Below are 72,089 nucleotides of genomic sequence, written 5' to 3' on the forward strand. Positions count from 1 at the left end.
ATTAAAAATCCTAAGAGTTTTAATGGTAATTTATCTAATAGTTCAGCAAATTTCAACCTTTCTCACTTGATTCCTCCATATCATTTGTAATTAAACCACTTACTGAAAACCACAATTTTTGCTTTTTATGAACAGTGCAAGGGTAAGAGGTTGAATTCACATTTTCTGGAATTTCAGAAACTGCACAGCTTTTGGTTTTGTCACATCAAATACATATTTATTTCTTAGCTACTTAAAAAATAAATGTATCTTCACAAGTTACCAGCTCTTCTATATATCTCCTTGCATCTCTTTGATCACACTCCTCCAACCATTCAGTAATCCATTAGTAATTATAACTTCATAGCTTCTTTAGCCTAAAAGAGACCAATTTATCACAGACTGTCATGAATCTTGGTTTTAAATTATCAAGAGTCCAATTATATATAGGAATGGTGATACCTCTTTCCAATTAAAGTGACTGTTTTCACATAAACCCTTGTAACACTTCCCTTTTTAATTAGATACATCCTTATCAAATACAAAGAGATTCACCCTCATTTTCTATTCAGAAAATGAAATGTAGCAAACATTAATCACACACCAACACAGTGCCAGTTGTAATAATGTTTTCAGCATACTTGGACAACTTCAAATCCATCAGTATATGATGTCTATTATTCCTGTTTCATTCCAAACATTAACTTGAAAGCCAAGAAAAGGCTTAAAACTTTTATGTCCAAACATCCCTGGTTACATCTAAAAATATTAAGCCAGTTACAAGTTGAGAGAAAGGAAAAAAGAATCACAGTTGAGAGAGAGGAGAAAAGAAGGATCACATTCATGATTCACAGTGATTCACCTGAATCTTTTACCTCCACTAGAATTAGAAAGTAAATAAGGATGTGGCAATGCAGACTCCTTATTTAATTCTTTTGTGCCAAGCTTAAAGATGGTACCACAACTGCTACAGAATGCCCTTACTGATGACAAAAGACAGGAGTCCTGAGGAACAGAGTACCCTCCTGATCTACAGTTGTCCTCACCAGAGCTAAAGGACTCCTCAGTGTGCAGAGCCAAACCAGAGGGGGTGCCCAACCTCCTTGGCAGCCTCCTCTTTTCAGACCAGGACTGTCTCTTACCAGTGGCCAGAGACATTTATACTACAAACTGAGGAGAATGCTAGCAACTACTTTTGTGAAATCAAACAGAAGCTAGGAGATGTAACAAGGTCAACTCACTAGAGGAAATGGAAGCACTGTTCATTGAAGAAGTCATCTGCATACACAAACCTAGAGGATACCAGTATTTTTCTTCTGTTTTTCAAAACCTTTAAAAGCCTCAGGAGTATTCATACCATACCAAGAAAAGCCCTGCTTCCAAACACTGCAATTAGTGACCCAGACTGGAAGTGCTGACATATGGGAAACAGAGCAAGACTCCTTGCAACCCCTCCCTGAAATTCCTCCTACTAATCTGATGGAAGGAGTGGGATTTCTCTACCATGGCTCAGTACTCTGATTGCATCTTTCAGGGATGCAGCTTGAAAGGGAAGCATTGTTCCACAGATGAGCCTGAAACAAATCTCCACTAACTAATTCATTCAACATGTGCTACAGTCTTCCAACCATTCTTGCATCCACCTCACATGACAGCCAGTCACTGCCTGCTAATGTAGACTTCACTCTGCATTTTCCTCGTAAACAATTTTTTTTAAAACCCAGAAAGGCAAAAAATACCTTTAATTGACAAAATGTTAGGCACAATTCAGAAGCAAAGAGGTTCCCTGCTGGGTTCATGCGTCAACTGCACACAGCAGTGAATGCTTTTTTGTGGTCTCACAGGAAAGAGCACCTGCTAAGGGGAATGCAAGGCTATTTTAAAACAGAAAGATTTGCTACATTTTGGAAAGAGGGGCAAGCCACAGCTACAGTAGACAAAACACAAAGGATGCAGAACTTTAAAAAGTTAAAAAGCTTAATATGGACTCTGATTAAGGTCTGATGATAGACAGAGAAAAATGGTTTTCAAAGCCTTCCCATGTTAACACTCTTGTTTCCATGCTAGTTGTAGGAAAGACTATCGAAATAAAACATAAGGAAGGTTTGCTTTTTATGGAAAAGGATGATACTGCCATCTAAAATTCTAAGAGACATTATGCACAACTTCTCATTGTTCCAAAAATGACAACACCAAAAGGCTTCAGATAGACTCACACTTCACAGCATGCTGTGTTTATTTTCTTCATCCAATTTATTTGAGTTACACTAAGTTGACAAAACCTCAGAGCAGTTATAAACTGACTTTTCAGATAGGAATGTAACTCTATGCTCGTACAAAAACACAGATTTTCTTTCAGTTTCCATCAATAAAGGAACAGTACATTGTTATCATTATTACATTGTTACCACTCTACTGGTGTTATATAAAAATTAGGAAAAAAAAAATCCCCATTCTGTACCAAATTGTTTACAGTATGAAACCAGCTGCAGTAATGCTGAACACTGATACTAGCAGATAGCTTCTACTTAAGTTAAAATTGGAGGCTAGTATCATTATATGGTCACTGGCAATAAATTCACAAGCTGAGAAAGAAAAGTAACTCAAGAATACTGTAACAGAAGATGCGCTGAAGACCTTTGCGTAACAACAGCTCCTTCTCTAGGTCAGAGCACTGAAGTCTGGAATGAGCCAGAAGGATCAAGTTAGAAAATTGGACCAGAAGTGTGATATTTACAGGAAACAGCAGGCTTGTATTTACTGCAGCTGGGCAAAGCCCCACATACAAAAGGGACTGAAGCAATGAAAAGGCAAAGAAAATACTGGAGCAGAGAGAAGATACCTAAGAGGCACCTGACAGGAGAGTCTGCTGCACTATGGGCTAGGAAGTCAGTGTAAAGAAAGTCACAGATCCATTAAGTGAAATACATCAATCCAGTTCACCACAAGGTTGACACAAGTTTTTGGCAAAAGCAAATATGCACACTCCAAAATAAGAGTCCAAAATTAATAACCTATAGAAGTTTAATAAACAAAATGCATAGAGAAATAAACATCTTCTATGTTGATTTAATTACATGCTCATGCATCTTAGCTTTAAACCAATAAATGATAATTATGAAAAAAGGCCCAGTCCTACAGAGACTTTAACCACAATGGGTATTGCTTCATGGAACAGTTAAGATAGAGCTTCAAGCCTGAAGGGAAGGTCTTAAAAGTTAAAAACACAGACATTAAGTCCTAAATACTACTGGTGTTATACTGTTAGAATATACCTGATAAATCAAGTAGATATCCTCAAAGAACACCTACCAGTACTTCTAGCTTCAGAGAGTAATTGTAAAGCATTACAGAAAGCTTATCACAAATGTTGCCTCCTGAAGTTTACTGAAAAGAAGGCATTTCTAAAGCAACTTGTGACTAGAAGAAACAGACTGAGATCCATAGCATCACTCAATGCTATGCATGCTTTAAGTACTCATTAAGAATTGTTTTGCAAATTAGGAACCAATCTTGATCGGTCTGGCGATCCTCACCTTCAGTGAAGCCAAGGCTACCAAGTTATTGCAAGATTAAACTCAGTCCCATGAGTTTAGCTACAGGAACTACAAGAAGATACAATTTGTGTGCTAATACTGTGCAGTATCACAGTCACTTTCAAACCATTTAGCTTTTATTTCATGGATGTGCAGCATGACTCTAGCCCAGGGGCATTTATGACTGATGCATCTGCATGAAGCTTCTCATGAATGTTGCAAGCTTCTGAACATCTTCAACAGTCACTGCATTATATAAAGAGGCACGGATTCCTCCCACAGATCTGAAGAAAGGAGGGCAGAAAAAATTTTTGTAAGTTCTGAAAAAAAGCACTAACAACATTCACAGACATTCAAACCAAGCCCTGCTTCAAAGGGATAAAATTCACATTTTGTGTCAATGAGAAGCAACATTTAACTTTTCAAGGCAAGCTTGCAGTCTGGAGAAACTCAGTGCTTAGTCATTTAGAGCTCCAACGCTGTAGCCCTGTGACAGAAAGCTATGATTTTTATTCCTACAAACACCACGGAACCTGGGGAGGAACTATTGCAACCAGCGAGAGAAGCCATTTAATGAAAGGCTTTATACAATGATACAATAAGAACCAAAGAGTCACCTTCTTTGGTATTTGCACAGAGCCAGACTGATCAATTGGAGAAGAAAGCAGAACTAAGGGGAAAGCTCATTAAGTACCACCCCACCTAAGCAGTAGTTTGAACCACCAGCAGTCTCCAACTACCATCTCTAGGCTGCTATTCCCAAGTGATGCCAAACCAACGTGAGGAACAGTTTGCAGTGAAAAAGGCTGGCAAGCCGATGCACAAATGCCTGCTGCTATTTCACTGCAGCAATGGTTTATTCTACACAGGAAAGTGATTCATCTGACTCTAATGCTTACCGATGTCCTTTCAGAGATATCATGTTAAGTTCCACAGCTTTCTCAAGAAATTTCTTTTCCAGTGCTTCATCACCTTTGATACTGCCAATGCGAAAAGGGACATTCATTCTGCTTCGGTTCTTTTTCTCCACGGGACACCTAGAAAAGTTGCAGAATGTAATAAGTTATGCATTGTGCACTATTTCAGCTGCATACAGTTTCAGAAAGTGTAAATTAGCATCAGACTTAATTCCTTCACAAGTGAAAATACTATTTTCTGTGAAACAAAGCAACCTTCATTTTTTAAGTAAGTGTAATAAAAAAAACCAGTAAGTGGAAGGCTTGTTAACCCTTCCTGAAATACTCAAAATTGCCCCAGAGTACAGGAGGTCTGTAAACAGACTTAGTTACAACAAACATAGTAAAAGCCACCATGACACCCACAACAGTATCAGTTACACTCTCCCAGGTAACTGAGGTTATTTACAGCAAACTCTCATTAAGTCTCAAGTTTCTACTCTACCTCCAAGAACTGTAACACCTGGTTCTACTCTGCTAGTTACAAGTGTCACCAGAAATGAGCTTGATTCATCTAAACAAAGCTAAAGGAAGAAGAGGAATATAGCATAAGGAAAATAGCATACGGAAATTTACACAGAAATTATCCTTCTGTTATTTGTACTCCTACATTAGCAGAACATCAAGAAGACAAAAGGTGTCTAAAACAAATTTTGCATTCCATCCATGGCCACTACATGTATGAGGTCCATTACAGTTTCAGCCTCTTAGAATTCTCTTTAGTCTAAAGCAGAAAATTCAAGACACATTTAAAGCAAATTTCCCTTCAATTACACTGAAGACAAGAATGAGGGGGGGAAAAAAATTAAATTTTTTTTCTTTAGTGGTTCTAGTTACAAAGATGATACAAAACCTCCAGTTTTATTCTTTCTTAAGTCTGTAATATAGATTCTTGTAAGGATCCATTGCGGATAAGTTCTCATAAAGCATGTAAATTTCATACCTGCTACTATTCTATTTGACCAAGAATTGTTATAATTCCTTTTTAGTTCCCCTCTTGCTCCTTTGTACTGATTTCTCCATTGTGAAGAGAAAAAAAACTCGATGATAATATGTGCCTATGCAAATTTTTCTGCTTCAGATACACCTAGGAAAACACTGTTCACAAAGTCTTATCCTTGTAAGCATATTCCTGCTGAGTAGCTGAAGCTATACTTAGTTTTTAAGAGATGCAGTTACTATTAAGCAACGAGATGTAACTCGGTGCACAGGCTTTGGAAAGCAAACTAAACAGCACACAGCACTTTGCTGAAAAAACTCCCCATTCACTACATGGCTTCCCACAAAGCTTGCCCCTGCGAAGCATACTACAGGTTAGGTGGCACATTTAAGCTGGGAAGGGAGATTCAGATTAGTCTTCCTTCTAGTCATAGGCCCAGTTTTAAAAATCCACAGTCTTAACTGCGTTGCTTAGTAAGATGCACACAGCTCAGGTACTGACACTGCTTTGCTTTCCTAACTGAGTACTTACCATTCCATCTCTATTGCATTTCCCACTCACACACAGCCTTACAGGCCAGCTTGCCAGCAACAGACTTCTATTATGACAAATGTTTTATCAAGGCTTATTTGTGTACAGATGTTTATGAAAAACCCTCAGAATTTCACTAGGGTAGGATCACAATCTAGATCACCATGCTAACAGCAAAGTTATTCTCATTAATTGAATGGATAAGCAGATTAAATATTATGATTAAACTACATACTGCCAATTAAGATTGAAGCCAGTTTTAATATCAGATGCAAATTTAACTTATCCTATCTTAACTTTGACTTGAAACTTAACTAGCTTCCCAAACTACTGATTTTGTACTGAAAGCAAAGGAAAATCTATTGCAGTTTCAGTCACTTACTAGTTTGAGCTTGATGAGTATTACAACTATTCCAAAAATCACCCATATTTTGAGCCCCATGCATTCAAAAATACATTGTAAAATTATGTAAAAATCAGAGGGTTAAATGTGCTCTGGGAAACCATAAAAAATAGTTGAAGAAAATAATTAATTCTTAAAAAAAATGTACTGCTTGTTTTCTGCACCTAGGTCAGATCTTCCTTACTGTTTCATAAAGTGTTGAAGAACATGCCATGATTAGCTAATAAAAATGCTCTGCTTTACAGAGAAAAATGAAGAATCAACTTCTGAAAGACAGCAGGAAGAGTATGATGCAAAAGTGATCTCTATGACTCTTCGCAAGCCACTTTCTCTGTCCTGGCCTGCATTTCCCTAGTAGACTCAGTAAACATCCAAACCAGGCTCTGAGTATCTGGTTTCTGTACACTCTTGCCCTGGGCCCCTTAATTTTATTAGAATTTATGTTACTATTTAATAGCATGTATGTTATGAATATGCTTCAGAACTGATAAATATAGGATAAGAAATAACTTCCAACTGGAATGAGACTAATCCTTAAAGAGTTAACAAGTGAATAGTTTGCACAAATCCAGTAGAATTTTAGGATTCCTCAAAAGCTCTACACGCTGAAAAGGTAACTTTAAAAATATACTGCAATCAGACTCTTAAAAGTTATGTTTGGCTCTGCAATAGATACTGAAACCAAGTGGAAAAGCATAGTAACTTACACATAGAATCCATTAGATTCGTCTATGATATCATAAATCATTCGTGATTTGATTAAACTAAGATTATCCATAGCTGCAGCTCCACCATTATTCTTTATCCATTCCAGTACCAATCCCATGATATAAATACTGCAAGAGGAAAGGACATTTTTCAGTCAGATTACTTAAAAAGAGAAAAACAAACAGCAAAAGGCAACAATCCTGTTTACTGATTGGCAAAATGTTTCAGGAACAAAATGTTATGTTTGCTTTTAGAGATCTTAACAACCCACAATCTGGACTATTTAAATTCTTACAGTTCTAAACATGCAGTGTTTTTTTGACAGAAACGAAGCATCCTGAAACCCAAATGCTATGCAAATCTTTTGGACCAAACTTAATCCTTTGTACCACATGAGGACACGCCCTGTAGGTTTCCTGCAGTGCTCCCAAGGACACCCTCAGACAGGCTGCACAGGCTGCCAATTCACTGACCACACATCTGCCCATCAAGTCCTAGAAAGAACCACTTAGTGCAAAAGACAGCAGCATCCACACTGTGCAGCCGCTCTAGCAAAAATGCAGGGGTGAATCTCAAATGTATGTACCCTGATAATGCCAACGATCTAACCCACTTTTCTCAAAGGTTAAATTAAAACTATAATCCCATTTCTGTCCAAATAGACCTCTTTCCTCACATGAACAGTAAAGACTGGCAAAATAAATAGTGATGTATTGCACATGATTATTCATTAGCAGTCAAGTTCTAAGTAGAAAACTGGCAGCCTGCTAGCATTATGTGGTCTGGGACCAAGAATCTCAATGCTAGTTACTAAGTGCAACATAAAAAAATCCCACAGGCCTTTTGCCTTTGTGCTTCTGCTACAAAACTCAGCTTGTTCAAGTTCAGGCATTTCCCGCAACTACAACACTTTGCATAATAATCTGTTCACAAGTTTTCATGGCACATTTCCAACGAGTTTGCTTTTACTAATCCCTTCATTACAAATTCCAAGGGAGCACTCCAAGAACATTACCCTACTAGTTTCCCCTAACACAGGTCTAGCAGAAGGAGATTTTAAACTTGGCTACTTTTAATTTCTTAGGGGATGCCTGTGTCAGATGTTGGAACACTGCACAAAGATCGCAGAACAACCAGAGTTTAAAAACTGCCTTTTACATAAAGCACCTAATACCTTTGAGAGCATTGTCTCACTGCATTTATGACAGCAAACTATCAACCAGCCCAGTGCAATTTACATGAAGTGTAGACTAGACCTGTGACAAATACACAAAGCCACATTCATCTCTTGCCCTGCCTTCACCGAGTGAAACTTCCTTGGACAACTAAGGCTTAGGGAAGTTGGCCTTGGAACTATCTGCAAATCCCAGCCGGTCAAAATATTTCATCCTTCTTTCATGTTACTCAAAATAATGCTTCTGGAGCAATTTTAAATGCAAAATAAACCCCTGGAGCTTGGAATTTTTTTATTTTTTTTTTTTTTTAAAATTCATTGTTAACTTCAGTAAAGCAGACTAGGGTCAAAAAGCCAAGCTCTGTAGTGCCAAGTGGTTAAGCCATTAGCACCACTTTAATTTAATTTAACAACCTGCTGAAGTAGCTTTTGCAAATTCAGTTAGTATTTCCTGCCTGTTTGCCAGCAAACCATTAGAGAATGCAAGGAAAAAGAGCAGAGAAAGTACTAAGCTTTGCCAGCTCCCTACAAAAACTGGAACAGGCTTTTTGAGCCAAGTGAAACAGATGTACACCCTGCCAACGGTTTGATCTGTGTTACATTCCAGATTCTCGAGTGTACTTCAATGTGGGTCGATAGCACAAAGTGAAATCTGGCAAAAAAGTGATCAGAAAGGAAAAGACTGTTCATTCAACTTTTCAACATTTCAACTGTATTTTCTGGTCTTTCACTCTTCCACTACCCCATTAATATTGCTGAGAGATACTGAGTAAAGCAGCACTTTCTTTCAGCAGTTCTTTGCAGGGGCTAAAATAAAGCTGCAGAATTTAGTTTGGTTTGCTTTTGAAACCAAACCAGTGGAGCAACACTGTGGTCAATGCTGAGATTAAGAACTTTGGCTTTTCAAATGGAAATAGCTTTGTACTTGGAAAACAAGAATGGCTGGATTTAAAACCTGGCATATGCAAGGAAGTACATGGTGTCCAAAACAGTATGTGTGACTTGGTAGTTAGAATAAAAATAAAAAAAATTGAAATTCGTTAAATAGAAGTCTTATCAATCACTGAGAAAAGAGACACACGAATACTGCCCATGTTATAAAGATACATTCAGAAAGACAAACAAAAATCTGGAAACATTGCAAGGTTAATTCTTTCCTTCAACACCAGCCCTAGGGATAGCGGGTGTACTCAGCTCATAGGGCAGAGAGGCTGACAGCAAAATACCTCATTGCAACACTACATAGTCTACAGTATGCATTTTGCTTTGGAAAACTAGTTGAGCATTGTGAAGTCTAGAACAAACATGCTCACAAGATTTACTGTTCTTTTGGTAAATTAACTGCCTCTTTGATAAAGTGAGATAACTTGCACTAGTACACCCCATAGAGAGAATCAGCAGATTCAGAGATTAGTATCAGTGAAAATTTCACTGAATGTCATTCAGGTAGGCTTTATACACAGGAATCACTGTACTTTATACAGTTCATTTGATGTTGGACATTGTTAGGCAACTTAAGTTTGCAAGATCTGGCACGTATGAAGAAGCTGCCAGAGCTGAGATTAAGTGTTAATAATGTGAGATTGCATTATCAAGTTATCAGAGCCAAAAGGAAATCTTCTCTTCAAAAATATAATTGAGTATGCTCAAAGTAAATAAAAAAACTTCAGGGGAAATAAGATGCCTGAAGATTTTTTATTTGTTTTTTAAAAGAATCACTTTAGTGGACTTCGGTATAAAAGTGCTCCAGATTAGCAGCAAAGCTCCATTTCACCAGCTGTCAGATGTTAGGAGATAATTTTAAAAGAGCAAGCTATACACAAGAAGCAGAACAGACTACATGAAATCACCAGGTATATGCCAATTTTATGATCTGGACTGCTAGCAGTGATTATGAAGCTATGCCAGTTTTATTTTTTGATGCTAAATCAAGCAGGTAGGACTAAAAAGTATGTACTATAGAATAAAGCAAGGCAATTACTAAAATCCTTTTCTGAAAAAGTGCTCTTTTACAGGAATCTGGAGGTTCAGATGCTGAGAACAGCCTCAGGAAGAAAATAAATCCATACTGAGGGTTCCTGAAGCAAGACCATGCGCCAAATTACCTACATGCACTGAACTGTGTTCATTTAAGTCAGAATTGGAGCCTGGAACTTCTACAATGTAATTATGACATACCATACTTATTTCTAAAAATATTATGTCCGTTATATGACTGAGCCCTACTATGAGACATCTACAACAGTCATATGGCTGGACACTCCACATGTTTTCACACAATTCATGTGAAACAAATCCCACATTATCAGTGACTTGAAAGCAAATACTCAGCAGCTAAAACTTTTCCCATTAGGAGCAGCAGATGGCAGTGCAGCAGCTTTCTGAAGAAAAGAAGTTCGGCATCAGGATAAATTACCTGTAGCACGGTGGAGTGTTATACACAGAGCCATTCTCTGCTTGTGTTTTGTAATCCAGCACTACGGGGCATTCTTTCAATGCAAATCCCAGCAAGTCCTCACGTACTATTACAACAGTAACTCCAGCACAGCCAATATTCTTCTGAGCACCAGCAAAAATCACGCCAAACTTCAAGATAAAGAAAAGAAAGACTTGATACATGCATAGAGAACACAGTGAAAAGAAGCAAACTGTAGGTCAAAGAAGAGTTAAAAGGAGTTCTGATTTCAAAATGCAATTAAAGCTCCAGTTATTATCCCAGGTATGTCAATTATTATAACCATCTATCTTCATTCAACTAAGGAAGATAATCATAACCAATTTCCAGCGATTTGTAAGTGTTTCATTAGCAGCCACAAATAATTCTCAAGACACCTTGATCCCATTTCACCCCGAGCAAGCTTCCCAAAAAAAAAAAAAAAAAAGCCAAACAAAAAAAACCATACACAGTCATTTCAAAGAATTTGGTAATTTGGAACATAATCCCCCTGTTCAAGAGGGGCAGATCAGAAAAGGCCAAGAGGCATGCACTAAAACTTGCCCCTTCTTTTTGCTACACACAGATAAAGGTCAAACACACTGCTTCACTAGTCATTCCCACTCCTAACACACTTTACAAACATATTATTTGCTTACGTTCTGCCTCTGTATTATCTAGGAAACAGACACAGTGATTGTAAGGCACAAGAAGCTTCGGCAGCGTAAAAGGGTTTATTGATTTTCCACGTAAGAGGCAGAATAAAAAAAGTTCTGATTCACAGTACCCTACTGTAACTGTATACAATACCTACAGACATGATTCACATACCTACAGTATGATTCACATTACATCTTTTTCAGCTACAGCATCAGCAAAGACTAAAAAGTAGAAATACAAGCTTGGTCTGCTATTAGCACAATTTCAGCACAGTTCAGTATGTTTTTACTGAAAGAAGGATACAGACTCTGAAGTCTCAAATTTTAAATTTCAACATTTCAACGTTTGTTTCCACTATCAGGTAACCAGTTAAGAGCATACAATTTCCTTAACTTCACTGCTCAGCACCTCTGTCCATACAGACGTTTCCAAGTGCTTAATTATATACATTCAAGTGTGAAAATACTTTGTGCAGCCACTGCACACAATACCATACCTTGGAAACATCCACAGGCCTAGACAGGAAGTTTGATGACATATCACAAACCAGGACTGCTCCTTTAACATCAGGTACAAAGTCAAACTCCACACCATGAACAGTCTCATTAGCACAGTAATACACGTAAGATGCATTTGGATTAAGATTCCAAGTGCTTGGGTCAGGAATGTCTGGGGTAGGGAAAAAAAAAAAAAAATCAAAGGTCACAGCAGACAAGTAACAAGTAAAGATGAAGTATTAATTACCTAGTAATCAGGAAGGTCTAATTTATCTGCAAAGGAAATAGACTACTGTGTTTCTAAAATTCTGAGGTGAGCCATCATTAAGCTGACAAACACCTTTCTGGTTTTCAACCCTTATTCCTCAAGGGATTTTTATCAGTTTTGCAAGCCCAGACTACAAGCTACTACTCTGGGAGTAAAAAAAAAAAATACTTCAGAGGAATTCAGGCACCAGGCCAATGAATCCTCCTGATGCTTCTGGAACCACTGAAGCATCTCAATTTTCACTGGCAAGGGTCTCTAAAGCTGTGTTTCAATCTCATTCCCAGAATTTCAGTCTTGTCCAAGCTGACCACACAGTTACCCACCTATCTCCCATTTAAGACTTTCAACTGATTTACAAAACTAAGATTTCTTCTGTCAACCAGAAACGCACAGGCGTGCCCTGACAGCACAGAACAAGTTTTGCACAAAACAAACAGTTGCTTTTCCTTTCTTTTCCAAAACCTGGGGGGAAAAAAATTATTGCTACTGCTTCCACCATTTGCTGCCAGCTGTGCCATAATTGTTGTAACAACTATCACAACAGATTGGGAAGATAACTGGGGAACCCTTGGAAAAAAGGTAACAGAATACAAGACTCCCATCTACCTGGCCCATTAGGTTACGATCCCATATTTGCTTATATTTGAAAACTCATTATTTATTGCACCTGAAAATTAAATACCTTGCAATATCCCTGCAAATAGCTTAAGAACTCAGCTAAATAACAGAAACAAAAGAACAAACAAACAAAAAAAAAATTAGTAAGACAGCCAAGACCATTTCTCTAAAGATATATATTCACTTTCTTGCCACTTGTTTTCTGGGACCTGCTCAGCCTTGTTTGACAATTGTTTCCTGCTGGAGACTTAAGCCATCTAACAGATCTGCTGGTCATGAACATGGAGAGATCTGGCAGGCAATCTTTCAAATGCTGGGCAGCCAACTCTAATTAACATCCAATAACTCAGAAGCTGAGCTTAAGCCATTTGTAGAGTGATTCAAAAAACTAAGCATTGATGGAAGCAATCATCAACTTACTTGTGTAGGCTCCTAGTTTTGGATGAACAATATTCACTTTGGCATACTTCTCTGCTTCTTTAGCTGCTTTTGCTGACCAAGCTCCAGTAACTACGTAATCTGCCTGTCTTCCCTCCTTTAAACCAATAAGATTAAGTGGGACTGCACTGAACTGACCAGATCCACCTCCTTGGAGGAACAGAACTTTGTAGTTTTCTGGTATATTTCTGCATGCAAGAGATAAACATTTATATTATTCCCAGAAGACACAAGATTTATGCTACTTGATACTCTGCATTTAACACAACACTGTTAGTTTAGAAGACTCTTTGACAAGTGGCTAAACCCAATTCTATTAACTCACCTCAACACTGGTTCTGAGTGACAACTTAAGTATTAAGAGAAATACAGTATATTTTTCTGATTAAAAAAATTCTGAAAGCAAGCTTTCTCCCCTCCTTGGATAGCATTAAACAGATTAACTTCTGAGTATCTCTATCATAGTACACACAAACCTGAAAGATATTGCAATACAAATACTGCTCACGCGCAATTTTCGTCTATTACTACCTTAATGGTTTTTCTGACAGTCTAAGAATTTCACATAAGAGTGCTTACAGTAGAATTCAGCTTTGGTACCCTTCAATCTGCAAGTGCAACTGCAAAATAAATTGCACTTGCAGAGCAAGAGCCGTAAGGAGTTGCTCAGAGTCACAAAAATTTGTTCAAATTATTCACTACAACTCCTCTGTCATTAATTCTGTCTGTGACCAAGTCAAGCATTTCCATGAAATGACCGCCATTAGTAACTATGAGAACATTCGTTCTAATACCCAATATATTTAATTTAAACTTAAGATGTGTAGCACTATAAATAAAGGTTCCTGGGCAGTGATTCTAGAACACATCCATAGATCTTAAGGTAGTAAAATCAGACTGATAAGTAAGGTACAGATCACATCTATACCACTAGAGAACTGACTTCTTGTTTCTACTTACTTCTTAAAGAAAGTTGCTGCCCTTCATTAATACCATGAAAGTGACAAAAATTAAAGTTCAAAAGTTAACAAGTCAGTATGTAAACATATGAAATGCCCCTTAACCTAACAGAAGCCCTTTGTCACACTCAAATAAATCATCATCAGCCAAAAAGAAGACCAGTGTCCTCTTCAAGATTAGATACTTTGTCTGGTAGAGTAATAAACAACAAAAAAATCCCAACACACAAACAGATGCTTTCAAGGAAAGGTCTCTACTTGAGTTATTACTGATGCAACCAGCACAAGCATAAAACAAGAACAAGCAGTAAGTTGTCCACTTACAGCAATTCACGCAGGAGATTTTCAGCTGTATTTAAAATTTTTGTGAAATCTGAGGTCCGATGGCTCATTTCTTTAGTGGAAAAGAAAGAAGAAATAACATGAAGCAAAACAGTAATACATGGAATGCACCCAAAATGCCTGAAGGTACCCAACCCAACTTTTTTTTTTTTTTTTTTTTTTCTTGGCTCAGCCTTCCTAAATACCCATGTAAGACTTACACCTCCAGTCTTGTCCAGATCCAGGCAAATACAGTCCATCCACATTTGGAATCCACATGACCTTACTACCAGAAATAACTTAATCTGTGTGAAAAAATACTCCCTAGAAAGGTCGAAGTTTTCCTCACTCTAAGAATGTCCTCTTCTACTAATGCAAGTATAGAGTAAGGTTCAGGGGGTTATTAACCCCCTGTGTTATAAGCTGGAACACCAAGATGAAAAACTCTTAACAATTTGGTCAAGCATCTACATTCTGAAAAATACTGAATTTTTAAGGTCTTACCGAGAACACTGATACCAATTCCTTTGTAGTCCACCAGTTCTTTCTGTGCTTCTAACAATACCTGACAAAAGTAAAAAAATCCACAAATAAATGAAGAAAATTTTCCACTATCTGGAGTTACTGATGCATCATAGAATCATAGAATCATAGAATTGGCTGGGTTGGAAGGGACCTCAGAGATCATCGAGTCCAACCCTTTTACCACCGTTGCGGTTGCTAGACCATGGCACTGAGTGCCACATCCAGTCTCTTTTTAAATATCTCCAGGGACGGAGAATCCACTACTTCCCTGGGCAGCCCATTCCAATGCCTGATCACTCTCTCCGTAAAGAAATTCTTTCTAATACCTAACCTATCATGCATGTGTCAGCTTCTTCCACGCTGCAACAACTCAACAACTTGACACTGGTCAAGTGAGACTAACAGAAGCAGAGTCACCAATATAATTTTGTGGTATCTAGTAGCTGAAGGCTTTTCACAAGATAGTGTAGTGAAGTTAAACACATGCAAGTTATTTCACAGTTACAATTCCAGATTTCAGAATAATTTCTAGGAGTTTGTGCCAGTTTTGGCTAGGAGAGTGCTAATTTACTTCATAGTAGCTTGTAGGGGGCTGTTTTTGGACTTGCTCTGAAAACAGTGTTGATAATGCAGGGACACTTTTGTTACTGCTGAGCAGTGCTTACACAGCATCAGGGATGTTCCTGCTTCTCCCTGACAGTGAGCAAGCTGGGGGTGCACAAGAGGTTAGGAGGGGACACAGGTGGGACAGCTGAGCCCAGGTGACCAGGGGGATACCCCACACCATACAACATCACATTCTGAGTATGTAGCTGGGGGAACATCTGTCCTTGAAAATGTTTCCTTGGGAAGACAAATGCCACAACCATTACACACAATGGAACCCTGTTTTCCTGGAGATGGCTGGACACCTGCCTGCAGATGATCAGTGGTGAAGGAATTTCTCGTTTTGCTTAACTTAACCTGTCTGTATCTCAACCAACAAGTTTCCTCACTTTTCTAATTCTCTCCCCCATCCTGCTGGTGGGGCAATGAGCTAGCAGCTGCATGGGGTTTAGTGCCAGATGTGGTTAAACCACAACATAGTTGGGAGGATCTGAGTCCTTTACTGAATGCTTAACATTTGCATGCACAATCTTTCTAATCAAGCACCTTAAATACCATCCCCACACTTCCACTCTTTGTTCTTTTACTTGACTTGTGCGAACAGGACAAGGCATTGAGGAAAACAACATAAAATCTGCACAGGGAACTGCCTACCACAAACTGACCCAACTAGACCAGGTCTGGTCCCATGGAATGAAGTCCTGCACTTTCTGAACATCAGCCTATGTTGTTGAAAACCAAAAAAGAAATGAAGAAAAATTTTGAAACAATCCAAAAGCACAGGCCACTGCTTGAAGCCCTAGCCAAGGCAATCTGCTCCTTCCACTCTTCTTCTCTGTAGTTCTGACATACCAGCAAACCAGAATGAGATCCTAAGATAGGATCTGGATAGACAGCCCCTGATTTCAGTAAATTCTGGTGTAAAAGGCAGAATACTCTTAGTTCCTCCTAAAGAAAACAGGTGGAGAGTGAGCCCCAGTACAAAAGGCACGAAAACAAAGGATTTAAGCATGTGTCCCAGGATCTGCCAAGAAACTACCTGCTCTGGACAGCAGCAAGAGCAAGAAGTGTACCTTGCTGACAGGGTATCTGCACAGCCTATCAACTGTAACAGCTGGTCAGCAAGAGGTCAACCAGAAACAAATGTGCCCTTTAGATGTTAAAGACGGTAAGGTTTTAACAACCATGTTTCGTGTGCAGTTCTTAATGCCAGAGAAGGGGAAAAAAGTCAAAGGGAATGCACTATTAGAAAGTAATGGTTAAACTGCTTGATAAAATATTGTTCTGCTATTGGCACTCTTTATCTGACAATTTACACAAACCTTACAATACACAGTGGCCTGATAGTAGCCACAAAGAGCTCTGTCCACTTTCTTGGCTCAGCAAGTCCAAGCATTTCATACACTGCATCACCCTACAGTCCAAGAGAAACAACCAAGGTGAAACCCATGTAAGAGTACTGCATTTCCAAGAGAGGGAAAACCAGACTAGCAGTAGAGAGTCAAGCTGTGCTCTTCCTCATCCCCCAAACCAAACTCTCTGTTGGAGAGCTGGATACTGCAGCAGTTCCACTAAAAGCCCTTTTTGGAGCCAAGGATTCAAGAGGGAGTGAACAAATTTCTCACCACGTGCTCTACAAAAGACATTTCCATGAGAAGAGAGAAGGAGGGGAGGGAAAAACTGCTGTACAGAAAATCTGACTACCTACAGAAAATTGTTAAAGATATCACACATAATTAAGAAAACTGTGAATGAAACAAAGAAAAGAAGAAAAAAAAAATAAATCTGCAACACCTAACTCGAAAGTCGTATGTGTAGGATTAGGCAGAAACCACCCCCTCGCCATACGTAGCTAGATAATCTAGGACTGCTGATGCAACTTTCCAGAGGGTTGAGTCTGCCCGACTGTCATTATGATTTTTAAAATTAACACTTTTAAGGGAATTACCATGCTATTCGTCAGCTGAAAAAACAACATATTCGACATAGCTATCCTATCCCTTATGCATCTGTGGATTTACTCTCCATGTCAAAACTGATACAATCCTTGATACGGTCAGATCGGGAAAAAGCTCCAGAACAACCGTAGAGCACATTAGGGGTGCGCCTCCCACAGAACGCGCTTGCCACGGCGTTTACTCGGGCGGGTAGGGGAAGAACAAACGAGGTTTCGCTGCTGCCAGAGTAAATCTTCTCACTACTCTTTACGCGAGCTTCCCCGGCTCTCGCTCCGCAGTCGGCGTCCGCGGAAGCCGCGGGGGAGCGAAGCCGAGGGGCACAACCCAACGCGGCGGCCCCGCCGCTGCCCCACCGCCTCCGCACAGGCGGAAGCCCCCTCAGGGCCGGCACGGCTGCCCCACAGCACACCCGCAACGCCCCAGCCCGCAACAGGAAGGGTCCCCGAGCCCCTAACTCACGGAGCGCGGCAGCTTCGCCGGCCCGGCCCCGAAGTTGGCCACTTGCCGCCCGCACTCCATGACCGCGATTGCCGAGACAGCGCTCTCGCGGCTCCCAACACTCCTGCTCGATGGCGCAGCCGCCACAGACCCCCGGCTCCGACACTATAAAGTCCCCCGCCGCCGCCCCGCCGATTGGCTCCCATCACACACCCCAGGGGCCGGGGCTGCACCCGGTACGTCCTGCCCATTCCCGCCCATCCCCTCCCTCGCTCCCTGCGGCGCCCCGGCCGCCCATTGGCAGAGCGGCCATGAGGAGGCACCGTGAGCAGACGGGCGGAGGCCGGGGTGGGGTGGAGCGGAGCGAAGCTCCTGGCGTCCCCACCGCCCCCGCAGCCCCACCGCCCCTGCCCCGCGGCTGTCCCCACACCCCTGGGGCGGAGGGGGTGGAGGGGGGCGGAGGGAGGGCGGTGCGTTCCACCCGGGGCCGCCACAGGAGGTGGGCGGAGGGTGCGGGCTCTGAGGGAAGTGGGAGATGTGTCCCTTGAACCGGGAAAACTGCGGTGAACCTAGGCGGGGTTTCGTTGCACACAGGTTGCGGTAGATGGAGAGACAGACAGATGAACAGCATGGCCTATAGGAACTTTGCAGAGCTGGGCCGCATGTTCCAAAAGTAATCTCTATGAATTCTTCAGAAACGAAAAATAGATTTACAGCTAAAATTAATTTCGGGTGATATTTCATAGAACCATAGAATCTGCCAAGTTGGAAGGGACCCATCAGGACCATCAAGTCCAACTCTGTCCCTGTGTAGAGCACCCCCAGAATCACACCAGGTGCCTGAGAGCATCATCCAAACACTTCTTGAATTCAGGCAGGCTCAGTGCCAGAACTGCTTCCCTGGGGAGCCTGTTCTACTGCTCAACCACCCTCTGGGTGAAAAATTTTTTCCACATAATCTAACCTAAACTTAGCCCAGCACATCTTCATACCCTTCCCTCGGGTCCTATCACCAGACACCAGAGGGAAAAGAGGTCAGTACCGCCTCCTCCTTCCCCAGTGAGGAAGCAGTAAGGTGCAATGAGGTCCCTCAGTCTCCTTCAGGCTGAAGAGGCCAATACAGCTTTCCCTCTAAATCCTTCTCCAACCTCTGGACACTCTCTAGTAGCTCTGTGTTCTTTCTGTACTGTGGCACCCAGAACTGCACATGCTACACAAGATGGGGCTGTACCAGTGCAGAGTAAAGGGGAACAATCACTTCCCTTGACCCCCTGGCACTGCTGTGCTTGATGCACCCCAGGACTCAGTTGACCCTCCTGGATGCCTTAGCCAATTTCATCTTGAAAGAAGTGGTTTCTCAATACCCAAATGTCCTCATTTTCTGTGTGATGCTCTTTCCTATTAGGGGAGCAAGAGCCCTACCTTCTGCAGTGTAGGAAGTGTTTGTCTATTGTGCAGTTTCCCCAAACGGCCCATTGCAAGCAAATTGCTATTTGGATTTCAAAGAAAGGGAATAAAAGCAGGAGAGCTGTGAAACCTAATTAATGTCACAAAACTGATTGCAGATGGGAGTTGCCTTGAGGTCTGCCAAAGACCTTGAGGTCTGCCTAGGCTGCTATGCCTAAATACTAAACCATTCTTTCCACTCAAGATACCTTGTTGTAAGTTAATTGAAAATATAATTAATGCAATTAAACTGTTGTAACTGAAGGGAAAACTTCAGTTTATTCAAATTGTTGTAACTAGGAGCTACATGCTGCCTTACAACCAGTTTTCAAAAGTGATTTTAAAAGCAATAGCACTAAATCAATGTTGACAAAGCAAGCCATTGAGCATGATTGAAAGCAGATGAGCTTTATGGAGTCCTATAATTTTTAGCTATCTTGGATGAGATTCATGATTTTCACAAGCAGCTGCATAAAGCACAGCTCTTGAACACCTTAGTCTACTCAGTTACTCAAAATACTGGCCCTACTTCAGTCCTCTGCATGTTCACCAAGTTTATCATGAGCATTAATCATCTGTGATTACTAAATCTGCATATTTTTTTTTCAGAAATAAAAATGTTGGTGTCCACCAATTTGTGAATACTGAGATTTATATGAAAGGTCATTGCATTTTTCATTTATAAATTACCTCACTGAAGACAAACTGACTGCTTGAATTTATTCCTTCTCCTGCAGTCTGATCTGGTATTTATTTATTTACTAGATTTTTCATCTAAGTTATTTGTTTAAATAATGAAAACAGAGACAGTGGCTTACAGCAAAGATAGTCTCCATTTCAATGATAGCTATAGCTTAGGAAAACCCCACCAAACTCACTTTCAGACACTAGAACCCTCCTCGGTTTTGAAGATGTAAATAGCAAACTTGACAGACATTGCAGGGTGGGTACATTCTCTTCACATACACGCAGGGGTTTTTTTTACAGTAAGTCTCAGACCACAACACCCAGAACATAGACATTGCTTCTAATTGTTGAATTTAGTCTTAATTAAATAGAAGCCTCAAGTGCTCAGTAACAAAATAGATGTGACTACAATATAATTATGTTTGCCAGAGTCTCGAACAGAAACACACTTAAGGGGTACAGGCCATTATTAAACCCAGCCTACGTACATCTGCCTGGAGACACAACTTCAAATCTCTGGAGGGGTAAAGGTGTTCTAGGCAGGAAGAAGTACTGGAAACATTTAGAAGTAGTTTAGGTCAGTGGTTCAGGCCAGGAAGCATCTGAGCAGGATCAGCCTTGAATCCTAACTCTGTGGCCAAACCACAAGATAAATCAAAAACTGGGAATTGAAAGTCTAATTCAGACCTCTGGCACAAAGAGCTAGAACAGAAAAATAGAAACTAGTCAAGCTGTTGCTGCTATCAGCTCAGAGCACAGGGAATAAATATCAGGTACTGTGTTTTCAGTTCAGAAAAGTCCCATCGTAACCAGAATGATCAAAAATAGCAGCTCCCACGGGATCAGAGGAAAACTGTCATTGTCACTCTTGCTACCCAGAACTCTGGAAAATCCATTTCACATTGTGCATTAGTGGGTAAAAAAAAAGCAACAACAAAACAAAACAAAACTCAAAAACCCCAAGATAGGAATATATAAACCAATAGGTTTCCTGGACATAAAATAATAATAAAATAATTAATTATTGCAACATGTAAGGGATTATTATGCTTTTGCAATAGGACAGAATTGAAGAGGAATAGTAAAGGTGTCACCAGAGCTTTGAATTGAGATTTTTCCTATTCTCCTATTTTGTTAACAGCAATTATAACAGCAACATAGATTTTTATTACATCAAAAACCATTAATGTCAATACTCATAGTGACCCAATCTAAAATACAAGCTTTCAAAACCACTGACTTCCAGAAATGCTTCTGGCTTCCAGTATTTAACAAAGAACCTGATCAGTCAGCTGGCACACATTCATGCAGATGAACGTGGGTTTGCATAATTAATACAAAAGCAGAGAGGTGTTTTTACAATTATGCATAACTGGAAAAAACCCAAAACAAACCAAAGAACGTGCAATACTTAAATAAAGTTTAATAGTTTGTAGTGACCTTTCGTTGGCTCCATCGTGCCTTGATGATGTGTTGGGATAGAAAAACTTTCCTTGACTATTGCTGGAAAAAACCAGCTCGCTCAAGGAGAGCAAGCACACAGGAGTCCTCTGTCTGGTACAATTACAGGCAAACTGACGTCACTATTGTAAGACAAATAATGCTGACTGCACAGCAACCTGGTAGCTGTTCCAGGAGGCAGCAGAGCTGTCTGCTCCAGCAGACTGGTGAGAACAGCAGATTTTGGTGGGACTTCATAAAATACAGGGAGCTCAAAAAAAGGCCTGGGGTTGGTTATCTTGGTTTTCAGAGGCCTGGCTCCTGCACTGAAGGGTGAAAGTAATTCCTGGGCAGCCCAAATGAAGAGGGAAAAATGCTTGAGTTTTGTAAGTAAACAGTAATGTGTTCTCTAGCACACAGCTGGCCTATTGATTTCAGGATTTTATCTCAAACAAGAACATACAAAAATATAAAACATTAACTAACTGTGAGAGGTTGAAACAGCTTATACCAAAACTTAGTATAAAATGGTTTCATAACCATCTAAAATGTATGCATATCTAAACAAAAATTATTACTTAAACTTTTTATTAAAACACTTTATTCTTAAATATATATCTAGAAAATATTTTTATTCCTACAAACTATTTTTGAAGGGCATTTTGAAATCATTAAAGTCCTTGAAAATTCCAAAATACTCACAATAGCCTTAAAAAATACTTCTCTCACAAGTAACTTACATCCATTATCTCTACTAATTTCACATCAAACATTGAACTATATAAAGTATGCACTCCAGATTCTTATAGTAAGGCTGCTATACTACCGCTCCAGTGATAGGATGGAGGATCCTTCATGTTTCTGATTTTAAAAGTTTGGTAATCCCACTATAAAGATAGGCCCATCTAAGTTATGGACTGCCTGCTTGATTTTTCCTTAAATTATTTTTTACGTAATTAATACTTCAACCAAATGCTAGCAGTTACTTAAATCAAACGGTATATGACACCTATTTACAGGCATACAATACATAAAACTGTTTTAAGCACTTTATGGGATTCTTAGGGACAACAGATTACAACAGATTTGTAATTCCTAACCTCATAAATAGGAACACTTTTCAATTATAATTTTATCCCCCATTTCACAATCATTAGTGTTTGTTTTAAAAAGGGAACAATTAACATTTTAATGCTGAAGGTATTGACTGCATGTAATTCTTCAATCAAACCAAAACCACAAGCAAAGAATCATGACTGAATTATGACCTCCAGTGTTTGGAAGAATATCTAAAAAGTTGCATAGGTTAGCATATTACCTGCCATTATACTGAAGTGATAAAGTCTGTATCAATAACGTGCTTTCATTGTGCAATTACTTGTGCAATAATGAAATAGCTAAAGGAATCTCATGCTATTTGTTCGGTAGAAAATTTCCATCTGAGGATTCATAAATTTCTTTGTAACTGCCAAGCAACTGGAATCGTGAATTTCTATACATCTTCTATTTTCCAGAACTCTTCAGCACAGCCAGATGACTTGAGTAAAAAGAAAGCTACACTGTATTTTCCCCCTCAGCCAATTCAGCCTAATTCCTTTCTGTAAAAAACATCTATTGCTCCATTACCCTCTGTACTCTTCACTCTGAAAATGGAACATGTGCTTCCAAAAGGAAAAAAGTTTGTATCAAACAAGTTATTAAGATCATTCAAAATCTAAGCCAACACTAATGGCAGTATTAACTATTATCTCTTTTTTTAAAAGGCAGCTTGATTTTTCAATCATCAGCAGTTGATGATTTTTCAAGATCTGAACTTCTCATGAAGATAAGCACTGCATGTCAGATGTTACTACTCACTCTCCCAGTTTGCAGAAGTTTAAGAAATTTCTTTCACATCAGTACTGACACAGGCACACAGATGTAAAGTCATAGAAAAAGTTATTTTAAGGAAATAAAATTGACTGGTTCATTCAAAATAAAAATTCACTCCCATTGTTGAAACAAATGAACTTGAATTAAACCCTAATAAATATATAATTATTGTATTAGGCTTTTGCCTGGTTACTTTTTCTCATGGTACTTAGGCAAGGGTACAAATATTAAGAAAGATGGCCCTGCCTTATGTTTCAGGGCCATACTGAAGTGCTCCTTGTTATTGCTGATGCAGAACAGTATGATGTAGAACATGAGGCAAATGAAAATCTGCATTACTCCGTGCCAGAGTTCAAAAGCTGCAAATCAGTGGCTTGAGCAACAGGACTGCAACAAAAGCTGGGGGTCAAACCCCAGGAGTTCTAGAACAAAGATATTACTTTAGTTCTATATTCTCACTTCCTAGGTCCTGAGAACAACCTAACTGAATTGGACTAGACGTCCCCTAGAGTCCCCTTTCAGCATGTCTCATTGTAGGGTCTGCAGTCACAGCAATAAGGAAGAGGGGCTGTACTGAATATTTCTTCTAGAGATGTTTCTAGGCTTGTTTTTAGATCTGAGACTTTCACTACCTTTGGGAATGTCAAACACACACTGACAGGCATGAAATCACGTTTTGCCCTGAAGCCTTTTTTCCACTTCCACTGCAGTACATCAGAAATAAAGGAAAAGCATAATTTGTATTCAAATTAACTTTATTAGCTCAAAACAGTTTACACTCAAAAATGAGATCTCATGGTACAGAATAACGTCCACATGCCAGGAGTCCTTGCTATGTGGTACAACCTGAAGGGTACCATTCTATCAGTTCATCATACTTCAAAACAAAAATCTACTGACAGCTGATGCAAACATGAAACAAGAATACTAAATAGCATGCAATACTTTAGAAGTTTACAAAGTCTACATTACTTTACAAAAAGCTCAAACTACACTGAGGCAGACAAAATTTATTTTTAATTTTTCAAGTCTGAAGAACAGCTCAAACATTTTAGAAACTTTTCAAATGCTGGCAACACTTTGGATTCCTCCTAGTATTTCAGAGCCAGATCCTACAGTATCAGTTCCAGAGTGGTTTACTGTCTGCAGTCTACTCTGGTGTCCTTGTGCTCCATCACTTGTCACTGCTGTTTCATTTGCTATAGGGATGTACTTCTCTGAGGAACGTTTTTTGCTTTTCTCACCAGAAGCACCACTAGATGTTCTGCTACCATTACTTTTAACATGCATGCTAGAATCAGGAAATGAATGCATACTGGTAACCGATTGCTTTCCTGAATTATTTCCATTTGCATGGTCCTTTTGTTTGACTCTCCTCTCACAGAATGTTGAAGTACTGTTTTGAGGCTCATCCTCTTGACTTTTGTTAATTGTCTGACCTTCATTTTCCTCCTGTGAGCCTGGCTGGTACAGTTGCCCAGCAGTCTGAGTTTCTTGTATTTCTCTAAAAGCAGAGAAGGCATTATCCCCAGTCATATGGGACTGAAATGCTCCAGGAAGAGAAACTTTGATGTCCTCAGCTCTGTTCTGAAATAAGAGATTCCAATAAAATTACAGGTGCAAAAAAAATCCAGTACTGCCACTGCCATATAATCACAACTGCGTAGCAAAGCAAAGTCTTTACTTATCATAAAAGAGATCCAGAAATAATAGGAATCACAACCTTTGCAATCTTTCAAAGCAAGAAAGTTTTGGAAGAACACTAGGGTAGTAGTTACACTACAGAAATGTGTTATACTGAAGCAGCCAAAGCCTAATAAAGTCTATCACTCGGAAATACCTGCAATTGATGATGTTTGCTCACTGTTCACAAAACCATGATCCCAGTAGTCAATCCCACAATACCAAGTTGTTACAAGAGTCTGAACTAACCAATCAGAAGGTAAGCGTAAGTAGTGTTAATTTTTGTAATTAACCTTTACCATGAGTATTTAAACTTTAAGATTAAGCCTCTAAGCTCAAACTTCTAAAGGCAGATGAATTAGAAAACCAAACTGTATAAACAAGCTAGTGACACAGTGCAGAAGAGTCCACCAGCTGAAAACACTGGCAATCCAAGCTGTTACAAATGTCAAAGCACCTGCAATAAGAAGTACTTTATCGCTGAATAATTTTAGCAGATTCAAACTGCAATTCTGGAAACTGTAGGAAAAAAAACCTAGCATATTTCACCATTTTGGTCTAGAAGCTCATAATGTTCTTGAGAAATCTGGAACATTTTAATAGAGGAAATATTTGGTATAAGAAACATAGTGGAACACAGAATGATTCTTGTCATGAATCCAAATTTGACAAGGTTGTAGGCTGCAATTTTTAATTGCCTTAAAAACTTAAGCTTGGTTGGTTTAGGTTCAGGGTTTTTTTAAAGGAAACTTTATTATCTCCCTTGAAAAGTCCAGAAGGTTTTCTATTTACTGACTTCAGACTAGAAACTAAATCATATGTTTCTTTAAAACATAACAAAATACTACAGTTTCTGTTACCAATAGCAATAGCTTTAAAAGCTTTCATTAATAATTATTATAATCTGTATAAAGATATAGAAAAATACTGCAATAACAACTTCATGGATCATTTGGTAATCATTACTTTCAGTCAGAGGAGGAAAACAGCAAAAAAGTACGTAACAGAGCATCAAGTACGTTGCCACTACCATTCCCTCTTTAGACTTACTTTGCTATTCTGCCTATGTTCTTGTCTTTCTTCTTCAAAAGACTTTTCTTTTAGCACATTAACAGGCTGGCTGATAGTAGAATTCATTTGTGGATGCCCCATAAGACCAAAATCTGACTGGTCTATCCCAGCTAATGCAGCAAGTTGTCCAAGCCTGTAAAATAATATTTAATGCAAAATGGCATGAAAAATTCTTACCCTGTGGAAGATGTAAACAGTCAAAACAAGAAGAACAAATATAATCTGTTTGAAGCTTTGAAGATAGCTTTGCTTTTCTTTTCTGAGAAACCTAAAATAGCTTAATAAAAATGGAAACAAGTAGTTAAAGCTATTTTCCTATATTTGCACAAGTTACCCTGAAGGTTCAAAACTGTCAGTCTTCACTGAGTGTTAGGAGGCTAAGAATGGTGTCCTCCCAGTCAGAATTGATCTCAGAGCAGATTCCCTGTTAGGCAGAAGATTAAAACTCTATCATTCATGAAAAAGATTGGTGAACATCCCCCAGACTAGAATAATCTCTAACTGTCCATGTCAACTCTGACATGCTTCGGAAATACAATCGTGTAGTTTCACCTGCCAGCATACAAAGTGGCCAAACCTCCCACGTGGCTGCTTTAAGCATCAACTGGAAGTGAGAAGTTGCAACCATCAGCCAACAGCAAAACATTAAACAGCAGCTCAGTGAGAACACCAGTCTTGGTGATTGGGATTTTGTGACTTCTGTAGGAGCATTTTGGAAACTCTGTAAAAGAGCAGATTTTTCCTTCCTCCAAAGTTTTAAATTTATTCTTAGGAGGTAATGGCAACTCTACCCATTGACCAGCACAAAATCAGAACACAGCCTCTGGGTGAATTTTAAGTTACATTTTTACAACTTGGAGGCAGAAGAAAGCAAGAGACAGGGATAAAATAAAACATTTTGTAGTCTTTTCTGAACATTCCAATTAGACTACTACATATCCTCATATCATCCCTTCATTCTTCTGCATGATATTGCAATGCCTGCCTGCATAAGTTTTACAAAACACATAAGTTGAAATTCTTTAACAATGGGAAGGTTGCACCACCCTCTTGAGAAACTGCAGGTATAGTGGTAGCACATTAAAATAAACTTAAATAAATTCTCTCAAAAATATTTCAAACAATAATAAACAATCCAGAATTTAAGTACAGAGTCCAGGTTCATCCACCTAGATTTCTGTAGTTCAATTTATAAAAGAGGACCCAAGGCAACAATACACTTTCTAAAGCCAGTCAGACTGTATATTGAGCCTTCCATGTCATGGGAATGCTAAAGAGTCAGAGCTGATCTAACAGACTTGGACATATGCTTTAACAGAAGCTTTCTTCTCGTTTGGAATACGCTTCTCGAAAGCCTTTCCCAAGAACAGATACATGAATTTGGATGGACAGTGCTTGGTTCATATTTTTCCCCCTGAGAAAGGATGAAACAGTAAGTACATAGTTTAATTTTTCTTTTTTCTTTGTAATTACAGTCCCAGATATCTGCAGGGAGAAGACAGCACACTTCACTGAGAGGGTAATTTTGGAAAAAGGTCTCAGCAGAAAGAGTAAGACTTCAGTGAAGAGACAACCTACCCAGCATCTTTAAGGAGGTCTAAAAAAGCATGAAACTTTCGGAAAGAGTTTTCAATGCTGCCTAGAACACCTTCATCTTCCAAGATCTGATTAGTTACTGACTGTGTATGAATAACCTCAGATAGGGAGGTATTTTGATTCTTTAATCTTGCATTTTCCATTTCCAGCTGAAGGAAAAAAAAATAGGAGAAAAAAGGTAATTTCTAAAATTTTCAATATAAAAAACAAAACCAACACAAAGAATTCAGTCCCACTTATTCAAGTCCATAGAACAGTATTACAAAGAGAAATACCCAAATTAACTGACATAATTTATATAGATCCTCTTAATTTATATAGATCTTCCTGCAGCAGAAGCATTCAGATCACTGTACAGAGTCTCTGTGCAGGTTTATTTGGCCACAGCTTCAGTCCACAATGAAACTGCTGAAGGTGACAGAAAACAGCTGACTCAGCACTGGCTTCAGTATGTGCTGAATGTTGCAGAACAAATGTAACAAAAAAAAACCAGCTTTCATATCATGTTAGTTTACGCGTATTATATGACATGCTAACCCCCAATAGTTTATTTTACTAATAAAAGTCTTCAGTGTAAGCGAATGCCTTCTGTATATTCATCACTCTGAACCAAGGGGAATGCATGCTACTGTATCTCTCTCTTGCACTTTGCATCCCAAAATTGAAAAGTGTCAAATGATTTGCTTTTTCTTTACATTGCACATCAATCAAACCAAGGACAAATTGAAAGTTGACTGTAGAATATAGAGTATTTTTATGAGAGAAGGACAAAATAAATTATACATCTTAATATGCATGGTTGCTGTTAAACTTGCAACAGAATTAGAAATTTTAGATATTATTGCTATTTAGCTTATCCCTTCTCCTGAGACAAAGTGCTAGGTCCAAGCAGTCTAGTAGGACAGAACCATTTGTTGCAGTGAGCATTTAGCCTAAAAAGCATTTAAATATTCAAACAACATATATCCAACAGAGCACAGTGGTGCACTTCGTATTACAGGAGAATGGGGAGGGGTCACCCAAGAGGACTACAATGAACCTTGTAGGCTGCAGAGTCCTTTGTGGGTATTTGCTCCCTGTTCTGTGGGGCACCACTTGCTACTCCGATCCAAAGGGTACCACCACTTTCATTCCACTCCATATCACATCTAAGAACCAAATCTGTTGGTTTGCACTGTCTTAAACAAAACTCCATTACAAGAAACTCTGCTTATTGATGCAAAAGGATCTTAAATTAGCAACGACGGACTAAAAAGAAACAGACCTCCCAATTCAGCTGCTGTTAATTTAACTTACAAGTTTGGTTCTCTCACAAAGCCAAACTGCACTTAGCAATTGCCAGCTATGGCAAACATGCTATGCAGAAAGCCACCTGACACTTTTTATTGTCTGCAGAAACAAAACTTGAAAATCAAAGGGATGGAAGAAGCCAAATTAAACATTTGTAACAAACTGCTTTTCACGCAAGTGATGATAAAGAAGGTGGGAGACCTCAAAGAGCCAGCCATCTGCTGCAAATTACAAACAGATTTAGTCACTTTCTCAATAAAAGCAAACATCAAGATGCCCTGGATCATAATTAATGCATGAAATGAATGAAACACATGGAAGCAGTAGTTTGTTCTGGAGTTCAAGGCTCTGGAATAGGATTAGGAGAACAAACACACATTAGTAAATGCTGATTTCATCACTGCTCTTAGGCTAGTAAATGACCCACGTGACTTTGAACCAAAATTCTGGTAACTACTACATTAGAGGTCACTGATAATTACTACTAATTAAGCTAGTGTATAGTTTGATTGGTGCCTTTTGTAAAAGTAAAGATGATTCAGTAATTAAGTATTATTACCTCTATTATCCGTTCCTCAGCCTTTACTCTAGCTCTTTGTTCTTCCTTCAGTTTTCCCATGCATTCTTCCAGCTCCAACTGTCATAACACAGATAAATTACCATGACATTTATTAAAAAAAAGTTAGCACAAAATACAATACTATACAAAAACTGTACCCAACTGGCAGTACAAGCAGTAACATACATCCTACAGAAATTAATGAGATCTGCCTATATAACTATAGGATACAAAAAATTAACACATGAAAGTGGAAACAAAAAATACCAAAGTATAAAAACTTCAGTAACTTATTAGCCATGTTTTTCTACTTGATTGCATTGCTGTCCTTATTTTTCAGAGTTACAGTACAATCTCTACTACCATGTAATTCACATACTATTAATGTGTAGTTACTCAGCTAACTATATTAAGGGTAAAGTTTACCATCTATATCAGTTACAATTTCAAAATCTGGGAGTTTCCTCAACTACATTCTTATCAGAGGCTATTCTGACACTTCAGATACCCTCTAGTGGAAATAAAGAATAACTATCAATTGTTGTTTTTCATTTAAGAATATATTAAGCTTTTTGTTACCCATAGGATTTTTTAAAAAATAAAACCACAACTAATACTGTTCCACTAAGCAGTATGCTTCAAGCCCCCTTTTGTGCAGAAGTATGGAGAGTTCTCACAGACATGCATGCTGAAGGGAAAGTCTGGTCATTTACTCACATGAAGCAATATTGGGGGATCTTTTCTGGCACAGCTCAAGGAGTTCCCACCTTTTATTGTGGGAATACTACTCCCACTCTGCAGTCCCATCAATGTTCTAGCACAGCTGGTTGTCCTACTTTATTGAAAGGCTGTGTCAAGGCCTGCTACAGTGAAATTTTCAACTAGATGAGTTCAAGTTAGCTCCTCACTCAAGTAGCTCTGCAGTAAGACTTGTTTAATGACAGTATATAAGCCAAATCAACATACATAAAATGAGTCCTCAACTTCCCTTCTCACCTTATCAGTCATAGACTTCTGTTGCTTATTGTTCTGGAATGCACCCAATCACATAAGCCACTGTGATTCATTAAGATAGCTGAAAACTAACCTGGATATCACAGAGTGGTTGAGGCTGGAAGAGACCTCTGTAGGTCACCTTGTCCAACCCTCTGCTCAAGCAGGGCCACCTACAACAGGCTCCCCAGGACCTTATCTAGATGGCTTTTCAATATCATCAAAAAGGGAGACTTCACAACTGCTCTGAGCTATCTGTGGAAGTGTTCAGTGACCTTCATGGACAAAGTGTTTCCCGATACCTCAAATATTTCCACTTGAGAACAATGACTCTTGTCCTATCACTGGCCACTACTGAGAAGAGCCTGGCTTCGTCCTCTTTGCACCCTCCCTTGAGGTATTGATATACATGGATAAGTTTCTCCCTGAGCCTTCATTTCTGCAGGCTGAACAGTCCCAACTCACTCAGCCTTTCTTCAGAAGAGAGACGCTCCAGACCCTCAGGAACGTGTGTGCCTCTTTATTGGACTCTCTGGCATGCCAATGTTTCTCTTGTAGTGAGGAGCCCAGAAATGGACACAGTACTCCAAGTGTGGCCTCACTGGTGTCAAATACAAGGGAAGGATTGACACCCTCAGCTTGGTGGTAACAAGCTTTCTCCTGAGGCAGTGCAGGATGGCATTCACTTTCTTTGCCACAAGGGCATATGGCTGGCCTGCATTCAGTTGGAGTGTCCACCATGACCCCCAGGGCCTTTTCTGCAACACTGCTTTCCAGATGCTGTGCCCTCAGCACACACTGGTATAAGGGGTTGTTCTTCCCCACTTTCAGGACTTTGCACTTCTTGTTGAACTACATGAGTTTTCTCCACATCAATAAGTTCAATTAACTTGCCTTATGGTCAGATAAACATGAAAAAAAGACATGAAAGAGAAAAAGACTCATACAAGAAATGGAAAACACTAAGGGATGGGGCAGGAAATAGAGCTTACAATTCAACAGTGACAAGCTATTAGTTCAGTTCTGCCACAATGTAAATTGTGCTTTGCATCAATATAATATGGGTAAGGCACAGAACCAAACAGTTCCAGACTGATTAAACAATGCTGTCAGAGAGGCAATCACAACCTAAACCAGTACTTTGATTTACAAATTCAGAAAATCATGAAAATCTGGACCTTTACAAGTACGGGAAAATTTAGCACAAGTTCTGAAGTAGGTTCTTAAAACTTGTAATTTTAACTCACAGGAAGCTCAAATTAATCACAAATTATCGTTTCCTTACAGCTGCTCTATATACTTGAACTATGGGTAACACAACATGGGGCAGTATGACAACCCTTCCCCAAAGAACAAAACACCATCTGCCTCTGCAATGTGGCCTGAAAGCAATCTGCCTCCCTCTCTAAGGATAAATACATCAAGTGTTTCCTGAAGGCACAGTTATTGCTCCAAAGAAGTTTTTGGTGCAATATGTATGCAATGTTGAATTCCATCATTCCAGACACAATGTTCTTTATGAGTGCTGAAGATGCTGCACAGCACAATGTTAACATATTGCACATTAACAGTAATATGAAATCACCTACAAAGAAACCTATAAAACCTTAAGTTCCAGCTACACATGAAAAACTTGATAATCTTCCTAAGCAAAAGCTTTAGAGAGAAAACAGGTGGGACTAAAGAGAACATATACATCAGCTGAAAAAAAGGGCACTTAGTTATTTATGCAGTATTTGTACAGTCCTTTTGCCTTCCACAGTAGAAATCTGAAACAAGTGAAGTTTCAATTGCACTTTCGCTATGTGAGACAACAATATTGTCTCAGTATTTATACACACAAACATTTCATTTACCTAGCACCTTGCTCTATGACAACCACCACCAAAACCAGACAGACTATAGGTCTTATTTTTAGCAGTATTCACATGAAGGCACTGCAGATTTTCCAAACAGAATTCAAATCCTTACTCTTCAGGAACAACCCAGTTTTCCTACCTGAGAGTGTTACTCTATAATAATGCTAGATTATCTCAGCTATGTTACTGAGTAATTGAAATACCCCCTTTGTTTTGCCTTCCTTTTCTAAGAACATTCTCTGTCAAGACATTTGCAACAGTAGTCAGTCTCATTACTGCCAGCTTTTGAACTGTCAAAGAAGTAGAGGGAATAAGAAAAAAAAAATGAAAAAAGTTTATTATCAAGCCCAATTATAAAAGGGAGTTTTAACACACTTCTACTTGGATGGGGTTTTTGAATTTTTTTTATATGGCATTTTAGCTCCTAGAAATAAAAAATAAATTACATTTATAAAGAAAATACTTGAATGAAAAAGGCAGTAACACTGGTAGCAGGACTGGAACAGAGAAATTATGCATACTGCAGTTGTATGTATTAAGTGAAATTCTTCCTTACTCTGGCCTGGATTTGACAATACGCTGAGAGTGTACATATGAATTTCTTAACTGTTCAGAGATTGGAAATCCATTGCTTATTTGAGACACATCTTTTGAAACAGAATCCTGTGAGACATAATGCAGGACAATTAAAAGTTACTCTGAAGTCCCACTCCCTGGCTGTCTATTAGCTTAACCACAATTTTCTGATTAAAATATGGTTTGAGTCATTTAATTTATGTTTATGGAGTTTAAGGCACAGAACATGCTTCTTACCTGTAATTGTTCATGCTTTGTTACGCTCATTTTATCTAATGATCTTGCTAAATCAGGATGTTGGAAAACATCATCTAAATCCTCAGTTTCAGATGTAGAAGCACTTTCTACAGTCACTTTCAGAGGAATACCTGTCTAATCACATAAAAAAAAAGAAAAATGCACCCATTCATGGCACTACACTGTGCAATAAAAATAAAACATCATGAAAAGCTTAATTCAAATGCAAGCACTTCCCTGAGTCCCTTATAATGCATATACATTGTCCCATTACACAATTTTGGGTTAAATTTGCATAAAGCAGTATTTTTAAAAAATCTTACATATGCACGTATTGTGAATTTGTGGCAAGAATTTAAGTCACAGAGGAGATGGAAAAAAGCTGTGAAGGATGAGAAAGAAAGCAAGGATATTTTTTTTCTACTGATGATATGTTTACTACAGAGTTTAACAGATGGATGCAAACATAAGTGTGTAGCCCAAAAGCAAAAGGAGGAAAGAGAGGAAGGGGCAAACAGAACCTTTCACAGAAAAATGTTAATTCTCCTTAGTGCCTCTGGAGTGATTGTGCCCATACTCAAACCCAGCTTTCTATGCTATAAAGAAACCAAAAGGTAGTGATACAGGAATGGGAAGCGTCAAAGAAGTTTCAACCAAATGCTGAAGTAAACTTATATCCTAACTTTTATACAGTAAGATTCTGGTTAGAACACTTTTCTTTCAGGCGTTCATCTGCTAAATGAACCACCACACAATGGAGTACCTGAATCTTCACTGGTAGCTCTTCAGTGCTGTCCATTGGTCCCCCTCTAAAGTTAGAAAAAAGCACTTTTGAGAAAAGGAGGTTTATAATGTCACCATTGCTACTTCCATTTCCAAACATGAGATTCTATAAAAGGTAAAACCTGAGAGTAAAAACAGCATCGGACAAGGTATTGGATCCCTTTAGCACTCATTACATTCTCACATACCTCTACTTAATGATGAATTAGAGCAACATTAATGGATGCTAACATTAATATCTTCAACAAGTGTCTAGTTAACTATTATGAATCGAAGCCAATGGGAGAATTTGATGCTCAGTATCTTGAAAAACAAGTTTAATATAAGTTTGAAACTTATAAGTTATGATAGAGCATAAATTAAGTTTTTTTTTAAATAAGAACAAGTGGAAAAAGTATCTAGGCATGTTAAACTGGATACCAAAACAGGTATACTACAAGCTTAGAAAACTAAATTGTGACAGCTTAAGTCTGATAAGCCATTAGTAACAAGAGAACAAACACACAGTGGGTTTGGTTGTGGGGATTTTTTTTTGCTACATTTTAGTATTCCTAAACTAGACCATCAAATTATATCCTTTTTCTGTATTTTAAAATCTTACTGGAATAGAATTTATATAACATCTTCAAAATCTGTATAAACAGAAAAAATTATGGGTGCAGCATAGATTTCTGTGTGCATCTTGAAAATATGTACTTTTAAAAACTAATCTGCTCTCCAATACATTTATCATGCACCTGTTATGCTTTAATAATTTCCCTTGTATTATGAAAACTCACCTGCATCTCTTTGCACGTTCAGCAGTCCGCCAAGGAAGGAAGCCTTTTGTGCCTGGTGGTAGTGGTTTTGGTGAGTAACTATCTTTCACAATCATATTTTTTTTCCCAGGACTTACAGACTTTTTAGACATTAATCCTGCATCGGACAGCATGAACAGGAGAAAAGAAGCATTAAAAAACTTTTGTTCTACTTCTCAAAACAAGAGGTGGAGAGATTATCTGGTTGCAATTATAAGCTGATATATCTGGCTGTTATATTAGGCTGCTCTAAGGAAGACACGCTGTTATTCAAAAAAGGAGGTAAAGTTCTGTAGATAAAGAGGCTTATTCACATTTATTAATCTCAGACACGTAGCTGCTGTCTCAAGTGGGAGCCTAAACAATCCACACAGACAGTAAGGCTATCATATGCCTCAACTTGCCCTCTAGTGGCTTCTTGAAGCCAATGCTGGTTCTCACATTCATCACTAGAAAAAGCCAGTAATATCTCCATTTAAAACAAAAAATGATGAAAAGCAATATTCCTAGTCCAAACTTTCATTTTTATTTAAATCATATACTATCACTCAACATAGATTCAGAATAAATACCCAGTGTGGATGATCACTCTACCCAGCTTCCTTGTAAGTCAGAAACTAACAAACCCAGAAAACTGCTCACCAAGTACTTCATACAGTTAAAACTTGTAAGAACTCAGGTTATTGTTTCTTTGAGATCAACCGAACAGCTAATTTTGTAACAGTGTAACAATGCAAACTATGGTAACAGGATTCCAAATTTTAGTTTGTTCTAAACATGTAAACAGAGTACTTCTCACTTATAATTAAATAAAAACAAATTATAAATTTCATTAAATAAAAACAAAACAATACAAAACAAAAACAAACAAACCAAACAAAATCACCCCAAAACCCCTAAATAATCATAACTATATTTAAGTCAGGCATTTTGTTCTTCTATCACACTGATCACCACAGCTTATTTGTACAAAGACTTCAATTTGATTTATTGCTTACCTCTCTCCTTCCTGATAACTAAAGCAAAGATAGAAGACAACCAAATGCATTACAGTGAAACTTTTAGCAACTTAATAAAAAAAAAATAATGTATCTCAGCTACCAATAATTAATTACAAATATTCAAGACACCTATGTTATTTTAAAACATACTATTTATAATAAGTTTACATGAAGTTAAAAAAAAAAAATCTTAAAACACTTCATACATAAGTGAAAAGTGCATGCTTGCTCTTTCTGGAAGAAAACACTGCTACAGAAATGTTACATCAGAAGATCCAAGAAACTGACTATAGCCAAGCTTTCTGGAAGTGAAAGCTTCTGGATATACTCAGAATAAATACATGCAATGCTTCCATACAATTAAGTCAGTATATCCTATCACTTTTCCAGTCAGATATCTAGCAGCACTAAAAAAATGAAAAAGTTTCCCACAGAAACCACTGACGGTAGAAGACATATAACTGAATAAAGAATTAACTGCTGGGTTTTTTTTTTCATGCAAGCATTCTGTCTAGACACAGAACATTTAGACACATTGCGTATTTTACAACTACAGCTCTTCAACATTAAAATACTATTTTGTAGATAAAAATCAGAGAAAATAAAGACACTATTACCAATACGAATAGTAGCTTTTCCTTTTCGACCACTTCCTAGGACAATAGTTCTTTTCTTTGGTCTAGTTTTGAAAGCATCCTTGGAAGATGGAGACATCAGCCACTTATACTGGAAATTTTTTTAAAGACAAAGTGTTTTAGTAATGATATTTAAAGAGATGCTCATTTAAGATTGGAGGAGATTTTATCAGATACATGGAAAACACTGCTAGTTACAGAAAACTTAAATAATAAACTATAAATTTGAGGAATAAGAAGAAGCCCACAAAGGTCCAATTCAAACAGTGTCAAGGGAAGCCTGACTGCTACAGTTTCAGAAACTGTTCCCTGAACACTGCTATAATATCCCATCCAATATTTTCCTTTCTCCTGTGTAAAACACATCTCCTTTTATAGTAAAAAAAATGGCATCAACCCTATAAAAAGGAAACTCTGGCTCTTGCTTTCATTCTCAGAATGCTGGCTTGCTAGGAATGACTGGCTTAGAGCAAAGCTCTCCAGAGTAATAAAAACTTCCCTAATATGATTTTGTATTACCAATAAAGTTAACATTTTTAAAAAACAAGTTTCATTTTCACTGCCTGTAATGAAAATTAGCCCTTCTCAATAAAACAAAATGCAATGGCAATTATAAAGAAAATTCCAAACACATACACACCTCTGAATCAGCACTCTTTCCATTCATAAGAACTCTTTCAATAATGTTTCTCATCATAATGTGATCTAGAATGAATAAAGACAGCTTATTGCAAAGTTCCTGTATGAGACAAGCATTTATGCAACAAATACATCATTGAGTAAGCATGCTGTACACGTTACCCACCCTGCTCTCTTTCCCCGTCTTAAGTGTTTACCATAATACTGTTATAGGGCTTTTCCTTAAAAAGTTAATTTTTCCCGCAGTTACTGAAAAATAGAAAACTCAAAAAACACAGAGGACAAAGCAGATACAGGTACATACCAATTAAAGGGTTTTTTCTTACGTCAAGTATGACTAGCGTTGTATTAGTTTGAAGAGCATCTAACAATGACTTTGCTCCTTCATTGGATATTCCACACTGCTGCAAATCAAGTGCTAAAATGTTGGAGGCAAAAAAAAAACAAACAACTCAGTGGCATAACCTGTAGTCAGTATCTAATACAATTAATGCATACATGCTGAAAACCTCAATTTCATGGAATATGAAGCACAAGAAAAGAGGACATAGAATCACAGAATGGTCTGGGTTGGATGCCGCTTAAAGATCATGTAATTCCAAACTCTAGATCATGTTGCCTCAAGGCTCATCCAACCTGGCCTTGAATGCTTCCAGGAAGGAGGCATCCACGACTTCCCTGGGCAACCTATGCCAGTGTCTCACCACCCTCACACTAAACAACTTCGTTCCAACTTCTAACCTAAACCTACCCTCTTCCAGCTTAAAGCCATTCCCCCTTGTCCAGTTGCTACACACCCTTGTAAAAGTCATCCCCACTTTCATGTAGGCCCCCTGCAGGTACCAGAAGGTTTCTATAAAGTCTCTCTCTGCGGCCTTCTCTTTTTCAGGATGAACAAACCCAACTTTCTCAGCCTGTCTTCAGAGGAGAAGTGCTCCAGACCTCTAATGAAATCTGTGGCCCTCCTCTGGCTTGCTCCAGGAGCTCCGTGTCCATTATGCTGGGGACTCCAGAACTGGACACAGTACTTCAGGATGTGGTCTCACAAGAGCAGAGCAGAGGGAGAATCACTTCCCTTTACCTGTTTGCCAACTTTCTTTTGATGCAGCCTCGAATATGGCTGGCTTTCTTTTTTTTCACATTGCTGGCTCATGTTGAGCTTCTCATCAATGAACATCCCTAAGTCCTCCTCAGGCCTGTTGTCAATCCATTCTCCAGCCAGCCTGTACTGTGCTTGAGGTTGCCCTGACCCAGGTGCAGGACCTTGTACTTGCAATTGTTAAACTTCATGGGGCCACTTCTCAAGTTGTCAAGCAGTTAATTCCACTTTCCATGTCCCTAACAAACATGCACTTGTCCCAAAATCGATGACTGGTCAGCAGAGTGATCTCATCAAGTCCTGTGGACTTCTGCAGCTTCAGGTTCTTTAGATTATCTCAATCCTGCACTTCTCCAGTGGGTGTGGCTTCCTTCAGTGCTTCTACAAGTTCATTGCTTGCACACATGAGCAAGTTACATGGTTGCCATGAAATAATACCAACACAACATTTATTGCATATTTTGCATGAACTATCACAGAACAGCTGAGGTTGGAAGGATCTCTAAAGGTCATCTTGCTGAATGCTCCTGCTCAAGCAAGCTCATTTAAAGCCATTTGTCCTTTACCATGTCCAGAGAGCTCTTGAAGACCTCAAAAGAGAAAGACTGCAACCACTTTGGGCAACACGTGCCACTGTTTGGTCACCCTCGTAGTGAAGTTTCTCAACATTCAGGAGACTCCTGTATCTCAGTCTGTGATCACCTCCTCTTGCCCTGTCACCAAGCACCACTGGAAAGAGCCTGGCTTCATTTTCTTTACACCTTCCTTTCAGGTATTTTCATACTTTTTCAGAGATCCACACTGAGCCTTCTCTTCTCTGACAGCCAGATAGGACCACCTCTCTCAGCTCTCCCTGAAAGGAGAGGTGCTCTGGTAACTTCATCATTTTAGTGATGCTTTACTGAATTCTCTCCAGTAGCTCCAGCTCTCTCCTGTACAGAAGGGGCCAGATCTGTCCTCACCAGTGCTGAGTGGAGGGGAAGAATCACCTCCCTCAACCTGCTTGCATGTCTCTCCATAATGCAGACCAGGGTACCATTAACCCTCTTTGCCACAAAGGCACTTTCCTGACTCACAGTCAGTTTGTTGCTTATAAGAAGATGCAGGACCTTCTCTGCAAAGCTGCTTTCCAGCCACACAGCCCCCAGCATGTTCTGGTACACAGGGTTATTCCTGTCCAGTTGGAAGACTTGGAAATTTGTTGACCTTCATGAGGTTCCCATTATCCCAGTTCTTCAGCTTGTTGAGGTCCCTCTGGATGTCAGCACATCACACCTTCCCAGGGAACAGAGTAATGCTGACTGGCCTCTAGTTCCTTGAGTCCTTCCTTCCAGCATTCTTAAAGGTATAAATGACATTTGCCACCCTTTAGACCTCCCAACGATCCCTCAGAGCCTACTGACAGAGGCCTCACAATGACATTCACCAGCTCCCTTATCACTTCTGGATGCATCTCAACAGGGGCTGTGGACTTCTGTATGTCCAGTTTGCTTAATTATTCTCTAACCTGGTGCTTTTCTATTACAATGTATGTTATCGGTACACCTGGCTCGAACTATAAAATAATTTCAACAGGTAAATATTTGACTTCATGACTTACACCATCACCCTTAGTAATTTTGTACAGATATCCTATAGAACAAATTACTTCTCAAAAAAAAAGAGAACAATACCATATGACACAATAGACTATTTAAAAGAGGAAGAGAAATTTCTTTTGAAAAAAAGAATAATCTTAGTGGTTCTTAAACAGAAGTAATATCTCTGTTTAACATTAGAAGCTACTTTGCTTAGCATGAGTAGGTGGATCTGATGAAGTCTTAGGCCACGAGCTGTAGATTTTCACCTATATGTGCTTTGGTCAAGGATAGAATCACTTTTCTCCCCAGCAGCTGGTACAGTGCTATGTTGGATTTATTATGAGAATAACATTGATAATTGATGTTTTAGTTGTTGCTAAGTGGTGTTTATCTTAAGCTTTTCAGTTTCCCATGTTCTGCCAGCAAGCAGGTGCACAAGTGCAAACCAGAACACTATAAGCAAACAACCACGAGCAGAAGCTGTAATTTATGAAACAATAATAGTTAATGGCCAGCCTGGAGACAGAGAAATATCCAACAAGGCAGAAGAACCCCAGACCAGGAATCACCATTAAACTAAAAAGGTGCAAGAAGAGTGTGTGAGGGGCAAGTGCATAAATCCTCAAGGCATAATGGCCCAGGGATTTCTTTGTTTATGGCAACTCTCTGGAGGCACCCAGCACAAGCTGCTTTTTCCAGCTGTACAATGTAAATAATTTTAATTTTTTTAATTCTATGTCCAAGACTCTGCTCCAGAAAACCTAGGGTGGAGCAGGCAGAAAGAGAAAACATTCCAGAGCATGTGTGTGTGAGGAGCCAAAACAGGCACTTGTGGCTTGCTGGAGCCACAGACTCCATTGCTGCGAATGGAGTCTTGTTTGAGCATTTTAAGTCTCAAGTGGTGTGTGTGTGACACCTTCAATGGCATGTGAATGCTCAGACAGCGGCTTCTCCCTTAAAAACTTTTTCCTGTGTACATAGTGAGCTACTCTTCTGTCTACATTTGCTGTAACTGTCCATTTTAAGTTTTCTGCCTGCCCCTACTACATATTAAGAGTCAGTATTTCATAATACCTTTCAGCCAAAGGTCCTCTCCTAGACAGTCTGCAAAGGCACTTGCTCCTCTATCTCCAACAAGCATGTTGCAGTTTAAAGTAATCCGCCTCAGGCCGGTCATATCATCAAGGTCAGGTCTCCTGTAACGCAGGCTTTCAGCCCAAGCTTCACCATGCCTTTTCATTGCCTGGTGCTTTGCAAACAAAGAAGCTGTTACTAAGTGCAAAGCAGAGCTATTACTGATGACAAGATCACCACAAGTTATCTTTGTAACTGATGTTTAATGGCTAACATAAAAACCACAGTTACATTGGTTAAAGAAATACAAGTAATTTTAAAACGTTACAGTTAAGCTAGTTTGTTCTGATCACCCAATTTGCAATGCAAATTAATAAGTATGGCTAGAAAATATCTTACTACCTTCTTCTGGTAGACAGATGCTTTCAATGCATCTTGAATAGGAAATACATACTAGGAAATCACCTGCTTTCATACAAACCAATGTTAACATAAACCAGCATATTGTATTAGCACAACCTTATTGAGATATGCTAAAGACATTTTTTTAAAATTTGTGACAATTAAATAAATGCTCCTCAGAACAGCTGTCAGGTATTTGCAGTCCTAATCCTCATTTAAAGAAAATGTATCAGTCTGAACCCTAACTTATTTTTACTAATAAAGACCATATTTAAATCCTGCACCAGCAAACTAAGCTACTTTTGGCATACTAAGGCACAAATTTCAGAAGGATTATTCACATACTTAACTTCAGTATTCACATACATTATCCAAAGAGCTTTGATGGGTTTAGAGCTTGAACACAAAAGAAAAAAACCAAACATTTTAAGTTTTTGTGAACATGTGGTTCCAAGAAGGGTGATTACATTACCTTTAGTACATTTGCTATATGTTCTGCTCCTCTCCATGTGAGGCTACATCCTGTGAAGTTTACACATCTGATAGTAGTTGAATTCTTTATACTCTGACAGATTGCTGAAGGAAACAGAAGTATGCATGTTAGCTACACATAGCACAGCTAGATTATGCACTTTTTCATTGCCATATTAAGAAGCTGAATCAACTTTAACGGGCAAAAAAAGCCTTGACAAAGAACAAGTGTTGAAATGCAGTGTTTATTTTAAATGCTTTTGAACTATTCTCATATATTTCTGACAGTAGTGTTTAGCAAAGGCTATCTGAACAAGCTAGAGCAGATTTTATTTCAGTTCACTTGTGTAAACATGAACAAATCCAGACAGTTAACCTCAAATATTATGACTGTTGTCCTGAATAAAAGTATAATCTTAATTTTAAAGTAGTATGGCTATTTACTAACATCAAATGATGACCTTCAGGTCTTTAAATGTAAATTGTTACTTCATGCACTCTTGACAAACTTGTAACACGAATGGAAATACTGAGAAGCTTAAAGGACAACAGAAAAAGATAAAAGTAAATTTTTACTTCTACTTACTTTCCAATCCTCCATCTCCAATTGGACAGTGCGCTAAAGAGACGCTCTCTAGAGATGAAGTTGTGGCCAAACCCTTTGGAATAAAAACAATGTTTGTCAACTGGCTTGAAAAACAAAAACAGGGAGAAGATCAAGTCACCCTAACATCTCAGAAGTTTTTGCATTCACTTAGAAGATACTCAAGGGGATCTGGAGGAAGGTGAAAACAAGTGAACCTTGCAGCTCAGTTTAAGCTGGTTAATTTCTTTACCTCAGGAAGAGCTGTAGCCTATTGGCAATGAGAAGCAACCTCCTTTCCTAGAAGCCACTCACAAGCAAACATGAGAGTGTTCTAATAACAGATTTTGAACATCTGTTTTTATGTCCTTGGCGTCCCACAACTCTCCTTCTGTCATGTACATGCCCAGTAGTTTCAATCACAAGCAAAAGTTATGCCCACATGGCAAAGATATTGCTAAGAACTTTCTAATAAGCCTCGATGAATCAGGGCATGGGAATGTTATGTCTTTTTGACAGGTCCAGCAAGATCAGGTTATACTAAATGTCTGGCAGAATAATTCATACAACAGGAAACACAGGGGTACCTTAGAAGAGGAACATCCTTGCCTGTAACAAATACTTATAAAATTTAGTCAACACTTCTCTATGCTCTAAGCGTATTTTCTATGTATTTGTATACTAGTATATTCTCACCTTTGTTAAAAGTATTAGATCTCTCTCCCTCAGAAGCAAACCCTGCAGTTCTAAATTTTTTAGTACATCTGATATACTGAGACAGCCTCTGACAGCTTTGCATAGTTGGCCAGTCAAGTCTTTTGATCGAATTGCTGGAATTCTCCTTCTAAAGTAAGTTTTATATCTTTCAACACCTAGTAAACAACAAAAATTACACATCAGTAAAATCCAGTCCCTGTTGACTGAAAAGCAATCAAACACACCTTGCTTTTTTGCTGCTTTCCTTAAATACAAATAATTCTTTCGGAAGTACAATTCCTTCCCTTGTAATATTGAATTACACAAAAGTTTTACTCAACAAATTATAAGTCATACATCAACATACTTGTCTTTCATAGCCATCATTACAAACCTGACTCTCCAAGACCCTGATTATGAAAACTTCTTATTCCAATAGAAGTCAGAGTCTTATTATGCCTGATGGCACTCAGAAGTGGCACCCAATCAGCAGCTTTGATGCGATCTACAACTACATCAAGAGCACCCTGAGTCGAGTTAACCTTCACAGCTTTCAGTGGGACAGAGCCTTGAAGAGCACAAAGGTGATCATAATGTGAGTAGAAATCCAGCATGCATTGTCTTCTTATTCTGACTGATTCGATCATTTCTTTTACGTGATATTTGCCTAAAATAAAAGAGGGGACAGGGGGGAAAATATAAGCTTTTTCCAATGTGTCACTGATTTTGCAACACAATCTGAATTAAACATGCAAACACAAAGCATGAATGCCTACGTAGATTGCACAGCATTTTCCTTTTCGTGGTGTGTCAGCTAAACACTGACGTCTTGCAATGCTCACTACCAAATACACTACAACAATACTACTGAAAACAGTTGAAAGAGTGAACAAAAACAAAACCAAAAAAATCTCACATTTTTATTCATCCACACAAACTAGTATACCCTAAACACAAAAAGCCTAATGTTCAAGCATTAAGTGCTGTAAAGCTCTTGTTTTCCTCTTAAACTTTGTGTAATGTCAGAGTGTGTAGACTCACAAAAGCTTTGGACACTCCCTGACCCACCAGAATAGGACCCAAACAACTACTTTATAGAGAAGTATTTGTCAGCTTCTCTGCTATGCCAATCAAAACATGTACTGTCTTAAATATTTTTGCTATTGCATACCTTACATTCTTATCCCAGTACATTTAGGAAAACACTAGTCAGGCATAAGCTTTTGTTACACTGTAGTACTCACACAGCAAAAAAGTACTAACTCCTAAGGAGAATCTCTAAATATTGCTGTGGCACATCTATTAAGACTAATTCCATGGTCTCAGTAGGAGTATTAGTCAGTGTATTAGAGGATAGGTCTATTTATTTTTTTTAAATAAATACTCAAGATGGCATTATCCCACATAAGACATCACATACTGTTCACACCGCTAACTTTTTTTCATATTGTTAAAGACCAGAAAGCTTCAGCCAACCTTCTGAAACACTCTGTATGTCAACACGGGACAAGAATTATTGGATATCATATGAAGACAGTAATTTGTAAGAATGTAGTTCAGAAAAAAAGTGTTTGGATGACTGAAACTGCAATAATAGGAATAGAAACTAGAGTAGTAGTTCCTCTGTTCCCTTTATATTATTTCACTTTAGCTCTCATTTACAAAGGACAACACTGTGACCACAGGAAATTACTAAATTATAATCCAACACCTCTACTAAATTATAATCCAACACCTCAGCTTCAAAAAGTCACCATCAAACAGTAAAGGTGACAATGAGCAACATATTAGCCTTTTGTCTCCGAAGCTTAAACACCCTTCTTCCCTGGCAGCTTTCACTGCACAACCTGAACACCACACCTCTAACTGAAGCAAAGAAAGGTGTTTCTGGCCCTAGCACTTAAATTTAGCTCATGTGCAGGGAGAAGGAAAAAGGGCCAAAATAATTCGACTCACAGTAATAAAATTTAAAAACTATGTGAACTGGAACTTTTCTGCATGGAAGTTAATGCATCTGACAACAACCCCAAAATAACTTGACTGGCTCTGAGAATGTCCACAGAAGAAAATTATTTACTCTTTCAGTACAGAAGGAAGACATCAGATGACACTATCTGGTGGCAAAGAAAAAAAAATTTAAAAAAACATGTAGCAGAACCGAGAAGTCCAGTTCTGTGGTAAGAGTTTTTAGGAAGCTGTAAGTTTATAGCGAGTCAATGAACAGCAAGACAAATTTAGGGAGGGAGGCAGGAATACCCATGACCACAGTAACAGCGACTATGCCCTACATCAGAGGCACACAGAGGAACCCTCACAGCATCCTTACTAAGGCTCAGCTTCAACATTTTCAACATCATGGCCGGGTGGTTGGCTGGGGCTAAACTTTTTTTTTACCCACTGGACCCCTGCATGTTATGTATGTAACACAGCAGATACACAAGCCCGGTTATAACCGGGGTAAAACAGTTTATGTTTCACTACTCAACGTTGCCAAGCCGCTCAGCCAATTCCCTCAGCGCTGCGCTGCACCCCGCTAGCCCGGCCTGAACTGGGGACGCCGCCGGTCGCCATCACCCACGGGGATGAGAAAAAGGCTCGAAGAGGGAGAAGCGGGGGAGAGAGGGAGGAAGGACATCAACAACCTTTCCCTCCCGCCCCCTGCGCACCCCGCTCCCCGCCCGGAAGGGGCCTCAGTCGTCCCTTGCAGACTCCCAGTCGGCCCCCTGCCCGCTCCGCCATCGCGGCACAAACACGACGGCGCGGGAGCTGCACAAACACGACTGCCAACCGCCTCCCCCTCGCCCCAGCACCGCTGCACCGCGCCTCCAGCCTCGGTCCACCTCCCCCCTCACCACCACCTCCTCCCGAATCCGCCGCCACCAGCCGCCTCTGGAGCCGCCCGACTCCGCGCCGAGCCGAGCCGAGCCGAACCGATCCGAACCGAACTTCCCGGGGCTTCCAACCGCCGCCGGCCCTCCCGCCGCCACGTGGCGCGCCAGCCTGACACTCCGAGTGGCTGACACTCCAGTTGGCTGACACTCCGATTGGCTGGCACTCCGATTGGCTGGCACTCCGATTGGCTGACACTCCGATTGGCTGACACTCCGATTGGCTGACACTCCGATTGGCTGACACTCCGATTGGCTGACACCCCTGCAACCTCCTGCCTGACTACATTCAAAATGGCCGCGCCGACCCGCCAGTCGCGGAGTAGGGGGTTGTGTCCTGCATCCCCATAATCACCGCCCCTCACCGCCATAAGCTCCGCACCACTATGGGCGGCTGCGCGCTGGTGGGTCCTAGCGAGAGGTCGGTCCTGTTGTAGGCGCCCTGTTGGTCGGCTCCTGCGGAGCTACGCCGCGCCGTACTTCCCGCCTTCCCTCAAGGTGGGTGGGTCCCTGGCTGTCTCCTGCCCGCTTGTCCCCAGTGCGGTTACCACAGGTATAATACCTTTGTTTTTTTCTCAGCCCCAGCTGAGCGCGGGGTGTCTTCAGAGCCAGGCAGGAGGGATCGAACAACAGCAGAGGTTTTAGGCGGAAACTGAACCGCTAAGCGGAAATTACATCCTGCCTTTCCTAAAAAAATAATAATAATAATTAAAAAATCTTGGAAAGCAGTGCTGGAAGAAAGCAAACACGCTGTCCTTCAGCGAAGAGTACACATCAGGAGCTGTATAGATCCTGAAACATTTTGAATTACATGAGTAGCTGTACTCAGCTGGCCTCACCACTCCGTGGGAGAGTAAACAAATTGCCTTGCACAGCTACACCTCTCATTAGTTTGCTAGGTTAGCTTACACAGACATGTTGGAAAATACCTATGAGACCAAATCCAACCTTCAGCCGAACATAGTCAGCCAATTAAACCATGACCTCAAGTGCTCTGTCTGCACATTTTTTGTAAAACCTCCAGGCATGGTGATTGCAACACTTTCCTGGGCATCTGTTCAATGGCTGACCACTCTCCTTATAGAATTTTTTCTTAAATACCCAAACAGAACCTCCCCTGGCACAACCTGAGTCCTGAGTGGCACAACCTTTATCTTGTCCTGTCACCAGTTACATGGGAGAAGAGACCAGTTCCCACCTCAGTAAAACCCACTGTCACATAATCGTATAGAGCAAAAAGGTCTCCCCTCAGTCTTCTCTTCCCTATACTAAACAATCCCATTTCCCTCAGCCACTCCTTAGGAAACATCTGCTTCAAGCCCTTCACCAGCCTGGTTGCCCTCTGGACATGCTTAAGTAATTCCATCTCCTTCTTATACTGAGGGGCACAAAAACTGAGTATTAGAGGCACTCCCCTCTTGACCAGAACTGTTGATAAAAGATGGAGAATGGTTTGCCAAGCTTATCCACAAATTCCCTCAGTATTCTCAGGTGGATTCCATCCAACTCCATAGACTTGTGAGTGTCCAGGTGCTGTAACAGGTCATTAATGGCTTCCTCCTAGATTGTGGAAAGTTTATTCTCCTCTCTATCCCCATCTTCCATCTCAGGAGGCTGAATACCCTCAGCGTAACTGGTATGACTATTAAAGACTGAGGCAAAGAAGTCAGTAAGTACGTCAGCTTTTTCCTCAGCCTGGTGGTAATGTTCCCCCCACCACATTCAATAAGAGATGGAGATTTTCCTTTAATATCTCTTTTGCTGTTAATGTATCTATAAAAACATTTTTCATTGTCTCTTATGAATTTTTTCTCTGCATGAACTAACAAGATCCCTGTACTCAGGGATGCCTGCCCCTTCTTCCAAAGATGGTTACCTCTCCTGGTTTTCCTGAGTCCCAGAAAAAGCTTCCTGTTAGCCGGGCTGGTCACATTCTCTGCCCTTTTGTCTTACAGTGCATGGGGACTGCATCTTGCGTCTTTAATACTTCATTCTTTAACAATGTCCTGCCTTCCGAGGCCCCTATTCTGGACTTTTATTCAGATCAAAGAGTTCTCACTAACATTCTGAGAAGAGTATTACAAGGTGTGCCATTTTAGGCAAAATGACTGAAATGTAGCCCATGTGCTGACCCTAGAATCAGCAGCTCACCCATGGGCAGAAATACCACCTACTTATGAAAATGGTTACTGTAAACTGATGACTAAGAGACACTTGGTTTTCTAGAAAGTTATGCTTCTAGTCTGTAATATTAGACACTGCCTTTAACTAACATCAGAAGCAACGGAAGTAGCCTGAGTGCTATAATCAAGTGTGCCAGAACAAGAATTATTTCAGTAAGTCTGAGGTCACCATCGAAAAAAGTTGTTTCACTGTGACATCTTGTGAATCAAATATAGAAGATAAAAGCCACAGGTTCCTAACCAGCCAAAAGGAAATAGCAGTTTTTCATTTCTTGACTGTATGAAAAAGTATTTCTGGTGCTTGTCAGAGGCTAAATTCAAGCAAAATGAAATTTAAGTATTCTCAAGAATCTTTTAAAGATTTGCTATTTGTGCTACTTAGTTAAATAACTTTTTAACAGGTAGGAACTAATTAAAATGAACTCAAAATTTTTGCTCTGGCTAATATGTCCATAATCACCTTTGTTCTTATATATATATATTTATTTTATTTTATTTTTTTTTTCTGGACAGTCTGTTCACTCAGTTAAGATTTTGCTCTTGTATAGAGTGACATATATAAAACATGATTTATATGATGTTTCAGAAGTATTAGCTTGGAATTCGGTGCATTTTAATATGTGAAACATAGAAAGCATCTTTCAAATTTCCAGGAGGGACAGACCTTGTGCTTGCAGATATTATATATTGGAGGTTCTCTGACATTTTGTTGTCAATGTCAATGTCGACTGTAGAGACTGTGATTTTAGATTAATTTTGAATCACAGCAGTACCACCGCTGCCCTGTAAATGAAGCAATAAGATTACCTGTGTGAAGCTGATTAGTCATATGTTGTTCACTGAGAATAAGCCTGAAATAAAAGAAATATGAAGAGTGATTAGACTTATATAACTTGTTATTTTTTGGCATGTTGAAAGTTCACAACAAAGTTGTAGTTAAAAAGGATTTTGTCTTGTCAGTAGATAGAGATCTCCAAAGCTGAAATTCATAATATTGCAGAGAACCTGCTGCAAGTTGCTCCCAGTGAAACTGGTTTGGTTGGTTTTGTTTGGTTGGTTGTTTTTTTTTTTAAATAATGCTGAGTGTCCCCTTCCTCAGCATTTGGTTCATTGGTTCTGTTTTGCATTCTATTTACTCCTTGTTTGGTACACATGAAACAGATCTGCCAAAAGGTCTGTGTGCTGAAGAAGGGTCTAAAGTGTTCTGTGTATACCAATCATTGTGTAAGCTCTAAATTGAGGGTTTATTCAGCAGGCAGCTGTAATATTTGTAATCGTGAATGTACAGTTGATGTTTCATTTTACTTTCCAGTCTTTCATTTGTAAGGTTTTCACTGCCTGTAGAAAGAAGCAATCCTCTTTTATGACCACTGTGTGCTTTGAAATTAACATACATGTTTGGATCATTGGACAGTTGCTTAAAGTTTTAATAAGATAATGTAATTCAGGAATTGTTCTAGATTTCCAGAGAAAAAACCATATGATCAAGCTATGACCACTTCAACGTATACCACAGTATTATGTCAATGGGGCATGTAGTACACTCTCTTATTTTGCAAATAATAAAAAAAAAACATATTACCTTCCTGTCATTCAAAACTCTTCCCCAGGCTTCTGTGGTTACAGACTTCCTGATTGTTACACTAATCTCATGTATTCAATGTAGAAAGAAGACAGAAAATAAACATATTAGAATATCAAAGTTTGCCACAATTGAGATTTAACAATACTTATTCAAGACACTAGAAAAGAGGCTTATTTACATTATTGATTGACAAGATCGTAATCCAATGCATTTTTAATAGCTTTTCTTAATTTTTTGCATTTATTCCTGGCTGTACATAGAAGCCCAACTCAGCAGTAACAAGACCTTCTTTTGTTGATTAGACTATCATATTTAAAATATTTCTAAGCATGCAATGTACATGACATACCTGCAGAACATATATTTTAGGGTACTTAGGTCTTAGCTGTTTGGCTGTATGTTTATTTAGTCATTGCCTGCATTCTAATTCTGAAATCATGAAAGCTATTTATTGGTCTCATTACAACATAGAAAGATGGAACTTGGTGCTTTTACCATAGTTTTTTATGTTTTCTCTTTGGCTATATTCCTCATTTTTATGTAAAATATCCCATATTATGGGACTCTAACTATTACATGTTTTTCCTATCAGAGAGTTTCTACTGTTCATTTAGAACCTCAAAAATACTGAATGATTTTGTGAGATACCAGATGTCTCTGCACTAGAGAACAGTCGCAAGACAGCCCTACTTCTTTTACTTTGGCATATGACGTTTCCTTCACTAGTTACCATTTTGCTGAATTTGTCAAACTTATTTTTGTTCTCACTGTTTTCTTCCTGTCTTTTTCTAGGCTGCATGCTCTTGGAATTTTGTTTGTTTAATGTATACTTATTCTAACTTTTAATCTGATTTAACACTATGAGCACTTGTCAGTGTTCTGGAGGCATCAGGGAGTAAGAAAATGTATGGGCTGTATGCTCTATCCTGTGGTGAGCAGCAGATAGTTACTCTTGGCTTTATGAGGACATCTGGCAGGTGTCCTACTTGGTTGGTGTTCTTCCACATTATCCCTTATTGCATAACGTGTGTTAAAGAACAACTTTTTGTCTTTAAAAAAAAAAAAAGTCACAAACAGAAAACAACCTGAAAACCAAACAAACAAAAAACCAAACACAAATCCCACAACAAACAAACAAACAAACAAAAAAAGATTTTGTCCAGAAGACTGCAAGGACACTTCATTGCTAGGTGGCAATGTTCTCCAAGTAAAGATGTATTGGTGGAGGCAGTAAATCTTGCTTGATGTAGTAAGGAAATAATTATTTCATTGAATCATCATTAGACAGCTTTATCGTCTATTATTCGCGGAGGCTCATTACTACATAATGAAAAGTGCATAGTGTTATTTATTATTTGCATCATCCTATAACAGGACATGGCACTTTAACACAAAAAATGTGCAAAACCATAAAATCTTTTTGTCTAACTCAGGGTAGTTCAAAGTCACTGTGAATTTTCACAGTAAGGCACACTGGGAGATCTGAAGAGGTATGAAATTTGGTATAAATAAATGAAGGAGTTCTGATACTAAGCAATTGCACAAAAAATCTTGAAACATGGAGTGGGCACGGGGGACTAAAGCAGTGGTAAGGAGATAAGCTTCAGACAGCCTGAAAGGAAAGGAGAGTTATCCAAGATGGAAGAATAAAGTTACTTAACAAAGTAAGGAGGAAAAAAATATGCTGTGAGTGCAAGGGCAACTATTTTTTGTTTGAGAAATCTTGAGTTGGATATAGGCTAAATAGACAGTTGCTATGCATAATAGCCAGCTATACCATCCACTCCATAGATTAGCATTCATTTTAGTAGACTGTGAGCTCCCTGTGAGGAAGCCTGGATGGAAAGCAGAAGTTGTTTAGTGGAAATAGGCTTTTTTTAATCCTTTGTCTACTACTGGCTGCTTTTTGTCCTAGCCTGCTGTACAATGTTGTTGTTTCTATCTGTCAGATATGTACTGAAAGCCTTTTCTCTCTCCTTTGTCTCTCCTTCTCCTTCATTGTCTCTATATTAAAGTTGTTTTGTTCTTTTTTTAAAAAAACTGCTCTTTAACAGAATGAACCATCCAGATACAGAAGTCCTAGAAAATGAATCGTTACTCACCACAAAGTTGTACTGAGAACTTTCTTAAGATCCATTCTCAAAGTTGGTTTACTCTAACCTTAGCAAGAAGCTCCACTGAAAAAAAAATCACCCAGGAAATTACATGCCCTAAATTTAGGAAATTACTAAATAATGAGTGTGTATCCTGTATACAGGATAAAATATATAACAGGTATAATTGTAGACAATTTATATATAAGAATATAAATTAAACATATAAAATAAGTGAGATAATGTACTTTGCTGTTGAAACAGCTAATTAAGTAAGTAAAATGTACGAGATAATGAAGGTAAAAGTAAACAGTCCACTTTCAGCTAACTTATTTTCTATTCTATCTTGGAAATCATTTCACAGTTAGTCATGCTGTTATGATTCACTGCACAGCCTGAGCTGCCGGAGTCAAGCTACAGCAGCAGTAGCAATAACTATATACTAATTTTTAAGTGATTTTTAATATCTATGCTGAAAAAGGATGGAGAACATAGTCTTTCATTAGGGTAGATCTCAGATACAGTTTCTATCTGCTTATGCAACGTATGGGTTACAATGGACTCAATCACATAGATTTGAATAGTTTAAAGGAGGACTCCAGCCTTGATATATGGCTGCAAAAGAAGGCATTGCAAGGGAATCCTAATGCCCGAAGAACATAGAATTTTCCAGATGAAACGTCTCCCAAGAGACACAGACAGGTATTTGGCTAAACAGCCAGATGTTCCCTCTGGCCTGCATACCTGGGACTGAGGAAGACCAAGCAGAGGTAGCCAGCAGCACAGAGTGAAGAAGAATATGGTTCTTAGACAGCCTCCATTACCAGGCCTGTACTTAGCTATGCAGTGCAAGAGAGCTAAATATATTTGGATTAAGTCAATGAAATAGAATTAATTAATCAAACATCTAGTGCATAATTACAGTAATAAATGTATTTCTTCTGTTTGGTTTTCCATCATTACTAATTCAACCACTTCTTCTGATTCCTGCAATATATAATGACTTCCCACTTTCTGTTAGTGGCAAGGCCTCATTCACATTAAACGACGCTTGCTCAGACACAGAAGTGAAGTTTCAATGAATATTTTATTAAAATGTGGAAGGCCTTTATTAACAGTTTGCGACAAAACCCATGTAAATTAATAACTTCTTTAGAAAATATTGCCAACTCTTCCCAAACTTCATGAAAACAATTATAAAGTGGTTTTATTATTTTGTATTGAGGTAAATGTGTCTACATATTTTGCTAAATCATTTGCCAAGGATTAAGTAAAACTCAATCACAGTAAGTTTTTGTGCTATTTTCTAGACATTCATCTAGATTTGCATTTAAATTGTCAGGTTCAGAGAAATGAGAATTTAAAGTTCAGGACCTTTCAAGGAGACAGCTCACTGTGAAATCTGGATTATGATCTATTTTGGCAATAGTATTCTATCACATAATCCCATTATACTAAAAGTATTGTTTGAATGGGCAATGAGCAATTTCCATTATTTCCTTTTTGTTCGTTTTTGCATCTTCTTGGCAAATATCTTCACACAAGTATTTCAGCTGAATTGAAATTATCAAATTGGAGGCCACTGTTGGAAACTTGATGAAATTCCATGCAAGGAAATGAAGATGGTTTATATTTTAAAAAATATTCTACTCTTTCTCAAAAGCATTAAAATTGTACTGACTAAAATACTTCCTTTGAACTGTTCTTTCAGGTGAATTTCACCAATTTCCACAAGAAAGTAAATTCTTGAAGTTAGTTATTTTTTAAATTTAAGATTGATTTTTGCGCTGCTTTTACTGAACTTTTAAGTTCTTTATGAAGACCTTTAGTAACACTTTTATTTTTACTATCGCTTTCAGTATCTTCATCAAACATCAAACTTGTTCTGCACCTGTCATCTAAGAAACATGCTTTGCTAATTCATTGCACTTACGAATGGCTCCCAAAATATGCAAGCCCTAAGTAGCAAAACCACAGAGATGCAGCTTCATAAACATCTAGCCAAGGCACTGAATCAGGCACTTTTTCTAATTTGCAAATAAATTGTTAACTTCCTAGAAGTTATAAAAATATAAAAATAAAAGGAAAATAAGTTTAATAATTTTGTACTTCCATCAAGAAACAATTAAGTATACCAAATAAACTTTTATGTTTTACAAGGCCGATTTTATTTCTCAGTATAGAAGTAGTTTAACTTCTATGATGTGTAAGACATACAAGCAATAAAAGGAATGAGTTAGCATGCTTTTAACTGAAAATTAAATAAATTACAGGCTATACTGTAATGACAGGGACAGTATTACTTCCAATACTATGGAATAGTATTGGAAGTACAAATTGGAATAGTACACATTGGAACAGTAACAAATACAAATACATTACTCCGAGAATGCTTAAATTTTCAGAATGCAAAATCTGTTTCCCTTAATGGGAGAGGATGCCATAGGAAGAATGATTTTTCAGCACCTGGCTTTGAGACTTCAAGTGTTGTTATACTGTGCAGTAGAGTTTTTTGAGGAAATGTTGTCTATTTTGCTTTTTGGGGTAATGATCGGCAACATTTGTATAAGTTAATTTGAAAAATTAAATATGCAATTAAAGCATGATTAATTTTAGTTTCTTGTAATGGACGAATTCCATAGGACTGTATTTTTATAGTAGGATGTGAAGTTTGATTCTCTATTTAAGAATGCTTGAAGAACAAGTAAAAAATTGTTGCATATGAAAAGATTTCAAGCTTTACAATGATGACTTTTTTTTGCAACGCACCACAAAAATAAGATCTGTGATACCACTATTGTTTCAATATACTTGAGACGTATTTCTAACCACTTGAAAGAAAAGGTTATCAGGAGTAGCCAGCATGGATTTACTAATGGTAAGCTGTGCTTGACTAACCCGATCCTCTTCTACAAAGGCATGGCCAAATGGGTAGATGAAGGGAGAGCAGTGGATGTTATACATGTGGACTTCAGTAAAGCAAGCTGTTGACATGATTTCCCATAACATCTTCATAACAAAAGTCAAGAAATGTGGGATAGACAGTTGGGCTGTGAGGTGGGTTGATAACTGGCTCAACAACTGAGTTCAGAGAGTTGTGATCAGTGGCACAGAGTCAAGCTGAAGGAGTGTGGCCAATGGTGTTCCCCAGGGATAGTACTGGGTCGTTTTGTTCAGTATCTTCATCAATGACCTGGATGAGGCTATGGAGTGTACCCTCAGAAGTCTGCTGATGAAACGAAGCTGGGAGGGGTGCCTGATACAGCAGAAGGCTGGGCTGCTATCCAACAAGATCTGGACAGGCTGGAGAGCTGGGCAAAAGTCAACCTCATGAAGTTCAATGAGGACAAGTTTAGAGTCCTGCACCTGGGTAGGAATAACAACAATCACCAGTACAGATTAGGGGATGTCCTGCTGGAATGCAGCTCCATGGAGAAAGGTGTTGGAGTCCTACGGGACAGTAAATTCACCATGAGTCAACAATGTGTCCTTGTGGCAGAGAAGGCCAATGGTATCCTGGAAATGGCATCAGGAAAAGTGTGTCCAGCAGATCTGGGGAGATTCTCCTCCACCTCTACCCTGCCCTGGTGAGACCACACCTGGAATACTGTACCCAGTTTTGGGCTCCCCAGTTCAAGAGGGACAGGGATCTACTCGATAGAGTCCAATGGATGGTTATGGGACTTGAACATCTCTACTATGAAGAAAGACTGAGAGAACTGGGGCTGTTTAGCCTTGAGAAAAGAAGGATAAGAGGGGATCTTATTAATGTCTATAAATACCTGAGAGGTGGGTGTCGAGAAGATGAGGCCAATCTCTTTCCAGCAGTGCACAGTAATAGGGCAAGGAATAATGGGTTTAAACTAGAACACAGGAAGTTCCACCTCAGCATGAGGAGAAACTTTCTTACCATGAGGGTGACAGAGCACTTGAACAGGGTGCCCAGAGAGTTTGTGGAGTCTCCTTCTCTGGAGACTTTCAAAACCCACCTGGATGCATTCCTGTGTGGCCCACCCTAGGTGATCCTGCTTTGGCAGGGGGGTTGGTCTAGATCTCTAGAAGTCCCTTCCAACCTCTAACATTATACGATTCTTTGAAACTTACATGTCAGGAACACTACTGGTGTTAAAAACAAATTTTTTTGGACAATAAGTGTTGGACAATAAACAAAATATTTCACATTTCATACTTCATACATATTTCACATTTCATTCAGTTTGCCAAAACTTTGAAAATCATCATCTCACAACAAATGTCCTAGTTCACACCAGACATCACTCTAGCCCAGTATTCTTTCTCCTATGGAGACCAGTTGAGATACTGTGTATGCCCAAGATCACAGCCCTTTTCTTTGCTCCACTCCCTTTGTACTCTTCCAGTATCCACAGCTGTTTTACTAGGGGTGTTGTGAAGGACACACCTTGTCCTTCCAGAGGCCATTTTTGACTTGTCACCCGGTACCCTGTGTAGTCCATTTTCTAAAGCTGCTCACGTTGTCAGCCTCTGTAAGCTTCTGGGCAACTTCAGCTTCCCAGCAGAAGTTCAACACCTGCCATGTAAGAAGTTTTATTTTAAACACAAAATCTGCATGGTGTTTTCTAAAATGGCTCTTTGTTCTGCAAATGTGGCATTTGGCACGTAACAGTTCTGCCTGCAGTTGGGTAACCATCTTCATGACTTGGTAAACCACAATCGTAACCTCAGTCAGGCTTATCTTTTCCAAACTGAAGTCCTGGTCCTTCTAATTTGTTCTTGAAAACAAGCTGTCTCACCACATGACTGTTTGTTCCTCTGAGCTTTGTCTATATCAGCTATATCCTTCTTGAGATGCAGAAAACACAGCTGGATATGGTACCCACAGCCCATGGGCTAACAGAAGTTTAGACCACAAAGAAATGCCTCTGACCTGCTTTCAGCACCCATTCTGTGATAGCCAACATCCTCTTGTATTTCCAGCAGCTCATAAGCATTGGGCCAATGATTTCACAGAGGTGTCACTGATGACTCCTAGAGAACTCCCTCCTGAGGTAAGCATTATGAACACATTCAGTTGCATGCTTAATTCCAAGTAGAATCACATTTTCAGTATTCAATATTCCTGTGCTTCCTCAGTCAAAAAGTATAAAAGCCCAAGAGTACTACTTTTAAAACAGCACAAAACAGGAAATACATCTTCTGTGGTAGTCTCCATTCTTGGCCTACTCTTCATTGGTTCTGTGGCATTGGTTTTGCAGAAGAAAAAAGTCAAAATCACAGTAGGAGAGCCTTTTTAATATAATAAAGATTCATTTTCCTTCATATAAAAATTAATTTTCCTGTTATTAATTCCCTTCAGGGGAGAGTTATCTTTTTTTATCTACAGTTAATCTGACATTATGCTGAATGGTGCCTCAGAGGTCAGACAGCACTCCTGGTAAGTCTAATATGCACAGCTATTTGAAAGAGTCAGCAACAACACAGTTTTTTATCCATTTGGCTACATGAAGCATCTGGGACAAAGTAGAAAATTAAGGAAGAATATGAACTGTTCAAGAGCCTTGGAGGACTGAAGTTTTCAGAAACATAAGCTGGTATTTCACATGCAGTCAACACAATTCAAATGGAAAATGAAAAGAGGAGGCTTCTTTTGTTACAGAAAGAAAATTCACATGACACATTACAAAGGCTGCTATCCTCATGGAACTTTTGCAAAGTAATAGTCATATAGGAAACTGAAGGACTTGGATTTCTGAAATTAACTGCCATTGTGTGGCAGATGGCACTTAGTAAACACTTCAAGAATTCCCAATTCCCCCCAGATATTATTCAGAATCATAGTGAAAAACATTCTCACAACAGTGGCATAAAACAAAACAAAACAAAAGGAAAGTTAAAGGACAAAATTGAGCATCACCATCCAGTGCATGTGGAAGTAGGATGGGGGTGGAATGAGCGAGAGGGAGTATAGAAGAATGAGCTTAGGAGTGTGGAAGTGTGAGAGTAGGAGTATAGAATATGCTGTCCTAGTTCTGAGATGGTATTTGTTTGATGGTACCTAAGAATTGCCTATATAAATATTTTTGATCAACAAATAATATTTTTCTCCTGGGTTGCACTGACAATAAAGTCTCCATCTGAAAGTAGATTCTTCTTTTCTACAAGATTTTTCTACTGTCCTCCCAAACTTTTCATGCCCTTTTCTCCTATTTGCAGCTCCGACAACCTATTTCAATTTTGTCTAGAGAAGTCACCTATAATTGTACTGGCAGAGAAAAGAATCTGAATGGAAACTCTGTGTGTTCTCCAACATGCATTAACTGCTGATTATCAATTTGCTATACAAATGTACATTTTTTGTGTCTTTTACCTTACTTCATTAAAAGATCAATTTGTTTATGTTACTGAGCACCTACTGGTAGTCTGCAAATTCATACCCCCTACTCACAAAGAACACTATAGACACTAACCATGTTGACACTGTTTCTAATGCAGTTTGATGGTACAATGACTTAGTGATGAAAGAATTTTTAGCTCTTACTTTAATTCACGCTGTTAATTAAATTAATCTTTTGTTTGATAGAGTGCCTGCTCATTTTATATTATCACCTGAAAAATCTATTAAAAACTTAGTTCCCCCACAGGCTGCAGCAGACAGCCTGCCTCACCATGGTTTTCATAATGGGCTATGGGGGAATATGCTCTGGTGCCTGGAGCACCTCCTCCCGCCCAGCCTTCTTCAAGGGCTTTGGTGTATGCAGGGCTGTCCCTCCCATGGTTTTCTGCCCCCTCTCACAGCTGCCATGCAGTATTTTTTTGCCCTTTCCTAAATAACCTTTCTCTGAGATAAAATCTGTATGAACCATTACCAGTGTAAGGTAAGGCACACATCCTTCTCAATTGTGAAAGGCTTTATTCTGAAAACTAACCACAAATTATTTATTAATTTGTTTATTTATTTTTATACTTGACATATATTCTTAAAGATAATGCTTATTATCTGAACAGCAGAGGCAAATGGATACCTGCATTTATAGTGCCCTGAGAGACAATATACAGCAGCTGGTAAGGATAATGTAATTATCTCTGAAAGGAACAGGATGGTTGAAGAAGTAGCTACTGCCCTCTATTTCTAGCCAGGTCAGAAGAGCAAAACAAAGTTAGAAATACAATGAATGAACAGCCTGATTTTTTATATAAAATGATCTTGACAACAAGGAACATACAGTTGCCATCACAGTTAGTTCTGAGACACTGTACCGCTAATGATTCAGTGCTTACCCAGATGAGTACAAGATGAGGAGAGTATCCTGCCCCAAGTACTAAATATAAGCTAGATGTTTTTCAAGTGATGGTTAACAAAAAAAAAAAAGAAAAAAAAAAAAAGGCAAAGCGACCAAAGCTGGGAAACTGCACACAGAGCCAGCATGCAATCCTGAGAAGAGAGGGAGAGTAGTTATGCAGAAATTAATCAAATCACCTGAAAAGTGGTTCAGAAGAGGTGCCCCTTTTCCTAAATATGAAGTAAAATGGCCTCTTTCATTGTCACAGCAGGATTTCTTTGTGATTCTCACCGACCTCAAGATCAACTGTTGTAATCTGAATCTTTCAAAAACTGCTGAGGAAACCCAAGAGAAGGATGCCTATTTCATAGAATCTTAGAATCACAGAATATGCAAAGCTGGAAAGGACCCATCAGGATTATGGAGTCCAACTCCTGTCCCTGTGTAGGGCACCCTCAGAATCACACCGGGTGCCTGAAAGCATCTCCCAAATGCTTCTTGAACGCAGGCAGGCTCAGTCCTCTCCCACTTCCCTGGGGAGCCTGTTCCATTGCTCAGCCACCCTCTGGGTGGAAAACCTTTTCTTGATACCGAACCTAACCCCCCCCCCTTGATTCAGCTTCCCACCATTTCTATGAGTCCTGTCTTTGGTCACAGAAGCAAAGAAATTAGTACCAGTCCCATGTCTCCTATGAGGAAATCATAGACAGCAATGAGGTCACCCCTCATTTCTCCAGACCGCACAATCCCAGTGACCTCAGCCACTTCCCGTGAGTCATCCCCTACAGACCCTTCACCATCCTGTTGTTCTACTTTGGATACTCCCCAACAGCTTGATGTCTTTATTACTATACTGCAGTGCCCAAAACCATACACAGTACTCAATGTGAGGCCAGACCACTGCAGAGCAGAGTGAGACACTCACCTCTCTTGCCTGGCTGGTGATGGTGTGCTTGATGCACCCCAGGACATGGTTGCCCCTCCTGGCTGCCAGGGCACACTGCTGGCTCATGTTCATTTTGCCATCAACCAGGACTCTCAGGTCCCTCTCCCCCACACTGCTCTCCATCCACTCATTCCCTATTCAGTGCTTGCCACCAGGGTTGCCCCTTCCTAGGTGCAGAATTTGGCACTTGCCCGTTAAACTTCATGTGGCTGCCGATTGCCCATCTCCTTAACCTATCAATGTCCATCTGCAGGGCATGCCTGCCCTTGAGGGAATCGACTGCTCTTTCCAACTTTGTGTCATCAGCAAACTTGCTTAAAATTCATTCCAGTCCTGCTTCCAAGTCATTGATGATGTTGAAGAGGACAGGGCCAAGGATGGAGCCCTGTGGGACCCCACTAGTGACTGATTGCCATCTTGATATTAGCCCATTCACTGTCACTTTTTGTGCTTGACCCGTGAGTCAGCTGCTCGCCCATCATACAGTATTGTTGTCCAGCAGTATGCTGGACATTTTGTCCAGGAGGACACTATGAGAGACAGCATCAAAAGGCTTCCTGAAGTCCAGAAATATTACCTCTACTGGCTTCCCTTGATCAACTAGGTGGGTTGTGAATTCCCTTGATAAACTAGGTGGTTATCTGGAGCGATACTTGGTCAACAGTAGCCTTCCATCATACTTCAGTCTTTCTTTGGTAGTACATTTTCTTTTTAATCTTAGGCTTTACTAATGGAGATAACTGAGAGACTAGCATTTTATTTTGTGGCAAAATTTTGTCTGTGTGAGCTTTAACATGGAGGATGATGCTTATTTATTGGACAGATGACAGTAACTCTTCAACCTGCTCTTTCTGAGGCCTGATGAAGATATTCTTTCTTTTAACTCAAATTAATCAAGTTTGTTATTAATTTTGATGCTGCTTCTGTGACTTACTACAAAAAAAGAATGCCTTCTTAAAAATGGATCCGAAAGAAGGTTCTAAAGAGGAACCTGGAGGATGGAGTCCTGATGAATCCCTGTATTGACTGCTATAGTGAATAAGTTGCTCATGAATGAATACATTTAGGGTGGAACTCCAAAGGAAGCCCCTGGTCATTCAAGAAGCCAGATATGGTAATCTGCTTCCATCAGCAAAGGCAAAAAAGATTTCTTATTAATTGGACCTTTGTTTATTTGTGAAAAGGGTTACACCAAATCCTCAATAGCAATAGGAGCTACACTGTGATCCAGTGAGTTGTGATCCCAAGATGTACATTGACCTACATCACCATCTCTGTTTCTTTATATTCAAAATTATTCTACGGAAAGAAAGATAGTTTCAGATGAAACTTTATTGTCTTTAAAATATCCAACTGGCATTTTCTATATGAAGACTTTTTTTTTTTTTTCCACAATACAGCTGTCTTGTACAACCTGCAATCAGGTATTTCAATTCTCCAATGTCTAGACATGAGATGAACTGTTAGGAATTCACTACAAGCCCTTTTGCTTTGCAGCCTGTAGTTACTTTGCAAAACACTTAAAAATAATTTCACTTTTATGCATGTATGTAGATCTATTTGAGCAAAGTGGAGTCTGCTGCTAAATGCTTTGCAATTTTCACATTACAGCTGATACTGATTTTAATGAAGCAGAGACACAAAAAATGGAACAAGCAAGACTAAAAATAACAGCTTGTTGCTGTATCGTATGCAATATTTTTTTATATACTGAACTCATACATTTACATATTAATATTCAAAACCAAGTCTGTGCTGCTATTAATTATTTATTTTTATTTAAGGAGTAAACAGGTTTTCTAAACAGACATTGATTAGACTGCTCTCAGTGCGAGACAAAACATTCAGTTTATGGCCTGCATTAAGGTAGTTTATCAGTGAAAGGCTCCATTTTTGGGTATAAGGAGTAGTTCCTGAATATTTCTTAAGCTCTGAAATGTTAAACTGTTGGAGCTAATAGAGTTTACAGGAAAGGTTATCAGAATCAGATAGTAATTTAGCACACTTTAATGATTTTGTAATTGTGTTGAATTTTACATCTATCAGTCAAAGTTCATAAAAATTTATTGGGTGGCATGTGGCCTCAAAAGTGTGTGTGTGTAAAAGTAAACTCATCCCTATGGTCTTGACTAATTCTTGAATTAAGAACTCAAGCCTCTGGGGGTGTTTTTAAAATTGATCATTTTGGAGATGATTACATAGAATGTCTGTAGTGAATATGCATCTTCAGAGGACAGGTGGTCAGAAGTTGTGAAGGCAGTGAGACCCAAAAGGAAATTAAAAAATGGACAGTCAGAAGCAAAACAGATCCTAAATGCTGACGAAGGACACAATGTCCTAAACCAAACAATAATAAGGGAATTGCTAATTGATGGTGACATTTTATACAAAGTGATGAATTGGTAACTGCTCCCTTACTCTCTTCTCATTTGCAGCATGGCTGAAGTCTGGATGTGCAGAAAAGGTTCTTTACCATTGGAAAAGAGAAAGGTACTGACAGGATTAACTCCTGTAAGGAGAGTGGATCAGGCCAAGCTGTTTGTGTGCATTTACTTTATGTAGAATTAAAACTTGTAATATATGTTAATGAATTTGTATTCATAACTAATAGAATTCAGGGTTAAACTGAGAAAGAAGTGAACAAAGCAGCTGAGACATGTCAAGACCCTAACGGGATTAACTTCTGTCTTGGAGATAATTAGAAGTGTAAGTCTTGGCACTGCCAAGGCTAGCTAGGCACTGGGGGAGTGCAAACACCTGCATGGAAGACAGGATGAGGCTGCCATAACCAGCAGGTAAGGGGAAGATAATTGCAAGGGTCCAATTATCCTCTATAATAAGAGGATGAAGTCATCGAAAGCAAGAAAGGTAAAAAGTTCCACCCTGAGGAAGACTTCATTACTTCACCTGAAGACCCCCAAAGACCCTGAGACATATCCCCAAAAAGACTCCGCCCAGACTCCGCCTGTTATGAATATTATGATTACATGTTACTATCTTTTGAATATGTATGTAAGGATGATGTAACCTCCCTTTTTAATGTATAAATATCCTAACCCTTTCCCTTAACCCTGGGAACTCTTTGTCCAGCGCGAGCTGGGAGTTCCCGGGATCCGAAAATAAATACCTTTGCTGTTTAAAGGCTCAAAACTTTGTCTCTAAACAGTCTTGCTGGCCTTTTTGGCTTCACCATGAGGGTGGTGGAAAAATGCTAACAGGTTGCCCAGGAAGCTAGTTGAGCCTCTTCCCTAGAGTTATTGAATGTGAGGCTTGACAAGGCTCTGAGCAACTTGATCAAGTTGAGGGTGTCCCTGCTTATTGCAGGGGTGTTGGACTAGGTGACTTTTAGAGGTCCCTTCCAACCCAAATTTTTCTATTAAGTTTTCTCTCAGTTCATCTTGTACTCCTGCTGAGATGGTAATAAACACAGAGATTGCTTTGCCATGGCAGAGAGAAGAAAATATACCCACTGAGAGACCTTGTACAGTTGAAATACCTGTACTGGTACACAGGCCTTCTCTTCTATATTCCTCTTACAACTAGTATCAGTTAGGACTGCAATCCTAACGTAGTAGACACTAAACAGAATTACTGAAAAAAAGGAAATGCACTTATAAACTCTTGATTGCTGCCTGTCCACATACAAGGTGTTAATGCATGAAATCATGCAACATGAACAAAGTGTGCAAATGGGGCAATGAAAAAATGGAGATAAAGTGAGCTGTAGAAACTAGGGTCTACAGTTTATAACACAGAATTCTAGTAACAAGCAGTACTCTCAGCTTATTGCTAGAACTGGTTGTTCTTAGCACGGTCACCTCGTTAAGTAGTAGACAGATGTAAGCCTCAAGAAAAGACTTGATAAAGCTCTTGTGAGACTCTGGAGCTGTTCTGTTCTTAGGAGGAGAACAAGGGATAGCATTCATAAAGGTGAAAGAAAAATATTAACTGGGTACTTTAGCGGCAGAAAAATGGAAATAAACCTACAATTAAATTGTACTTTATGTGATAAAGAGGACAGAAAAATTGTGAATGAAATGATGTTAAATAGTCTTAATGAATCTTGGAGAGCTCTCTAATGAGACCACAAAGAGGAAGCAAAAATCAACTGTTTTGGTTTAGCTGGCTTACTTTTTTATTAAGTAGCAAAAATGACTAACTAACCAATGTGATTGCTTTGAGAAGTGTGCAAGACGCTGCCATGTTGGGAGTCTTGAGGTTCTACACAGTATGCTGTGGGAAAATACATCACAGCTCTGTTGGACACTGCATAAATACAGGATGCCCAGCATCTGAGGGAATGCAAGATGTTCCTGGTTATCTAAACTCCCCTTTGGCTTTTTGTTTGTTTAACTGATTTTGTTTTCTTTTTTTTTGTTTTGTTTTTTTTTTTTTTTTAAAGTTATCTAACTAAGACATTTGTTGTTGGGCCCTTCTTACTGAGATACAAAAGGATCCTTGCACTAGGTCACTCTAATCTGACCCCTACCAGAGTGACAGTCAGCATTTCGTGCCATGCATAGTTAAGTGAACTATTTCATGGAAGTCAGAATGGTAAAAAGGAAGGTGATTTGATTAGAAGAATTTTTAACTTCATGGAGAAACCATGTACTAGTATATATGACATACTACAATTTTTATTTTTTTTTTGTGTACAACACATACCACCTTAAAGTCAGCTATGAAGAGTCTAGCAGAAACCAAGATGATGGGTATAGTAAAAATGCTTAATATAACCAGCACATCAGTATTTCGCAGCTATTAAAACAATGAAAGCACAGAATTCCAAATAAAGCTCAGCCTATATTCCAAGATAGGCTAACATGTTTGTGTGTGGTTTTTCTGGAAAAATCGTGTTATTTAATACAAAACTTGCTAACAAACAAAAGTTCATTCATCCTGCTGATGATCTCAAACTCAGCAATTGTTATAAACAAACGTGCCCATTATGAGATTAAAAAGTAGGATTTTGTGAAATATATTTGTAAAATGAATGAGCATATGGATCAGAATTCTCTTAAGAGCGCTCTTTGCTATTTACCATGACAATAACAGAAAAGATCTCAAAAATTAGATTTGCAAGTAGTTCATTTATTAGAAATTTCAGTATGTGGGATTTCCCCAATCACTTGTCTGAAAAAAATAATGAAACATGCTTTTTTGACAGCTCTCTGGGAAAGTAGATTAAATTATCACTTATATGAATGCACCAATATTTATTGATTTGTATGATCGTAAATTTCAGACTAACATTTAGATTGTCCTTCAAATGGATTCTAAGGATTGATGAAGTTTATTCTCATTTAAGCTCAAAAACTATTGAACCAAGTGCTACAAAACCCACTCACAATTAGAACACTAGCACTTGTTTCCTCAAATAAAAGGGAAACCTTGGAACTGTTTAAAAAATTTTCTTAACTCCATAAAATGTTTTCTACTTCTGGCTCTCTGATTCTACTAGATAACTACTTTGTTGTTGAGTTAGATGCAAAGAACAGATCATTGGGTAGATCTCTGCACCCTTACACTACATCACAAATGTTAACTCACACGCTATAAAGGGAAGTTTGAAACAAATTTTTAATCTTCTGGTTTTTATCTTCGCAACTTTATGTAACATGGTACCATAACTGTCTTGAATGCCTGAACAGCCAGCTTAATTACTTCTTCATCTTCAGAAACTCTGGTAGTTTAATTGTCTCAGCAAGGATTTTCACTTCATTGACTAGTGAAAAATGTATGTGTTTAGAGCTCTGGTTCTGAAAGAATCTTCTATGGATTCAAGTATTTCTAGTCACATGAAATATTTAGTTGTATGACATTTTCATAGGTACTGACTTAATTCTTTCAGTACAACTTAACTTAATGCTTTTGCCAATCAAACTGCAAAACTACAACACAAATGCTGTGCAATTCACTGTTGAACTAAGTCTTGAAAGAGGACTTAAAGCCCACTGGTCTGATGTATTTAGATTTCCTAAGGGATATTTTTCCCATGAAAAACACTGCTGGTTGTATATTGTGCAAGAAACTACATGAGGAGCCAAATTGTGGGTTTTAGTATATACACTGGGCTTCTCTTTCACCAGTTTTCACCATTTCTTTGTATTATAGGTTAAAAACAAACCCTAAGTCAACATTTGCAAAGTTTTTCAGGAACCAAACACCCAGAAAAGCAAGCGAGGGCTTTATATGTAGGAAAAGATGTAGATGTACTCATGTCACATTTCATGCATTTGCTAAGCAAACAAATGTTCCAACACGACTTCTGCTTCTGTTCCCTCCTAGAGGTCTTACAGGAATAAACTGTATCTTATCCCGAATTTAACCTGAAGTCTCGTCCTGGTTGTCTTTACATCCACATTACATATCTGCATACCAGAAAAAGAAGGGATGAGAGGATTCCTGATTAGCAATGTCCAATGCAACATATAAACTCCCAGGCACACAATTCAGCAGCACCTTTTAATTTCTTTCCTGTATGTCTTTTTGGCTCTTCCATCTATTTGTGAAAAAAAAGTTATCCATGCTGCATAGCGAGAAATGATACCTTGCCTTGAAGTATCCATTGATGTGTATTATTTAAATTTCTCTTCTCTGTCTCTGATTTTTCACCTTGCAATACCAGAAAAATACCCATGTTAATTTTTTTTGACTGTTTAGTTTAGTTAAGTTTAGTTAAGTTCTCCTTTTGCAGAAATAAACTCTACCTTATTCCGAGTCAAACCCAATGGTTCGGTTTAGTTAATTTGATTTCTATCAAAAACATCTGCAGAGATGACAGCAAATCATTGTCATTCAGGGATCTTTGCGCATATACATGTTGTCAGGTTCTTGTCATGCATTAGCCTAGGTTTCAGAATTTATAATTGTATGTTAGCAACATGTCATAAATTCTTAGAATAATTCCTTATACCGAAAAGAAATAATGCTAAGAAGATGTACCTGTCTTCTTTTACATTTAAGAGTCTCTTGATAGAATCATAGAATCATAGAATTGGCTGGGTTGGAAGGGACCTCAGAGATCATCGAGTCCAACCCTTGAACCACCGTTGTGGTTGCTAGACTATAGAATCATAGAAAGAATATAGAATCATAGACAAGTAAATAGAACAAGGGTAACTGTATGTGTACACAAACAATAAATCCTATATTTGCATAGTAAACTGACAAAAAGTATAAATGTTCATGTACATTATCCTATAAATTAAAAAACCCTTAAGGATATTAAATACTTGTAAACCAAATCAAATACTCTAGTTCTCAGCACTAGTAGTAGCACATTACCAGAATCTGAAAAACGGTACTTCTTTATCACTAAAACTTTTATTTTATCTGATATTTTACTCACGAGAAGAAAATCCGAGTTTTCCGGCTACACAATGGAACACTAGGGGGAGCTCAAAGCCTTTCTCCTGCTAAATCTCACAGAATCATGGCTAGTTTCACAGCATAAGGAAATACGAGTGGCCAAAGCTTTCCGCCAGAAATACAAGAGGTTTGAATATGCCATGCAATTAAAAATATAGCTACAACTGTTATCAGCATCCAACCTAAAATTTAAGCACAGGTTATTCTGAAAACTTCCCAGTCTCTTCAAAGTTGCAAAAACATTATACATGCTTTACTCTTTAGCAAAAAAATAACTTCTTGTAATCTTTAAAGAAAAAAAAAAGTGTGTATATTTATTTAGATTATATGTAAAACAATGCAAAACCACAATTCAAGATACAACCAGATTAGGAAGTAGGCTAATAGAAACTCTGCAGCCTGACAGCCTTCTTTATAACTCTATTCAGACAAAGGTACTGTTTTTTTATTTAACAATGCATTTAAACAGTCTTATCACTCTATGTACCTTCCTATATACATCTAAAGCAACATTCTGTAAGCACTGAAAAGTCTCTGTCTCTTCAGAAAAACTTAACTAGTCATGTTACCGTTTTCCTTACTGACAAATTTCTGCAGTCCTTCAAATATTATTATAAATTCACCCATCTTCCTTAAGAGAACAGAGCACTATCTAAGTCCTAATGCTGGGGAATCTGGCACTGCACTACCAACATTAACTGTGCATATCCAGTGTGAGAACTTTTTCCATTTCTGCCTAAGTTCAGGTTCACAAATCATTCCATATTGGCTTAGGCAACATCCTACCTGGATATCTAAGTCTTCTCCACTATTTTAGGTACATTTGCAGGAACCCTACTTTCCTCAGGTGTTTGTGATAGCTTTACATTAGGCTTAAAGAAGACCATTTTTTTCGTCATACTACAAGCTTTTCTAACAGACTCTCACATGAAGACAGAAAGATACCTCAATTGCTACTGTACTTCCACTTAAAGGGAGATATTAAGCAGTCACTGTCTTAAGATCCTTCTCTGTGCTCACTTTAAAACAATAAAGACTGGTAATTGTCTCCTGATGGGCTTCTGTTATCATTTTATAAAATTATGTACAGCAATAAACCCCACGCAACTGCTGACCCATAAACGCAACTGAAGAGGTCATAATTTTTATCGTTATGTCACTAATCACTTAGATGTTTGGTTTTCATTAGGAGATTTGGTAGTAATGTGCAAAAGATATTGATGCTCCTAGTCATACTAGATGTAAAGCATGTAAAGCATGAGACTCATTACTGAAGTTAGCAATTCTTGCAGTGGTTTTGTATTTGAATAGCACATTTAAAAGGCAATTTTAAGAAGCACTATTACCCAATAGGGAGTACTTATTTTTTGTTCATATTCACTGAAAAAAATATCACATTGGGTCACGCTGTAACACAGCCTAACGCTATATACGGAAGTTCTACGGAAAGAGGTATTTGCGGTTTTCTACGCGTGTCTTGTCAGTTTGCATTCACATACAAATTCATTTTTACACAGAATTTTCTCCATTTTTATTTCTTCTTTTCTATCTGTGCTGCTTTTTCAGACCACCCGGTGAAAACATGTATAAAAATGTGAGAGAACTAAAGTGCATTTTCCCTTTAAATCTTTTGGTAATGGCAGACTTTCTTTGATGTGTTGAATAGTATCCAAATCTCTAATGATAGTCTGTGATGTTTACTGGAATTGTAGCAAAAGTACCCACTTATTATTTATTTGCTATGGAATTATTCAAGCAGAACAATACAGAAATATTTTTACTTCTCATGTTGTTTCAGTGGTGAACACTTTATACTTAAGTTACATAAAATGCATTCTGTGCTGTAAGTACTCAACACCAGCTGGAACACTTCGCTTCCACTGAAATACAAAAAATATTTTTTTCAAAATCAAAATCTTACCGCACCCCCCGTGCGGTATCGTGTGACATACCGTCTTTTGAGCAGGCATTGCTCAGGCAGTTTAACTGTGGGAACAATACAACGAATGATGATGATTTTCACTTTGCATACTAAACTTTTGTGAAATGTACTGTGGCGTGCTTTGTTTTTGGATTTGTTTTCCATTATAAAATCACAATGACAAGAGTCATCATAATAATCCACAGTTCCTTTAGTGACATACTTGGGATTACAAAAACAAGTAACCATAGCTGACACTCTGGGTGATGGAAGGAATTGTGAATACTACCCTGCAGTGAAATACTGAAAGAACTACCTCCGTCTGGGTACAGTGTAACTCTCTTAACACTATGCATTCTGACAAAGAAAGAAGTAAGGTGGGAATGATGGCCTACCAGATTATTCTAATGGCTGAAGTACTGCTGAGGATGTACAATGAAATATTCGCCGAACAAGCTGGACAATTCATACTATGACAGTGTTTATGTTAAACATTTGAAAGAGAGTTCAGGATCTGGTACTACCGTACCATATATGATGATGAAAAACAGTGTAATTAAACCAAAGACAATAGAGTTACAACAATATAAAACTTGAATGAAACATAATTAGGTACCATATTCCCAAGAGCAGACTGTGGGAGTTAAAGTTAGAATAGGAAAAGCATGCTTGAGTTGTCAGATCAATAATCCAAACACCTGATGTCTCTGACACTTAAAACCCTGCAAAGCATGAGACGTCATCCTGACTGCAAAAGAGCTAGACTGGATACGAAGTCACTGTGGGCTCCTGAGTATGCGTGATGAGACAGCCAAGAGTAAGTTAAAACAACCAAAAACAAAACAACCCCACCAACAATAAAATAGTAGCAGTTCCACCTAGAAGTAAGGATGAGATCTTTGTCAGCCAGTGAGGGCCAGAGCTGGCAGAAGAGAGGACTAAGGGTAAGACAGTGGAGGGCACCGTGCAGGGCGAACAGCAGGGTGACAAGAGGACAGGAGTCTCCCTCCACCTCTCTGCCCCACATGCCTTCACTGTCAGCACCAGGCTCTGCTGCCCACGGCGGCCATCTCACCCCGGAGCCTGCTGCACACAGCAGCCATCTCACCGGCCAAGTGTGCCGCCGACCGGAGCCATTTCATCCAGGAGCCCTCGCTGTCACTCTTGCACCTCCCCTACCCTCAGCCTCTGCGCTCTCCACCTGGAGGAAGAGTAAGCTCTGGGCATGACTTCAGCCTGCCCGGAGTTTAACCTACCACTCGTCAGACACCGGGCGAGAAAACGCAGCCTACGAGGTGCCGCTTTCCGGAGCCTTTTCGCTCAGCCCCGTGGCTTTCTGGAAGCGGCTGTGTGGCACAAGCAGGCGGCCCGTTTTGCGACGGGACAGACCCAGGGCCGCGGTGGGGCAGGACGCGCAAAGGCACGGAGCGGCGGCCCTCACCGCGCCGGGGAGTGGCGCCGACACGCAGCGATGCTGACATCACCAGGGTCCCCGACTGAGGGACGGAGGGGAAAAGTCACCATTTCCGCTCAGCGGCACGAAGGAGCAGGAAACGGACTCCGCCGCCCGCTCGCTGCCCCCGGCCCTGGCTCCGCGGGCGGGCCCGCAGCGGGCAGGGCGCCTGCCGGCCGGCAGGGAGCGCCGCCGCTGCGCTGCGCCGCGCCGCAGGGCGGGCGGGAGCCGTAAGGCCCCTGTGAATGGGAGGCGGCGGGGCCGGGCCGGGCCGGGCCGGTGAGCCGCTGGAGGGTTGTAGATCATTTCTCGGAAGTTCAGTGTCCCATGAGCTGTATGTACAGACTCGCGTGCGTTTTCCTCCCTCTGCGCTCTGCTCTCACGAGACCTCACGTGGAGTTTCCAGTTTTGGAGCCCACGACACGGGAAGGACGTGGAGCTGCTGGAGCGAGTCCAGAGCAGGGCCACGGAGAGGGATGGCCAGAGGGATGCAGCACCTCTCCCGTGAAGCCTCTGTGACAGAGCTGGGGTTGTTCAGCCTGGAGTGCAGAAGGCCCTGGGGAGACCTTCCAATACCTGCAGGGGACCTACAGGAAAGCTGGGGAGGAACTTTTTACAAGGGCAAAATGTAATGGCTTTAAACTGGGAGAGGGTATATTTCGGTTATACATTAGGAAGCAGTTCTTTACTGTGAGGGTGGTGAGACAGTGGCACAGGCTCTCCTGGGAGGTTGGGGCTGGCCTCTCCCTAGGAGTGTCCAAGGCCAGGTTGGATGAAGCTTTGAGCAGCCGGGTGTAGTGGGAGATGTCCGTGCCAGTGCAGGGGGGTTGGAAGTGGATGATCTTTAAGGTCCCTTCAATCTTTAAGGCCCCTTCAACCATTTTCTGATTCTACAATAGATATGTACACCAACTTCCCTTCTTGGCAATGTTTTGGCTGTTGGGCCATAAAGGTGCATCAGGTGGAGCCATGCTGCCAAACCCAAAAATTATCTGCCCCGTAGCTTCCATTCCACCTCTTGTGGCCAGGGTGGGATAAGATGTTGCAGCACCACCGATCTGAGTTCTCACTGGAATTTTGTAGTCTTTGGCAAACACCTGAAACAGTATTAATAAAGGCAACTTATAAAAAAAGAAAAAAAAACAAAAAAGGTTTCTGGTGCTTCAGACAACAAAGGAAAACATGAAACAAACCTGGGGCTTTTGATAGCATGCTATATGATGCTATAAAGCTTGTATGGTGTGTAAGGCAGTGATTCTGCACCATTCTGCATCCCTCCACTCATGTTGACAAAAAAATTTTAGGATCAAGAATGCATTTGAAGAACAAAAGAATATAAACCAATTCTTGCACTTCTTCAGAAGTCAACAGT

General features: G+C 39.2%; 2 protein-coding genes across 2 annotated transcripts; both read right to left on the bottom strand.

Moving 5' to 3' along the window:
- Window positions 1-2,209: 2,209 nt before the first annotated feature.
- On the bottom strand, window positions 2,210-18,154 carry PSAT1 (phosphoserine aminotransferase 1). The gene is made up of 9 exons (XM_030466993.1): window positions 17,971-18,154; window positions 14,927-14,987; window positions 14,426-14,495; window positions 13,125-13,330; window positions 11,818-11,990; window positions 10,644-10,813; window positions 7,053-7,181; window positions 4,415-4,552; window positions 2,210-3,799 (listed from the first exon to the last, which is right to left on the bottom strand). Exons 1-9 carry the CDS (start codon window positions 18,028-18,030, stop codon window positions 3,694-3,696), a joined length of 1,113 nt encoding a protein of 370 aa, XP_030322853.1. The 5' UTR covers window positions 18,031-18,154; the 3' UTR covers window positions 2,210-3,693.
- A 6,011-nt stretch (window positions 18,155-24,165) lies between these two features.
- CEP78 (centrosomal protein 78) lies at window positions 24,166-46,006 on the bottom strand. Its single transcript, XM_030467250.1, has 16 exons — window positions 45,871-46,006; window positions 43,413-43,685; window positions 43,019-43,194; window positions 42,326-42,398; window positions 41,741-41,844; window positions 40,867-41,041; window positions 37,418-37,531; window positions 37,115-37,179; window positions 36,457-36,565; window positions 34,821-34,956; window positions 34,022-34,067; window positions 33,259-33,393; window positions 29,594-29,671; window positions 27,727-27,893; window positions 26,128-26,281; window positions 24,166-24,981 (listed from the first exon to the last, which is right to left on the bottom strand). Exons 2-16 carry the CDS (start codon window positions 43,663-43,665, stop codon window positions 24,457-24,459), a joined length of 2,310 nt encoding a protein of 769 aa, XP_030323110.1. The 5' UTR covers window positions 43,666-43,685; window positions 45,871-46,006; the 3' UTR covers window positions 24,166-24,456.
- Between the last annotated feature and the right edge of the window lie 26,083 nt (window positions 46,007-72,089).

The sequence above is a fragment of the Calypte anna genome, chromosome Z, assembly GCF_003957555.1.
Source record: "Calypte anna isolate BGI_N300 chromosome Z, bCalAnn1_v1.p, whole genome shotgun sequence".
Classification (NCBI taxonomy): domain Eukaryota; kingdom Metazoa; phylum Chordata; class Aves; order Apodiformes; family Trochilidae; genus Calypte; species Calypte anna.

Excerpts from the sequence above, each read along its gene's own strand:
- PSAT1 (XM_030466993.1), bottom strand. The coding sequence starts at position 18,030 with ATGGAGTGCGGGCGGCAAGTGGCCAACTTCGGGGCCGGGCCGGCGAAG. Across the intron at positions 7,182-10,643 it reads AACACTCCACCGTGCTACAG|TATTTATATCATGGGATTGG; the intron begins GTAATTTATCCT and ends TTCCTCTTGCAG. Across the intron at positions 3,800-4,414 it reads ATATCTCTGAAAGGACATCG|ATCTGTGGGAGGAATCCGTG; the intron begins GTAAGCATTAGA and ends TCCTTTCTTCAG.
- CEP78 (XM_030467250.1), bottom strand. The coding sequence starts at position 43,665 with ATGATCGAATCAGTCAGAATAAGAAGACAATGCATGCTGGATTTCTAC. Across the intron at positions 43,195-43,412 it reads TCAGGGTCTTGGAGAGTCAG|GTGTTGAAAGATATAAAACT; the intron begins GTTTGTAATGAT and ends GTTGTTTACTAG. Across the intron at positions 37,180-37,417 it reads AAGAAAAAACCCTTTAATTG|ATCACATTATGATGAGAAAC; the intron begins GTATGTACCTGT and ends TATTCATTCTAG.